Source organism: Schistocerca serialis, chromosome 1 (genome assembly GCF_023864345.2).
Source record: "Schistocerca serialis cubense isolate TAMUIC-IGC-003099 chromosome 1, iqSchSeri2.2, whole genome shotgun sequence".
In the NCBI taxonomy this organism is placed as follows: domain Eukaryota; kingdom Metazoa; phylum Arthropoda; class Insecta; order Orthoptera; family Acrididae; genus Schistocerca; species Schistocerca serialis.
The window spans coordinates 1,268,426,212-1,268,498,300 of NC_064638.1; positions in this window are offsets into that span (position 1 = coordinate 1,268,426,212).

Below are 72,089 nucleotides of genomic sequence, written 5' to 3' on the forward strand. Positions count from 1 at the left end.
TCCCTTAAATCGTAAGACAGCATTGCCAACGGTGTGAGGCGCGACAACAATATCTTAGATTCCAGAGCTTGTGTATGCGCGCTCTAGCCAACCTTTAATTCCTAAGAGAGTATTGCCAATGCTGTGAGGCGCGACAACAATATCTTAGATTCCAGAGCTTGTGTATGCGCGGTGTAGCCACCTTTTAAATCGTAGGAGAGTATTGCCAACGCTGTGAGGCGCGACAACAATATCTTAGATTCCAGAGCTTGTGTATGCGCGCTGTAGCCACCTATTAAATCGTAAGAGAGTATTGCCAACGCTGCGAGGCGCGACAACAATATCTTAGATTCCAGAGCTTGTGTATGCGCGCTGTAGCCACCTTTTAAATCGTAGGAGAGTATTGCCAACGCTGTGAGGCGCGACAACAATATCTTAGATTCCGGAGCTTGTGTATGCGCGCTGTAGCCAACCTTTAAATCCTAAGAGAGTATTGCCAACGCTGTGAGGCGCGACAACAATATCTTAGATTCCAGAGCTTGTGTATGCGCGCTCTAGCCAACCTTTAAATCGTAGGAGAGTGTTGCCAACGCTGTGGGGCGCGACAACAATATCTTAGATTCCAGAGCTTGTGTATGCGCGCTGTAGCCAACCTATAAATCGTAGGAGAGTATTGCCAACGCTGTGAGGCGCGCCAACAATATCTTAGATTCCAGAGCTTGTGTATGCGCGCTGTAGCCAACCCTTAAATCGTAAGAGAGTATTGCCAACGCTGCGAGGCGCGACAACAATATCTTAGATTCCAGAGCTTGTGTATGCGCGCTCTAGCCAACCTTTAAATCGTAGGAGAGTATTGCCAACGCTGTGAGGGGCGACAACAATATCTCAGATTCCAGAGCTTGTGTATGCGCGCTGTAGCTACCTTTTAAATCGTAGGAGAGTATTGCCAACGCTGTGAGGCGCGACAACAATATCTTAGATTCCAGAGCTTGTGTATGTGCGCTGTAGCCAACCTTTAAATCCTAAGAGAGTATTGCCAACGCTGCGAGGCGCGACAACAATATCTTAAATTCCAGTGCTTGTGTATGCGCGCTGTAGCCACCTTTTAAATCGTAGGAGAGTATTGCCAACGCTGTGAGGCGCGACAACAATATCTTAGATTCCAGAGCCTGTGTATGCGCGCTGTAGCCAACCTTTAAATCGTAGGAGAGTATTGCCAACGCTGTGAGGAGCGACAACAATATCTCAGATTCCAGAGCTTGTGTATGCGCGCTGTAGCTACCTTTTAAATCGTAGGAAAGTATTGCCAACGCTGTGAGGCGCGACAACAATATCTTAGATTCCAGAGCTTGTGTATGCGCGCTGTAGCCAACCTTTAAATCCTAAGAGAGTATTGCCAACGCAGCGAGGCGCGACAACAATATCTTAAATTCCAGTGCTTGTGTATGCGCGCTGTAGCCAACCTTTAAATCGTAGGAGAGTATTGCCAACGCTATGAGGTGCGACAACAATATCTCAGATTCCAGAGCTTGTGTATGCACGCTGTAGCCACCTTTTAAATCGTAGGAGAGTATTGCTAACGCTGTGAGGCGCGACAACAATATCTTAGATTCCAGAGCTTGTGTATGCGCGCTGTAGCCAACCTTTAAATCGTAAGAGAGTATTGCCAACGCTGCGAGGCGCGACAACAATGTCTTAAATTCCAGAGCTTGTGTATGCGCGCTGTAGCCAACCTTTAAATCGTAGGAGAGTATTGCCAACGCTGTGAGGCGCGACAACAATATCTTAGACTCCAGAGCTTGTGTATGCGCGCTGTAGCCAACATTAAAATCGTAGGAGAGTATTGCCAACGCTGTGAGGCGCGACAACAATATCTTAGATTCCAGAGCTTGTGTATGCGCGCTGTAGCCAACCTTTAAATCCTAAGAGAGTATTGCCAACGCTGTGAGGCGCGACAACAGTATCTTAGATTCCAGAGCTTGTGTATGCGCGCTCTAGCCATCCTTTAAATCCTAAGAGAGTATTGCCAACGCTGCGAGGCGCGACAACAATATCTTAGATTCCAGAGCTTGTGTATGCGCGCTGTAGCCAACCTTTAAATCCTAAGAGAGTATTGCCAACGCTGTGAGGAGCGACAACAATATCTCAGATTCCAGAGCTTGTGTATGCGCGCTGTAGCTACTTTTTAAATCGTAGGAGAGTATTGCCAACGCTGTGAGGCGCGACAACAATATCTTAGATTACAGAGCTTGTGTATGCGCGCTGTAGCCAACCTTTAAATCCTAAGAGAGTATTGCCAACGCTGCGAGGCGCGACAACAATATCTTAAATTCCAGTGCTTGTGTATGCGCGCTGTAGCCAACCTTTAAATCGTAGGAGAGTATTGCCAACGCTATGAGGTGCGACAACAATATCTCAGATTCCAGAGCTTGTGTATGCACGCTGTAGCCACCTTTTAAATCGTAGGAGAGTATTGCTAACGCTGTGAGGCGCGACAACAATATCTTAGATTCCAGAGCTTGTGTATGCGCGCTGTAGCCAACCTTTAAATCGTAAGAGAGTATTGCCAACGCTGCGAGGCGCGACAACAATGTCTTAAATTCCAGAGCTTGTGTATGCGCGCTGTAGCCAACCTTTAAATCGTAGGAGAGTATTGCCAACGCTGTGAGGCGCGACAACAATATCTTAGATTCCAGAGCTTGTGTATGCGCGCTGTAGCCAACATTAAAATCGTAGGAGAGTATTGCCAACGCTATGAGGTGCGACAACAATATCTCAGATTCCAGAGCTTGTGTATGCACGCTGTAGCCAACCTTTAAATCCTAAGAGAGTATTGCCAACGCTGCGAGGCGCGACAACAATATCTTAAATTCCAGTGCTTGTGTATGCGCGCTGTAGCCAACCTTTAAATCGTAGGAGAGTATTGCTAACGCTGTGAGGCGCGACAACAATATCTTAGATTCCAGAGCTTGTGTATGCGCGCTGTAGCCAACCTTTAAATCGTAGGAGAGTATTGCCAACGCTGTGAGGCGCGACAACAATATCTTAGATTCCAGAGCTTGTGTATGCGCGCTGTAGCCAACCTTTAAATCCTAAGAGAGTATTGCCAACGCTGTGAGGCGCGACAACAGTATCTTAGATTCCAGGGCTTGTGTATGCGCGCTGTAGCCAACCTTTAAATCGTAAGAGAGTATTGCCAACGCTGCGATTCACGACAACAATGTCTTAAATTCCAGAGCTTGTGTATGCGCGCTGTAGCCAACCTTTAACTCGTAGGAGAGTATTGCCAACGCTGTGAGGCGCGACAACAATATCTTAGATGCCAGAGCTTGTGTATGCGCGCTGTAGCCAACATTAAAATCGTAGGAGAGTATTGCCAACGCTGTGAGGCGCGACAACAATATCTTAGATTCCAGAGCTTGTGTATGCGCGCTGTAGCCAACCTTTAAATCCTAAGAGAGTATTGCCAACGCTGTGAGGCGCGACAACAGTATCTTAGATTCCAGAGCTTGTGTATGCGCGCTCTAGCCATCCTTTAAATCCTAAGAGAGTATTGCCAACGCTGCGAGGCGCGACAACAATATCTTAGATTCCAGAGCTTGTGTATGCGCGCTCTAGCCAACCTTTAAATCCTAAGAGAGTATTGCCAACACTGCGAGGCGCGACAACAATTTCTTAGATTCCAGAGCTTGTGTATGCGCGCTGTAGCCAACCTTTAAATCGTAAGAGAGTATTGCCAACGCTGCGAGGCGCGACAACAATATCTTAAATTCCAGAGCTTGTGTATGCGCGCTGTAGACATTCTTTAAATCGTAGGAGAGTATTGCCAACGCTGTGAGGCGCGACAACAATATCTTAGATTCCAGAGCTTGTGTATGCGCGCTGTAGCCAACATTAAAATCGTAGGAGAGTATTGCCAACGCTGTGAGGCGCGACAACAATATCTTAGATTCCAGAGCTTGTGTATGCGCGCTGTAGCCAACCTTTAAATCCTAAGAGAGTATTGCCAACGCTGTGAGGCGCGACCACAGTATCTTACATTCCAGAGCTTGTGTATGCGCGCTCTAGCCATCCTTTAAGTCCTAAGAGAGTATTGCCAATGCTGCGAGGCGCGACAACAATATCTTAGATTCCAGAGCTTGTGTATGCGCGCTGTATCCAAACTTTAAATCGTAGGAGAGTATTGCCAACGCTGTGAGGAGCGACAACAATATCTCAGATTCCAGAGCTTGTGTATGCGCGCTGTAGCTACCTTTTAAATCGTAGGAGAGTATTGCCAACGCTGCGAGGCGCGACAACAATATCTTAGATTCCAGAGCTTGTGTATGCGCGCTGTAGCCAACCTTTAAATCCTAAGAGAGTATTCCAACGCTGCGAGGCGCGACAACAATATCTTAAATTCCAGTGCTTGTGTATGCGCGCTGTAGCCACCTTTTAAATCGTAGGAGAGTATTGCTAACGCTGTGAGGCGCGACAACAATATCTTAGATTCCAGAGCTTGTGTATGCGCGCTGTAGCCAACCTTTAAATCGTAAGAGAGTATTGCCAACGCTGCGAGGCGCGACAACAATGTCTTAAATTCCAGAGCTTGTGTATGCGCGCTGTAGCCAACCTTTAAATCGTAGGAGAGTATTGCCAACGCTGTGAGGCGCGACAACAATATCTTAGACTCCAGAGCTTGTGTATGCGCGCTGTAGCCAACATTAAAATCGTAGGAGAGTATTGCCAACGCTGTGAGGCGCGACAACAATATCTTAGATTCCAGAGCTTGTGTATGCGCGCTGTAGCCAACCTTTAAATCCTAAGAGAGTATTGCCAACGCTGTGAGGCGCGACAACAGTATCTTAGATTCCAGAGCTTGTGTATGCGCGCTCTAGCCATCCTTTAAATCCTAAGAGAGTATTGCCAACGCTGCGAGGCGCGACAACAATATCTTAGATTCCAGAGCTTGTGTATGCGCGCTGTAGCCAACCTTTAAATCCTAAGAGAGTATTGCCAACGCTGTGAGGAGCGACAACAATATCTCAGATTCCAGAGCTTGTGTATGCGCGCTGTAGCCACTTTTTAAATCGTAGGAGAGTATTGCCAACGCTGTGAGGCGCGACAACAATATCTTAGATTCCAGAGCTTGTGTATGCGCGCTGTAGCCAACCTTTAAATCCTAAGAGAGTATTGCCAACGCTGCGAGGCGCGACAACAATATCTTAAATTCCAGTGCTTGTGTATGCGCGCTGTAGCCAACCTTTAAATCGTAGGAGAGTATTGCCAACGCTATGAGGTGCGACAACAATATCTCAGATTCCAGAGCTTGTGTATGCACGCTGTAGCCACCTTTTAAATCGTAGGAGAGTATTGCTAACGCTGTGAGGCGCGACAACAATATCTTAGATTCCAGAGCTTGTGTATGCGCGCTGTAGCCAACCTTTAAATCGTAAGAGAGTATTGCCAACGCTGCGAGGCGCGACAACAATGTCTTAAATTCCAGAGCTTGTGTATGCGCGCTGTAGCCAACCTTTAAATCGTAGGAGAGTATTGCCAACGCTGTGAGGCGCGACAACAATATCTTAGATTCCAGAGCTTGTGTATGCGCGCTGTAGCCAACATTAAAATCGTAGGAGAGTATTGCCAACGCTATGAGGTGCGACAACAATATCTCAGATTCCAGAGCTTGTGTATGCACGCTGTAGCCAACCTTTAAATCCTAAGAGAGTATTGCCAACGCTGCGAGGCGCGACAAAAATATCTTAAATTCCAGTGCTTGTGTATGCGCGCTGTAGCCAACCTTTAAATCGTAGGAGAGTATTGCTAACGCTGTGAGGCGCGACAACAATATCTTAGATTCCAGAGCTTGTGTATGCGCGCTGTAGCCAACCTTTAAATCGTAGGAGAGTATTGCCAACGCTGTGAGGCGCGACAACAATATCTTAGATTCCAGAGCTTGTGTATGCGCGCTGTAGCCAACCTTTAAATCCTAAGAGAGTATTGCCAACGCTGTGAGGCGCGACAACAGGATCTTAGATTCCAGGGCTTGTGTATGCGCGCTGTAGCCAACCTTTAAATCGTAAGAGAGTATTGCCAACGCTGCGATTCACGACAACAATGTCTTAAATTCCAGAGCTTGTGTATGCGCGCTGTAGCCAACCTTTAACTCGTAGGAGAGTATTGCCAACGCTGTGAGGCGCGACAACAATATCTTAGATGCCAGAGCTTGTGTATGCGCGCTGTAGCCAACATTAAAATCGTAGGAGGGTATTGCCAGCGCTGTGAGGCGCGACAACAATATCTTAGATTCCAGAGCTTGTGTATGCGCGCTGTAGCCAACCTTTAAATCCTAAGAGAGTATTGCCAACGCTGTGAGGCGCGACAACAGTATCTTAGATTCCAGAGCTTTTGTATGCGCGCTCTAGCCATCCTTTAAATCCTAAGAGAGTATTGCCAACGCTGCGAGGCGCGACAACAATATCTTAGATTCCAGAGCTTGTGTATGCGCGCTCTAGCCAACATTAAAATCCTAAGAGAGTATTGCCAACACTGCGAGGCGCGACAACAATTTCTTAGATTCCAGAGCTTGTGTATGCGCGCTGTAGCCAACCTTTAAATCGTAAGAGAGTATTGCCAACGCTGCGAGGCGCGACAACAATATCTTAAATTCCAGAGCTTGTGTATGCGCGCTGTAGACATTCTTTAAATCGTAGGAGAGTATTGCCAACGCTGTGAGGCGCGACAACAATATCTTAGATTCCAGAGCTTGTGTATGCGCGCTGTAGCCAACATTAAAATCGTAGGAGAGTATTGCCAACGCTGTGAGGTGCGACAACAATATCTTAGATTCCAGAGCTTGTGTATGCGCGCTGTAGCCAACCTTTAAATCCTAAGAGAGTATTGCCAACGCTGTGAGGCGCGACCACAGTATCTTACATTCCAGAGCTTGTGTATGCGCGCTCTAGCCATCCTTTAAGTCCTAAGAGAGTATTGCCAATGCTGCGAGGCGCGACAACAATATCTTAGATTCCAGAGCTTGTGTATGCGCGCTGTAGCCAACCTTTAAATCGTAGGAGAGTATTGCCAACGCTGTGAGGAGCGACAACAATATCTCAGATTCCAGAGCTTGTGTATGCGCGCTGTAGCTACCTTTTAAATCGTAGGAGAGTATTGCCAACGCTGCGAGGCGCGACAACAATATCTTAGATTCCAGAGCTTGTGTATGCGCGCTGTAGCCAACCTTTAAATCCTAAGAGAGTATTCCAACGCTGCGAGGCGCGACAACAATATCTTAAATTCCAGTGCTTGTGTATGCGCGCTGTAGCCAACCTTTAAATCGTAGGAGAGTATTGCCAACGCTATGAGGTGCGACAACAATATCTCAGATTCCAGAGCTTGTGTATGCACGCTGTAGCCAACCATTAAATCCTCAGAGAGTATTGCCAACGCTGCGAGGCGCGACAACAATATCTTAGATTCTAGAGCTTGTGTATGCGCGCTCTAGCCAACCTTTAAATCCTAAGAGAGTATTGCCAACGCTGTGAGGCGCGACAACAGTATCTTAGATCCCAGAGCTTGTGTATGCGCGCTCTAGCCATCCTTTAAATCCTAAGAGAGTATTCCAACGCTGCGAGGCGCGACAACAATATCTTAAATTCCAGTGCTTGTGTATGCGCGCTGTAGCCAACCTTTAAATCGTAGGAGAGTATTGCCAACGCTGTGAGGAGCGACAACAATATCTCAGATTCCAGAGCTTGTGTATGCGCGCTGTAGCTACCTTTTAAATCGTAGGAGAGTATTGCCAACGCTGCGAGGCGCGACAACAATATCTTAGATTCCAGAGCTTGTGTATGCGCGCTGTAGCCAACCTGTAAATCCTAAGAGAGTATTCCAACGCTGCGAGGCGCGACAACAATATCTTAAATTCCAGTGCTTGTGTATGCGCGCTGTAGCCAACCTTTAAATCGTAGGAGAGTATTGCTAACGCTGTGAGGCGCGACAACAATATCTTAGATTCCAGAGCTTGTGTATGCGCGCTGTAGCCAACCTTTAAATCGTAAGAGAGTATTGCCAACGCTGCGAGGCGCGACAACAATGTCTTAAATTCCAGAGCTTGTGTATGCGCGCTGTAGCCATCCTTTAAATCGTAGGAGAGTATTGCCAACGCTGTGAGGCGCGACAACAATATCTTAGATTCCAGAGCTTGTGTATGCGCGCTGTAGCCAACATTAAAATCGTAGGAGAGTATTGCCAACGCTGTGAGGCGCGACAACAATATCTTAGATTCCAGAGCTTGTGTATGCGCGCTGTAGCCAACCTTTAAATCGTAAGAGAGTATTGCCAACGCTGCGAGGCGCGACAACAATGTCTTAAATTCCAGAGCTTGTGTATGCGCGCTCTAGCCATCCTTTAAATCCTAAGAGAGTATTGCCAACGCTGTGAGGCGCGACAACAGTATCTTAGATCCCAGAGCTTGTGTATGCGCGCTCTAGCCATCCTTTAAATCCTACGTGGGTATTGCCAACGCTGTGAGGCGCGACAACAATATCTTAGATTCCAGAGCTTGCGTATGCGCGCTGTAGCCAACCTTTAAATCCTAAGAGAGTATTGCCAACGCTGTGAGGCGCGACAACAGTATCTTAGATTCCAGAGCTTGTGTATGCGCGCTCTAGCCATCCTTTAAATCCTAAGAGAGTATTGCCAACGGTGTGAGGCGCGACAACAATATCTTAGATTCCAGAGCTTGTGTATGCGCGCTGTAGCCAAACTTTAAATCCTAAGAGAGTATTGATAACGCTGTGAGGCGCGACAACAGTATCTTAGATTCCAGAGCTTGTGTGTGCGCGCTGTAGCCAACCTTTAAATCCTAAGAGAGTATTGCCAACGCTGTGAGGCGCGACAACAATATCTTAGATTCCACAGCTTGTGTATGCGCGCTCTAGCCAACCTTTAAATCCTAAGAGAGTATTGCCAACGCTGTGAGGCGCGACAACAGTATCTTAGATTCCAGAGCTTGTGTATACGCGCTCTAGCCATGCTTTAAATCCTAAGAGAGTATTGCCAACGCTGTGAGGCGCGACACCAATATCTTAGATTCCAGAGCTTGTATATGCGCGCTGTAGCCAACCTTTAAATCCTAAGAGAGTATTGCCAACGCTGTGAGGCGCGACAACAGTATCTTAGATTCCAGAGCTTGTGTATGCGCGCTGTAGCCAACCTTTAAATCCTAAGAGAGTATTGCCAACGCTGTGAGGCGGGACAACAATATCTTAGATTCCAGAGCTTGTGTATGCGCGCTGTAGCCAACCTTTGAATCCTAAGAGATTATTGCCAACGCTGTGAGGCGCGACAACAGTATCTTAGATTCCAGAGCTTGTGTATGCGCGCTCTTGCCATCCTTTAAATCCTAAGAGAGTATTGCCAACGCTGCGAGGCGCGACAACAATATCTTAGATTCCAGAGCTTGTGTATGCGCGCTCTAGACAACCTTTAAATCCTGAGAGAGTATTGCCAACGCTGCGAGGCGCGACAACAATATCTTAGATTCCAGAGCTTGTGTATGCGCGCTCTAGCCAACCTTTACATCTTAGGAGAGTATTGCCAACGCTGTGAGGCGCGACAACAATATCTTAGATTCCAGAGCTTGTGTATGCGCGCTGTAGCCAACCTTTAAATCCTAAGAGAGTATTGCCAACACTGCGAGGCGCGACAACAATATCTTAGATTCCAGAGCTTGTGTATGTGCGCTGTAGCCAACCTTTAAATCCTGAGAGAGTATTGCCAACACTGCGAGGCGCGACAACAATATCTTAGCTTCCAGAGCTTGTGTATGCGCGCTGTAGCCAACCTTTAAATCCTACGAGAGTATTGCCAACGCTGCGAGGTGCGGCAACAATATCTTAGATTCCAGAGCTTGTGTATGCGCGCTGTAGCCAACCTTCAATTCCTAAGAGAGTATTGCCAACGCTGCGAGGCATGACAACAATATCTCAGATTCCAGAGTTTGTGTATGCGCGCTGTAGCCAATCTTTAAATCCTGAGAGAGTATTGCCAACGCTGTTAGGTGCGACAACAATATCTCAGATTCCAGAGCTTGTGTATGCGCGCTGTAGCCACCTTTTAAATCGTAGGAGAGTATGGCCAACGCTGTGAGGCGCGACAACAATATCTTAGATTCCAGAGCTTGTGTATGCGCACTGTAGCCAACCTTACAATCCTAAGAGAGTATTGCCAACGCTGCGAGGCGCGACAACAATATCTTAAATTCCAGTGCTTGTGTAAGCGCGCTGTAGCCAACCTTTAAATCGTAGGAGAGTATTGCCAACGCTGTGAGGCGCGACAACAATATCTTAGATTCCAGAGCTTGTGTATGCGCGCTGTAGCCAACCTTTAAATCGTAAGAGTGTATTGCCAACGCTGCGAGGCGCGACAACAATGTCTTAAATTCCAGAGCTTGTGTATGCGCGCTGTAGCCAACCTTTAAATCGTAGGAGAGTATTGCGAACGCTGTGAGGCGCGCCAACAATATCTTAGATTCCAGTGCTTGTGTATGCGCGCTGTAGCCAACATTAAAATCGTAGGAGAGTATTGCCAACGCTGTGAGGCGCGTCAACATTATCTTAGATTCCAGAGCTTGTGTATGCGCGCTGTAGCCAACCTTTAAATCCTAAGAGAGTATTGCCAACGCTGTGAGGCGCGACAACAGTATCTTAGATTCCAGAGCTTGTGTATGCGCGCTCTAGCCATCCTTTAAATCCTAAGAGAGTATTGCCAACGCTGCGAGGCGCGACAACAATATCTTAGATTCCAGAGCTTGTGTATGCGCGCTCTAGCCATCCTTTAAATCCTAAGAACGTATTGCCAACGTTGCGAGGCGCGACAACAATATCTTAGATTCCAGAGCTTGTGTATGCGCGCTCTAGCCAACCTTTACATCTTAGGAGAGTATTGCCAACGCTGTGAGGCGCGACAACAATATCTTAGATTCCAGAGCTTGTGTATGCGCGCTGTAGCCAACCTTTAAATCCTAAGAGAGCATTGCCAACACTGCGAGGCGCGACAACAATATCTTAGATTCCAGAGCTTGTGTATGTGCGCTGTAGCCAACCATTAAATCGTGAGAGAGTATTGCCAACACTGCGAGGCGCGACAACAATATCTTAGCTTCCAGAGCTTGTGTATGCGCGCTGTAGCCAACCTTTAAATCCTAAGAGAGTATTGCCGACTCTGCGAGGCGCGGCAACAATATCTTAGATTCCAGAGCTTGTGTATGCGCGCTGTAGCCAACCTTTAATTCCTAAGAGAGTATTGCCAACGCTGCAAGGCATGACAACAATATCTCAGATTCCAGAGTTTGTGTATGCGCGCTGTAGCCAACCTTTAAATCCTGAGAGAGTATTGCCAACGCTGTGAGGTGCGACAACAATATCTCAGATTCCAGAGCTTGTGTATGCGCGCTGTAGCCACCTTTTAAATCGTAGGAGAGTATTGCCAACGCTGTGAGGCGCGACAACAATATCTTAGATTCCAGAGCTTGTGTATGCGCACTGTAACCAACCTTTAAATCCTAAGAGAGTATTGCCAACGCTGCGAGGCGCGACAACAATATCTTAAATTCCAGAGCTTGTGTATGCGCGCTGTAGCCAACCGTTAAATCGTAGGAGAGTATTGCCAACGCTGTGAGACGCGACAACAATATCTTAGATTCCAGAGCTTGTGTATGCGCGCTGTAGCCAACCTTTAAATCGTAGGAGAGTATTGCCAACGCTGTGAGGTGCGACAACAATATCTCAGATTCCAGAGCTTGTGTAAGCGCGCTGTGGCCACCTTTTAAATCGTAGGAGAGTATTGCCAACGCTGTGACGCGCGACAACAATATCTTAGATTCCAGAGCTTGTGTATGCGCGCTGTAGCCAACCTTTAAATCGTAAGAGAGTATTGCCAACGCTGCGAGGCGCGACAACAATATCTTAAATTCCAGAGCTTGTGTATGCGCGCTGTAGCCAACCTTTAAATCGTAGGAGAGTATTGCCAACGCTGTGAGGCGCGACAACAATATCTTAGATTCCAGAGCTTGTGTATGCGCGCTGTAACCAACATTAAAATCGTAGGAGAGTATTGCCAACGCTGTGAGGCGCGACAACAATATCTTAGATTCCAGAGCTTGTGTATGCGCGCTGTAGCCAACCTTTAAATCCTAAGAGAGTATTGCCAACGCTGTGAGGCGCGACAAAAGTATCTTAGATTCCAGAGCTTGTGTATGCGCGCTCTGGCCAACCTTTAAATCCTAAGAGAGTATTGCCAACACTGCGAGGCGCGACTACAATATCTTAGATTCCAGAGCTTGTGTATGCACGCTCTAGCCAACCTTTAAAACCTAAGAGAGTATTGCCAACGCTGCGAGGCGCGACAACAATATCTTAGATTTCAGAGCTTGTATATGCGCGCTCTAGCCAACCTTTAAATCGTAGGAGAGTACTGCCAACGGTGTGAGGCGCGACAACAATATCTTAGATTCCAGAGCTTGTGTATGCGCGCTGTAGCCAACCTTTAAATCCTAAGAGAGTATTGCCAACACTGCGAGGCGCGACAACAATATCTTAGATTCCAGAGCTTGTGTATGTGCGCTGTAGCAAACCTTTAAATCCTAAGAGAGTATTGCCATCACTGCGAGGCACGTCAACAATATCTTAGTTTCCAGAGCTTGTGTATGCGCGCTGTAGCCAACCTAAAATCCTAAGAGAGTACTGCCAACGCTGCGAGGCGCGACAACAATATCTTAGATTCCAGAGCTTGTGTATGCGCGCTGTAGCCAACCTTTAATTCCTAAGAGAGTATTGCCAACGCTGCGAGGCATAACAACAATATCTAAGATTCCAGAGCTTGTGTATGCGCGCTGTAGCCAACCTTTAAATCCTAAGAGAGTATTGCCAACGCTGCGAGGTGCGACAACAATATCTTAGATTCCAGAGCTTGTGTATGCGCGCTGCAGTCAACCTTTAAATCGTAAGAGAGTATTGCCAACGCTGCGAGGCGCGACAACAATATCTTAGATTCAGGAGCTTGTGTATGCGCGCTGTAGCCAACCTTTAAATCCTAAGAGAGTATTGCCAACGCTGCGAGGCGCGACAACAATATCTTAGATTCCAGAGCTTGTGTATGCGCGCTGTAGCCAACCTTTAAATCCTAAGAGAGTATTGCCAACGCTGCGAGGCGCGACAACAATATCTTAAATTCCAGAGCTTGTGTATGCGCGCTGTAGCCAACCTTTAAATCGTAGGAGAGTATTGCCAACGCTGTGAGGCGCGACAACAATATCTTAGATTCCAGAGCTTGTGTATGCGCGCTGTAGCCAACCTTTAAATCGTAGGAGAGTATTGCCAACGCTGTGAGGTGCGACAACAATATCTCAGATTCCAGAGCTTGTGTATGCGCGCTGTAGCCACCTTTTAAATCGTAGGAGAGTATTGCTAACGCTGTGAGGCGCGACAACAATATCTTAGATTCCAGAGCTTGTGTATGCGCGCTGTAGCCAACCTTTAAATCGTAAGAGAGTATTGCCAACGCTGCGAGGCGCGACAGCAATATCTTAAATTCCAGAGCTTGTGTATGCACGCTGTAGCCAACCTTTAAATCGTAGGAGAGTATTGCCAACGCTGTGAGGCGCGACAACAGTATCTTACATTCCAGAGCTTGTGTATGCGCGCTGTAGCCAACCTTTAAATCCTAAGAGAGTATTGCCAACACTGCTAGGCGCGACAACAATATCTTAGATTCCAGAGCTTGTGTATGCGCGCTGTAGCCAACCTTTAAATCCTAAGAGAGTATTGCCAACGCTGCGAGGCGCGACAACAATATCTTAGATTCCAGAGCTTGTGTATGCGCGCTGTAGCCAACCTTTAAATCCTAAGAGAGTATTGCCAACACTGCGAGGCGCGACAACAATATCTTAGATTCCAGAGCTTGTGTATGTGCGCTGTAGCCAACCTTTAAATCCTAGAAGAGTATTGCCAACACTGCTAGGCGCGACAACAATATCTTAGATTCCAGAGCTTGTGTATGCGCGCTGTAGCCAACCTTTAAATCCTAAGAGAGTATTGCCAACGCTGCGAGGCGCGACAACAATATCTTAGATTCCAGAGCTTGTGTATGCGCGCTGTAGCCAACCTTTAATTCCTAAGAGAGTATTGCCAACGCTGCGAGGCATGACAACAATATCTAAGATCCCAGAGCTTGTGTATGCGCGCTGTAGCCAACCTTTAAATCCTAAGAGAGTATTGCCAACGCTGCGAAGTGCGACAACAATATCTTAGATTCCAGAGCTTGTGTATGCGCGCTGTAGCCAACCTTTAAATCGTAAGAGAGTATTGCCAATGCTGCGAGGCGCGACAACAATATCTAAGATTCCAGAGCTTGTGTATGCGCGCTGTAGCCAACCTTTATATCCTAAGAGAGTATTGCCAACGGTGCGAGGTGCGACAACAATATCTTAGATTCCAGAGCTTGTGTATGCGCGCTGTAGCCAACCTTTATATCGTAAGAGAGTATTGCCAACGCTGCGGGCCGCGACAACAATATCTTAGATTCTAGAGCTTGTGTATGCGCGCTGTAGCCAACCTTTAATTCCTAAGAAAGTATAGCCAACACTGCGAGGCATGACAACAATATCTAAGATTCCAGAGCTTGTGTATGCACGCTGTAGCCAACCTTTAAATCCTAAGAGAGTATTGCCAACGCTGCGAAGTGCGACAACAATATCATAGATTCCAGAGCTTGAGTATGCGCGCTGTAGCCAACCTTTAAATCGTAAGAGAGTATTGCCAACGCTGCGAGGCGCGACAACAATATCCAAGATTCCAGAGCTTGTGTATGCGCGCTGTAGCCAACCTTTAAATCCTAAGAGAGTATTGCCTACGCTGCGAGGTGCGACAACAATATCTCAGATTCCAGAGCTTGTGTATGCGCGCTGTAGCCAACCTTTAAATCGTAAGAGAGTATTGCCAACGCTGCGAGTCGCAACAACAATATCTTAGATTCCAGAGCTTGTGTATGCGCGCTGTAGCCGACATTAAAATCGTAGGAGAGTATTGCCAACGCTGTGAGGCGCGACAACAATATCTTAGATTCCAGAGCTGGTGTATGCGCGCTGTAGCCAACCTTTAAATCCTAAGAGAGTATTGCCAACGCTGCGAGGCGCGACAACAGTATCTTAGATTCCATAGCTTGTGTATGCGCGCTGTAGCCAACCTTTAAATCCTAAGAGAGTATTGCGTACGCTGCGAGGTGCGACAACATTATCTTTGATTCCAGAGCTTGTGTATGCGCGCTGTAGCCAACCTTTAAATCCTAAGAGAGTATTGCCAGCGCTGCGAGGCATGACAACAATATCTTAGATTCCAGAGCTTGTGAATGCGCGCTGTACCCAACCTTTAAATCCTAAGAGAGTATTGCCAACGCTGTGAGGCGCGACAACAATATCTTAGATTCCAGAGCTTGTCTATGCGAGCTGTAGCCAACATTAAAATCGTAGGAGAGTATTGCCAACGCTGTGAGGCGCGACAACAATATCTTAGATTCCAGAGCTTGTGTATGCGCGCTGTAGCCAACCTTTAAATCCTAAGAGAGTATTGCCAACGCTGTGAGGCGCGACAACAGTATCTTAGATTCCAGAGCTTGTGTATGCGCGCTCTAGCCAACCTTTAAATCCTAAGAGAGTATTGCCAACGCTGCGAGGCGCGACAACAATATCTTAGATTCCAGAGCTTGTGTATGCGCGCTGTAGCCAACCTTTAATTCCTAAGAGAGTATTGCCAACGCTGCGAGGCATGACAACAATATCTAAGATCCCAGAGCTTGTGTATGCGCGCTGTAGCCAACCTTTAAATCCTAAGAGAGTATTGCCAACGCTGCGAAGTGCGACAACAATATCTTAGATTCCAGAGCTTGTGTATGCGCGCTGTAGCCAACCTTTAAATCGTAAGAGAGTATTGCCAACGCTGCGAGGCGCGACAACAATATCTAAGATTCCAGAGCTTGTGTATGCGCGCTGTAGCCAACCTTTATATCCTAAGAGAGTATTGCCAACGGTGCGAGGTGCGACAACAATATCTTAGATTCCAGAGCTTGTGTATGCGCGCTGTAGCCAACCTTTAAATCGTAAGAGAGTATTGCCAACGCTGTGGGCCGCGACAACAATATCTCAGATTCCAGAGCTTGTGTATGCGCGCTGTAGCCAACCTTTAATTCCTAAGAAAGTATAGCCAACGCTGCGAGGCATGACAACAATATCTAAGATTCCAGAGCTTGTGTATGCACGCTGTAGCCAACCTTTAAATCCTAAGAGAGTATTGCCAACGCTGCGAAGTGCGACAACAATATCATAGATTCCAGAGCTTGTGTATGCGCGCTGTAGCCAACCTTTAAATCGTAAGAGAGTATTGCCAACGCTGCGAGGCGCGACAACAATATCCAAGATTCCAGAGCTTGTGTATGCGCGCTGTAGCCAACCTTTAAATCCTAAGAAAGTATTGCCAACGCTGCGAGGTGCGACAACAATATCTTAGATTCCAGAGCTTGTGTATGTACGCTGTAGCCAACCTTTAAATCCTAAGAGAGTATTGCCTACGCTGCGAGGTGCGACAACAATATCTCAGATTCCAGAGCTTGTGTATGCGCGCTGTAGCCAACCTTTAAATCGTAAGAGAGTATTGCCAACGCTGCGAGTCGCAACAACAATATCTTAGATTCCAGAGCTTGTGTATGCGCGCTGTAGCCGACATTAAAATCGTAGGAGAGTATTGCCAACGCTGTGAGGCGCGACAACAATATCTTAGATTCCAGAGCTGGTGTATGCGCGCTGTAGCCAACCTTTAAATCCTAAGAGAGTATTGCCAACGCTGCGAGGCGCGACAACAATATCTTAGATTCCATAGCTTGTGTATGCGCGCTGTAGCCAACCTTTAAATCCTAAGAGAGTATTGCGTACGCTGCGAGGTGCGACAACATTATCTTTGATTCCAGAGCTTGTGTATGCGCGCTGTAGCCAACCTTTAAATCCTAAGAGAGTATTGCCAGCGCTGCGAGGCATGACAACAATATCTTAGATTCCAGAGCTTGTGAATGCGCGCTGTACCCAACCTTTAAATCCTAAGAGAGTATTGCCAACGCTGTGAGGCGCGACAACAATATCTTAGATTCCAGAGCTTGTCTATGCGAGCTGTAGCCAACATTAAAATCGTAGGAGAGTATTGCCAACGCTGTGAGGCGCGACAACAATATCTTAGATTCCAGAGCTTGTGTATGCGCGCTGTAGCCAACCTTTAAATCCTAAGAGAGTATTGCCAACGCTGTGAGGCGCGTCAACAGTATCTTAGATTCCAGAGCTTGTGTATGCGCGCTCTAGCCAACCTTTAAATCCTAAGAGAGTATTGCCAACGCTGCGAGGCGCGACAACAATATCTTTGATTCCAGAGCTTGTGTATGCGCGCTGTAGCCAACCTTTAAATCCTAAGAGAGTATTGCCAACGCTGCGAGGCGCGACAACAATATCTTAGATTCCAGAGGTTGTGTATGCGCGCTCTAGCCAACCGTTAAATCGTAGGAGAGTATTGCCAACGCTGTGAGGCGCGACAACAATATCTTAGATTCCAGAGCTTGTGTATGCGCGCTGTAGCCAACCTTTAAATCCAGAGAGAGTATTGCCAACACTGCGAGGCGCGACAACAATATCTTAGATTCCAGAGCTTGTGTATGTGCGCTGTAGCCAACCTTTAAATCCTAAGAGAGTATTGCCAACACTGCGAGGCGTGACAACAATATCTTAGATTCCAGAGCTTGTGTATGCGCGCTGTAGCCAACCTTTCAATCCTAAGAGAGTATTGCCAACGCTGCGAGGCGCGACAACAATATCTTAGATTCCAGAGCTTGTGTATGCGCGCTGTAGCCAACCTTTAATTCCTAAGAGAGTATTGCCAACGCTGCGAGGCATGACAACAATATCTAAGATTCCAGAGCTTGTGTATGCGCGCTGTAGCCAACCTTTAAATCCTAAGAGAGTATTGCCAACGCTGCGAGGTGCGACAACAATATCTTAGATTCCAGAGCTTGTGTATGCGCGCTGTAGCCAACCTTTAAATCGTAAGAGAGTATTGCCAACGCTGCGAGGCGCGACAACAATATCTAAGATTCCAGAGCTTGTGTATGCGCGCTGTAGCCAACCTTTATATCCTAAGAGAGTATTGCCAATGCAGCGAGGTGCGACAACAATATCTTAGATTCCAGAGCTTGTGTATGCGCGCTGTAGCCAACCTTTAAATCGTAAGAGAGTATTGCCAACGCTGTGAGGCGCGACAACAATATCTTAGATTCCAGAGCTTGTGTATGCGCGCTGTAGCCAACCTTTAATTCCTAAGAGAGTATTGCCAACGCTGCGAGGCATGACAACAATATCTAAGATTCCAGAGCTTGTGTATGCACGCTGTAGCCAACCTTTAAATCCTAAGAGAGTACTGCCAACGCTGCGAGGTGCGACAACAGTATCTTAGATTCCAGAGCTTGTGTATGCGCGCTGTAGCCAACCTTTAAATCGTAATAGAATATTGCCAACGCTGCGAGGCGCGACAACAATATCCAAAATTCCAGAGCTTGTGTATGCGCGCTGTAGCCAACCTTTAAATCCTAAGAGAGTATTGCCAACGCTGCGAGGTGCGACAACAATATCTCAGATTCCAGAGCTTGTGTATGCACGCTGTAGCCAACCTTTAAATCCTAAGAGAGTATTGCCTACGCTGCGAGGTGCAACAACAATATCTCAGATTCCAGAGCTTGTGTATGCGCGCTGTAGCCAACCTTTAAATCGTAAGAGAGTATTGCCAACGCTGCGAGTCGCGACAACAATATCTTAGATTCCAGAGCTTGTGTATGCGCGCTGTAGCCAACATTAAAATCGTAGGAGAGTATTGCCAACGCTGTGAGGCGCGACAACAATATCTTAGATTCCAGAGCTGGTGTATGCGCGCTGTAGCCAACCTTTAAATCCTAAGAGAGTATTGCCAACGCTGCGAGGTGCGACAACAATATCTTAGATTCCAGAGCTTGTGTATGCGCGCTGTAGCCAACCTTTAAATCCTAAGAGAGTATTGCCTACGCTGCGAGGTGCGACCACAATATCTTTGATTCCAGAGCTTGTGTATGCGCGCTGTAGCCAACCTTTAAATTCTAAGAGAGTATTGCCAACGCTGCGAGGCGCGACAACAGTATCTTAGATTCCAAAGCTTGAGTATGCGCGCTGTAGCCAACCTTTAAATCCTAAGAGAGTATTGCCAGCGCTGCGAGGCATGACAACAATATCTTAGATTCCAGAGCTTGTGAATGCGCGCTGTACCCAACCTTTAAATCCTAAGAGAGTATTGCCAACGCTGCGAGGCGCGACAACAATATCTTAGATTCCAGAGCTTGTGTATGCGCGCTGTAGCCAACCTTTAATTCCTAAGAGAGTATTGCCAACGCTGCGAGGCATGACAACAATATCTAAGATTCCAGAGCTTGTGTATGCGCGCTGTAGCCAACCTTTAAATCCCATGAGAGTGTTGCCAATGCTGCGAGGCGCGACAACAATATCTTAGATTCCAGGGCTTGTGTATGCGCGCTGTAGCCAACCTTTAAATCGTAAGAGAGTGTTGCCAACGCTGCGAGGCGCGACAACAATATCTTAGATTCCAGAGCTTGTGTATGCGCGCTCTAGCCAACCTTTAAATCGTAGGTGAGTATTGCCAACGCTGTGAGGCACGACAACAATATCTTAGATTCCAGAGCTTGTGTATGCGCGCTGTACCCAACCTTTAAATCCTAAGAGAGTACTGCCAACCCTGCGAGGCGCGACAACAATATCTTAGATTCCAGAGCTTGTGTATGCGCGCTGTAGCCAACCTTTAATTCCTAAGAGAGTATTGCCAACGCTGCGAGGCATGACAACAATACCTAAGATTCCAGAGCTTGTGTATGCGCGCTGTAGCCAACCTTTAAATCCTATGAGAGTGTTGCCAATGCTGCGAGGCGCGACAACAATATCTTAGATACCAGAGCTTGTGTATGTGCGCTGAAGCCAACCTTTAAATCCTAAGAGAGTATTGCCAACGCTGCGAGGCACGACAACAATATCTTAGATTTCAGAGCCTGTGCATGCGTGCTGTAGCCCACCTTTAATTCCTAAGAGAGTATTGCCAACGCTGCGAGGCATGACAACAATATCTAAGATTCCAGAGCTTGTGTATGCGCGCTGTAGCCAACCTTTAAATCCTAAGAGAGTGTTGCCAATGCTGCGAGGCGCGACAACAATATCTTAGATACCAGAGCTTGTGTATGTGCGCTGAAGCCAACCTTTAAATCCTAAGAGAGTATTGCCAACGCTGCGAGGCGCGACAACAATATCTTAGATTCCAGAGCTTGTGTATGCGCGCTGTAGCCAACCTTTAAATCCTAAGAGAGTATTGCCAACGCTGCGAGGCATGCCAACAATATCTAAGATTCCAGAGCTTGTGTATGTGCGCTATAGCCAACCTTTAAATCCTGAGAGAGTATTGCCAACGCTGCGACGTGCGACAACAATATCTTAGATTCCAGAGCTTGTGTATGAGCGTTGTAGCCAACCTTTAAATCATAAGAGAGTATTGCCAACGCTGCGAGGCGCGACAACAATATCTTAGATTCCAAAGCTTGTGTATGCGCGCTGTAGCCAAACTTTAAATCCTAAGAGAGTATTGCCAACGCTGCGAGGCGCGACAACAATATCTTAGATTCGAGAGCTTGTGTATGCGCGCTGTAGCCAACCTTTAAATCCTAAGAGAGTATTGCCAATGCTGCGAGGCGCGACAACAATATCTTAGATACCAGAGCTTGAGTATGCGCGCTGTAGCCAACCTTTAAATCGTAGGAGAGTGTTGCCAACGCTGCGAGGCGCGACAACAATATCTTAGATTCCAGAGCTTGTGTATGCGCGCTGTAGCCAACCTTTAAATCCTAAGAGAGTATTGCCAACGCTGCGAGGCGCGACAACAATATCTTAGATTCCAGAGCTTGTGTATGCGCGCTGTAGCCAACCTTTAAATCGTGGGAGAGTATCGCCAACGCTGCGAGGCGCGACAACAATATCTTAGATTCCAGAGCTTGTGTATGCGCGCTGTAGCCAACCTTTAAATCGTAGGAGAGTATTGCCAACGCTGTGAGGCGCGACAACAATATCTAAGATTCCAGAGCTTGTGTATGCGCGCTGTAGCCAACCTTTAAATCCTAAGAGAGTATTGCCAACGCTGCGAGGCACGACAATAATATCTTAGATTCCAGAGCTTGTGTATGCGCGCTGTAGCCAACCTTTAAATCGTAGGAGAGTGTTGCCAACGCTGCGAGGCGCGACAACAATATCTTAGATACCAGAGCTTGAGTATGCGCGCTGTAGCCAACCTTTAAATCGTAGGAGAGTGTTGCCAACGCTGCGAGGCGCGACAACAATATCTTAGATTCCAGAGCTTGTGTATGCGCGCTGTAGCCAACCTTTAAATCCTAAGAGAGTATTGCCAACGCTGCGAGGCGCGACAACAATATCTTAGATTCCAGAGCTTGTGTATGCGCGCTGTAGCCAACCTTTAAATCGTGGGAGAGTATTGCCAACGCTGCGAGGCGCGACAACAATATCTTAGATACCAGAGCTTGAGTATGCGCGCTGTAGCCAACCTTCAAATCGTAGGAGAGTGTTGCCAACGCTGCGAGGCGCGACAACAATATCTTAGATTCCAGAGCTTGTGTATGCGCGCTGTAGCCAACCTTTAAATCCTAAGAGAGTATTGCCAACGCTGCGAGGCGCGACAACAATATCTTAGATTCCAGAGCTTGTGTATGCGCGCTGTAGCCAACCTTTAAATCCTAAGAGAGTATTGCCAACGCTGCGAGGCACGACAACAATATCTTAGATTCCAGAGCATGTGTATGCGCGCTGTAGCCAACCTTTAAATCGTGGGAGAGTATCGCCAACGCTGCGAGGCGCGACAACAATATCTTAGATTCCAGAGCTTGTGTATGCGCGCTGTAGCCAACCTTTAAATCGTAGGAGAGTATTGCCAACGCTGTGAGGCGCGACAACAATATCTTGGATTCCAGAGCTTGTGTATGCGCGCTGTGGCCAACCTTTAAATCCTAAGAGAGTATTGCCAACGCTGCGAGGCACGACAACAATATCTTAGATTCCAGAGCTTGTGTATGCGCGCTGTAGCCAACCTTTAAATCGTGGGAGAGTATTGCCAACGCTGCGAGGCGCGACAACAATATCTTACATACCAGAGCTTGAGTATGCGCGCTGTAGCCAACCTTTAAATCGTAGGAGAGTGTTGCCAACGCTGCGAGGCGCGACAACAATATCTTAGATTCCAGAGCTTGTGTATGCGCGCTGTAGCCAACCTTTAAATCCTAAGAGAGTATTGCCAACGCTGCGAGGCGCGACAACAATATCTTAGATTCCAGAGCTTGTGTATGCGCGCTGTAGCCAACCTTTAAATCCTAAGAGAGTATTGCCAACGCTGCGAGGCACGACAACAATATCTTAGATTCCAGAGCTTGTGTATGCGCGCTGTAGCCAACCTTTAAATCCTAAGAGAGTATTGCCAACGCTGCGAGGCGCGACAACAATATCTTAGATTCCAGAGCTTGTGTATGCGCGCTGTAGCCAACCTTTAAATCGTGGGAGAGTATCGCCAACGCTGCGAGGCGCGACAACAATATCTTAGATTCCAGAGCTTGTGTAAGCGCGCTGTAGCCAACCTTTACATCCTAAGAGAGTATTGCCAATGCTGCGAGGCGCGACACCAATATCTTAGATACCAGAGTTTGAGTATGCGCGCTGTAGCCAACGTTTAAATCGTAGGAGAGTGTTGCCAACGCTGCGAGGCGCGACAACAATATCTTAGATTCCAGAGCTTGTGTATGCGCGCTGTAGCCAACCTTTAAATCCTAAGAGAGTATTGCCAACGCTGCGAGGCGCGACAACAATATCTTAGATTCCAGAGCTTGAGTATGCGCGCTGTAGCCAACCTTTAAATCGTAGGAGAGTGTTGCCAACGCTGCGAGGCGCGACAACAATATCTTAGATTCCAGAGCTTGAGTATGCGCACTGTAGCCAACCTTTAAATCGTAGGAGAGTGTTGCCAACGCTGCGAGGCGCGACAACAATATCTTAGATTCCAGAGCTTGTGTATGCGCGCTGTAGCCAACCTTTAAATCCTAAGAGAGTATTGCCAACGCTGCGAGGCGCGACAACAATATCTTAGATTCCAGAGCTTGAGTATGCGCGCTGTAGCCAACCTTTAAATCGTGGGAGAGTATCGCCAACGCTGCGAGGCGCGACAACAATATCTTAGATTCCAGAGTTTGTGTAAGCGCGCTGTAGCCAACCTTTACATCCTAAGAGAGTATTGCCAATGCTGCGAGGCGCGACAACAATATCTTAGACACCAGAGCTTGAGTATGCGCGCTGTAGCCAACCTTTAAATCGCAGGAGAGTGCTGCCAACGCTGCGAGGCGCGACAACAATATCTTAGATTCCAGAGCTTGTGTATGCGCGCTGTAGCCAACCTTTAAATCCTAAGAGAGTATTGCCAACGCTGCGAGGCGCGACAACAATATCTTAGATTCCAGAGCTTGAGTATGCGCGCTGTAGCCGACCTTTAAATCGTAGGAGAGTGTTGCCAACGCTGCGAGGCGCGACAACAATATCTTAGATTCCAGAGTTGAGTATGCGCGCTGTAGCCAACCTTTAAATCGTAGGAGAGTGTTGCCAACGCTGCGAGGCGCGACAACAATATCTTAGATTCCAGAGCTTGTGTATGCGCGCTGTAGCCAACCTTTAAATCCTAAGAGAGTATTGCCAACGCTGCGAGGCGCGACAACAATATCTTAGATTCCAGAGCTTGAGTATGCGCGCTGTAGCCAACCTTTAAATCGTAGGAGAGTGTTGCCAACGCTGCGAGGCGCGACAACAATATCTTAGATTCCAGAGCTTGAGTATGCGCGCTGTAGCCATCCTTTAAATCGTAGGAGAGTGTTGCCAACGCTGCGAGGCGCGACAACAATATCTTAGATTGCAGAGCTTGTGTATGCGCGCTGTAACCAACCTTTAAATCCCAAGAGAGTATTGCCAACGCTGCGAGGCGCGACAACAATATCTTAGATTCCAGAGCTTGAGTATGCGCGCTGTAGCCAACCTTTAAATCGTAGGAGAGTGTTGCCAACGCTGCGAGGCGCGACAACAATATCTTAGATTCCAGAGCTTGTGTATGCGCGCTGTAGCCAACCTTTACATCCTAAGAGAGTATTGCCAATGCTGCGAGGGGCGACAACAATATCTTAGATTCCAGAGCTTGAGTATGCGCGCTGTAGCCAACCTTTAAATCGTAGGAGAGTGTTGCCAACGCTGCGAGGCGCGACAACAATATCTTAGATTCCAGAGCTTGTGTATGCGCGCTGTAGCCAACCTTTAAATCCTAAGAGAGTATTGCCAACGCTGCGAGGCGCGACAACAATATCTTAGATTCCAGAGCTTGAGTATGCGCGCTGTAGCCAACCTTTAAATCGTAGGAGAGTGTTGCCAACGCTGCGAGGCGCGACAACAATATCTTAGATTCCAGAGCTTGAGTATGCGCGCTGTAGCCAACCTTTAAATCGTAGGAGAGTGTTCCCAACGCTGCGAGGCGCGACAACAATATCTTAGATTCCAGAGCTTGTGTATGCGCGCTGTAGCCAACCTTTAAATCCTAAGAGAGTATTGCTAACGCTGCGAGGCGCGACAACAATATCTTAGATTCCAGAGCTTGTGTATGCGCGCTGTAGCCAACCTTTAAATCGTGGGAGAGTATCGCCAACGCTGCGAGGCGCGACAACAATATCTTAGATTCCAGAGCTTGTGTAAGCGCGCTGTAGCCAACCTTTACATCCTAAGAGAGTATTGCCAATGCTGCGAGGCGCGACAACAATATCTCAGATACCAGAGCTTGAGTATGCGCGCTGTAGCCAACCTTTAAATCGTAGGAGAGTGTTACCAACGCTGCGAGGCGCGACAACAATATCTTAGATTCCAGAGCTTGTGTATGCGCGCTGTAGCCAACCTTTAAATCCTAAGAGAGTATTGCCAACGCTGCGAGGCGCGACAACAATATCTTAGATTCCAGAGCTTGAGTATGCGCGCTGTAGCCAACCTTTAAATCGTAGGAGAGTGTTGCCAACGCTGCGAGGCGCGACAACAATATCTTAGATTCCAGAGCTTGTGTATGCGCGCTGTAGCGAACCTTTAAATCCTAAGAGAGCATTGCCAACGCTGCGGGCGCGACAACAATATCTTAGATTCCAGAGCTTGTGTATGCGCGCTGTAGCCAACCATTAAATCCTAAGAGAGTATTGCCAACGCTGCGAGGCACGACAACAATATCTTAGATTCCAGAGCTTGTGTATGCGCGCTGTAGCCAACCTTTAAATCCTAAGAGAGTATTGCCAACGCTGCGAGGCGCGACAACAATATCTTAGATTCCAGAGCTTGTGTATGCGCGCTGTAGCCAACCTTTAAATCGTGGGAGAGTATCGCCAACGCTGTGAGGCGCGACAACAATATCTTAGATTCCAGAGCTTGTGTATGTGCGCTGTAGCCAACCTTTAAATCGTACAAGAGTATTGCCAACGCTGTGAGGCGCGACAACAATATCTTAGATTCCAGAGCTTGTGTATGCGCGCTGTAGCCAACCTTTAAATCCTAAGAGAGTATTGCCAATGCTGCGAGGCGCGACAACAATATCTTAGATTCCAGAGCTTGTGTATGCGCGCTGTAGCCAACCTTTAAATCCTAAGAGATTATTGCCAACGCTGCGAGGTGCGACAACAATATCTTAGATTCCAGAGCTTGTGTATACGCGCTGTAGCCAACCTTTAAATCCTAAGAGAGTATATCCAACGCTGCGAGGCGCGACAACAATATCTTAGATTCCAGAGCTTGTGTATGCGCGCTGTAGCCAACCTTAAATCCTAAGAGAGTATTGCCAACGCTGCGAGGCGCGACAACAATATCTTAGATTCCAGAGCTTGTGTATGCGCGCTGTAGCCAACCTTTAAATCCTAAGAGAGTATTGCCAATGCTGCGAGGCGCGACAACAATATCTTAGCTTCCAGAGCTTGTGTATGCGCGCTGTAGCCAACCTTTAAATCCTAAGAGAGTATTGCCAACGCTGCGAGGCGCGACAACAATATGTTAGATTCCTGAGCTTGTGTATGCGCGCTGTAGCCAACCTTTAAATCCTAAGAGAGTATTGCCAACGCTGCGAGGCGCGACAACAATATCTTAGATTCCAGAGATTGTGTATGCGCGCTGTAGCCAACCTTTAAATCCTAAGAGAGTATTGCCAACGCTGCGAGGCGCGACAACAATATCTTAGATTCCAGAGATTGTGTATGCGCGCTGTATCCAACCTTTAAATCCTAAGAGAGTATTGCCAACGCTGCGAGGCGCGACAACAATATCTTAGATTCCAGAGCTTGTGTATGCGCGCTGTAGCCAGCCTTTAAATCCTAAGAGAGTATTGCCGACGCTGCGAGGCGCGACAACAATATCTTAGATTCCAGAGCTTGTGTATGCGCGCTGTAGCCAATCTTTAAATCCTAAGAGAGTATTGCCAACGCTGCGAGGTGCGACAACAATATCTTAGATTCCAGAGCTTGTGTATGCGCGCTGTAGCCAACCTTTAAATCCTAAGAGAGTATTGCCAACGCTGCGAGGCGCGACAACTTTATCTTAGATTCCAGAGCTTGTGTATGCGCGCTGTAGCCAACCTTTAAATCCTAAGAGAGTATTGCCAACTCTCAGTTATAAGAACGAAATAGGTGGTAGAGGTGCTTTTCACTACGTAATCATTAACATCTGTCATCTGTGGTGCTCATCACGACCAAAAGCCAACTCCCGAAGAAAGGCCAACGGTTTTTGGGGTGGAACAGCTCACTTGTGGATGGACAATACTGAAGAAGAGTCGTCACATGCATTCGAGGTGTGTGAACCTCTGCTTCCGACGCCAACTGTAACTGTAACAGATCACGTTGCAGGAAGCAGGTAAGATCCCTGTTCGTAAACAAATGTCAGGCACAGTTGTCCTCTGGTCCCTCTCGAGCCCAAAACATTTCGGTATGATCTTGTCATCATAGCTTGTGTATTGAAACCTGTTGTTGTGGTCTTCAGTCCTGAGACTGGTTTGATGCAGTTCTCCATGCTACTCTATCCATTGCAAGCTTTTTCATCTCCCAGTACCTACTGCAACCTACATCCTTCTGAATCTGCTTAGTGTATTCATCTCTTGGTCTCCCTCTACAATTTTTACCCTCCACGCTGCCCTCCAATACTAAACTGGTGATCCCTAGATGCCTCAGAACATGTCCTACCAACCGATCCCTTCTTCTGGTCAAGTTGTGCCACAAACTTCTCTTCTCCCCAATCCTACTCAATACTTCCTCATTAGTTATGTGATCTACCCATCTAATCTTCAGAATTCTTCTGTAGCACCACATTTCGAAAGCTTCTATTCTCTTCTTGTCCAAACTATTTATCGTCCATGTTTCACTTCCATACATGGCTACACTCCATACAAATACTTTCAGAAATGACTTCCTGACACTTAAATCAATACTGGATGTTAACAAATTTCTCTTCTTCAGAAACGCTTTCCTTGCCATTGCCAGCCTACATTTTATAGCCTCTCTACTTCGACCATCATCAGTTATTTTGCTCCCCAAATAGCAAAACTCCTTTACTACTTTAAGTGCCTCATTTCCTAATCTTATTCCGTCAGCATCACCCGACTTAATTAGACTACATTCCATTATCCATGTTTTGCTTTTGTTGATGTTCATCTTATATCCTCCTTTAAAGACACTGTCCATTCCATTCAACTGCTCTTCCAAGTCCTTTGCTGTCTCTGACAGAATTACAATGTCATCAGCGAACCTTAAAGTTGTTATTTCTTGTCCATGAATTTTAATACCTACTCCGAATTTTTCTTTTGTTTCCTTTACTGCTTGCTCAATATACAGATTGAACAACATCGGGGAGAGGCCACAACCCTGTCTTACTCCCTTTCCAACCACTGCTTCCCTTTCATGTCCCTCGACTCTTACAACTGCCATCTGGTTTCTGTACAAATTGTAAATAGCCTTTCGCTACCTGTATTTTACCCCTGCCACCTTTAGAATTTGAAAGAGAGTATTCCAGTTAACATTGTCAAAAGCTTTCTCTAAGTCTACAAATGCTAGAAACGTAGGTTTGCCTTTCCTTAATCTTTCTTCTAAGAAAAGTCGTAAGGTCAGTATTGCCTCACGTCTTCCAGTGTCTCTACAGAATCCAAACTGATCTTCCCCGAGGTTGGCTTCTACTAGTTTTTCCATTCGTCTGTAAAGAATTCGTGTTAGTATTTTGCAGCTGTGACTTATTAAGCTGATAGTTCGGTAATTTTCACGTCTATCAACACCTGCTTTCTTTCGGATTGGAATTATTATAATCTTCTTGAAGTCTGAGGGTATTTCGCCTGTTTCATACATCTTGCTCACCAGATGGTAGAGTTTTGTCAGGACTGGCTCTCCCACGGCCGTCAGTAGTTCCAATGGAATATTGTCTACTTCGGGGGCCTTGTTTCGACTCAGGTCTTTCAGTGCTCTGTCAAACTCTTCACGCAGTATCGTATCCCCCATTTCATCTTCATCTACATCCTCTTCCATTTCCATAATATTGTCCTCAAGTACATCGCCCTTGTATAGACCCTCTATATACTCCTTCCACCTTTCTGCTTTCCCTTCTTTGCTTAGAACTGGGTTGCCATCTGAGCTCTTGATATTCATACAAGTCGTTCTCTTCTCTCCAAAGGTCTCTTTAATTTTCCTGTAGGCGGTATCTATCTTACCCCTAGTGAGATAGGCCTCTACATCCTTACATTTGTCCTCTAGCCATCCCTGCTTACCCATTTTGCACTTCCTGTCTATCTCATTTTTGAGACGTTTGTATTCCTTTTTGCCTGGTTCACTTACTGCATTTTTATATTTTCTCCTTTCATCAATTAAATTCAATATTTCTTCTGTTACCCAAGGATTTCTACTAGCCCTCGTCTTTTTACCTACTTGATCCTCTGCTGCCTTCACTACTTCATCCCTCAAAGCTACCCATTCTTCCTCTACTGTATTTCTTTCCCCCATTCCTGTCAATTGCTCCCTTATGCTCTCCCTGAATCTCTGTACAACCTCTGGTTCCTTTAGTTTATCCAGGTCCCATCTCCTTAAATTCCCACCTTTTTGCAGTTTCTTCAGTTTTAATCTACAGGTCATAACCAATAGATTGTGGTCAGAGTCCACATCTGCCCCTGGAAATGTCTTACAATTTAAAACCTGGTTCCTAAATCTCTGTCTTACCATTATATAATCTATCTGATACCTTTTAGTATCTCCAGGGTTCTTCCATGTATACAACCTTCTTTCATGATTCTTAAACCAAGTGTTAGTTATGATTATGTTGTGCTCTGTGCAAAATTCTACCAGGCGGCTTCCTCTTTCATTTCTGTCCCCCAATCCATATTCACATACTATGTTTCCTTCTCTCCCTTTTCCTACACTCGAATTCCAGTCACCCATGACTATTAAATTTTCGTCTCCCTTCACAATCTGAATAATTTCTTTTATTTCATCATACATTTCTTCAATTTCTCTGCAGATGACGAAGAAATTGAAGAACTGAAACCTATTAAGAGTAAATGTCATTTCTACCACGGTTCTCGTGTTCATAAATTATTTTGTATCCCCATCTCAAATCACAGGTTGTGTGCTGCTGTCCTTACCCATGGTTCAAACGGCTCTGAGCACTATGGGACTCAACTGCTGAGGTCATTAGTCCCCTAGAACTTAGAACTAGTTAAACCTAACTAACCTAAGGACATCACAAACATCCATGCCCGAGGCAGGATTCGAACCTGCGACCGTAGCGGCCTTGCGGTTCCAGACTGCAGCGCCTTTAACCGCACGGCCACTTCGGCCGGCTGTCCTTACCCATCTTCGAACTTTGAGATCGATACACGGTCACAACAGTGCTGACTAACCTGCAAATGGAATCGAATTAGTACCTTTTGATCCGGAGCTTTTCCGTTTAGATTAATACTCGCGGTTATTCTTTCAGAGAAATCTTTGAAAATCTTTAATATGGTGACCCAATTTTTTTCAATTATTTCAACTAACTGTACAGGTACAGTCGCCTGAGCAGGTGAGATTAAAAAAATCTTTGGTGGTTGGAGACTGCCGGGGATGAGGGATGAGGGATGGGGGGGGGGGAGGGGGGGGGGGTGCGCGAGGACGGCACGGGGATTGGTGGCAGGAGGGGGTGAGGGTGTTTACTTCTTCTCCCTCCACAATTTTTACCACTCCTCCTCATTCCCTGTAACCTTCCTCACCTGTACTTTTCACTCATACTGAATTTCAGGAGTTTGGTTTGCGGCAATCAGACATGGGGTAGAGATGGCTACCAAGGAGAACATACTTAGTTGCGAAATCTGATCGTTTCGCCTAACAAGAAAATGTGTCTCTTTATCCTATTCCTCAAATGTAAATGGAAAATGTTGCTTTCAAAGGATAACTGTAAGTACCATTTCACTTCGTTTATTAAATTGGTAAATAACTCTTCCTAACAATTCCTAGACACCAACCTAGCTCATATAACAATTACATTCCACTTCCACACTGGAGTTTGCCATTTCTGTATTTTCACTTCCCTCCGGCAGCACCTTCACTACAGCCTGATGCTCCAGCGTCTGTCGTATCAACTGACACCTCCTGTTAGTCAAGTTGTGCTAAAAATTTATTTTAGCAGTAATTCGAATCTGTAGCTCTTCATTATCGACCTGATCTATCCTTTTAATCTTCATCATTCTCTTATTCACTGTAGCGTTTATAGTTCATGTTACCGTTTCGTTTAAGGCTACTTTTTCAGACATATATTCGGTGCGATATGAAGGCATCGGGAATTTTTTAATTTCACCAGCTTTATAAGTCAGATCCTAAAAATTCCACTGTATCTCGTTGGTACGAGCAGGTTCCCTATGTATGTTTGCATTTGCAGCTGTTTTCAATATTTAGTTTACTTAAAGGTCGAGAAGGTCATACGTGTTTTCGAGTTCTCGCGAATTTCTACTTTCGAAAAAGATGGATCAAAGAAGATGCATAAAATTTAGCTTGAAAAATGGAATAAAGTGCAGCACAGTATTCGAAATGCCGACTGTGGCTTTTGGCGAATTTACCGTGAGTAAGGCTACAGTTTACGAGTGGCGTAAACGTTTCTAAGAGAGTCGAGAAGACGTTGATGACGACGGCCGCCCTGGACGCCCTAGAACATAAATTACTGCGACAGTGTGGAAGGAATGAAAAGCATGGTTTCCGGAAAATAGCCGAATCACTGCCAGAGAAGTTTCTGATGCTGTCGGCCTATCCTTTGTCTCAGGCCAACCAATTTTTTTCTATTGTTTTGTGCTTGAAACGTGTAGCAGCGAAATTTGTTCCGAAATTGCAGAATTTTGACCAACGAAAACTTCTCGTAGACATGGCTCGGGAATTGCTAAATGAAGTCGACAGCGATCCACGACAGCTAAAGAAGGCTACAACAGGTGACGAAACATGGGATAAGGGGTATGACGTCGAAACCGAGGCCCAGTCGTCCCTATGGAAACTGCCTGAAGAGGCAAGACCGAAAAACATTCGACAAGTTCGATTCCTTGGGATGGGATGGTGCATCAAGAGTTCCTGCCTTAAGGTCCACGGTCAATAAGGAATACTACCTGCAAGTTATGCTCCGTCTGCATGGCACTTAAATGTGACCTGCGGAGTATCCGTGTAGATGTAGACGTAGATGCAGAAGAAAATGATCAGAATTGTACCAAACCTCTCATGGAAATTGGATCTCGATAATGCTCCCGCTGACACATCAGTGCTTGACATCTTGGGTTGTCGGGTGTTCTGCCGGATATCAGCGTCGTACTTGCACGATATTTCGGTCACGTAGCTCGTGACCTTCATCAGGTGCGACCTGAGACTGCTCCTCGAGTGGACCTGGTGCAGTATTTATGCCTATGGCCTTCCCCCTCCACCAACGGCTGCAGGCGCTTCCTATGTGGCCAGCGCCCATTCCCTGCGACCTGCTGGAGCGTTGCTGCTCCGTTTTCCGTCCGCTGCGGTTCTAGGTGTTCCACCTGCGGTCCGCGCCCACCAGACCCGCTCCTGGGGGTTTCATCTACGGTCTGGGGTACCAAGCGTTCCCCCTGCGGTCCGCGCCCGCTCACCACGACCTGTAGGAGCGTTGCCGTTCCGTTTTTCGTCCACTGCGACTCTGGATGTTCCCTCTGCGGTCCGCGCCCACCAAACCCGCTCCTGGGGGTTTCATCTAAGGTCTGGGGTACCAAGCGTTCCCCCTGCGGTCCGCGCCCGCTCACCACGACCTGTTGGAGCGTTGCCGCTCCGTTTTTCGTCCGCTACGGCTCTGGATGTTCCCTTCTGCGGTCCGCGCCCACGAGTCCCACTTCGGGGGACTGCTGGGGAGTGTCAAAGACGGCCTGTGGTTACGAAAACCAGGGATTTACAATATACCTTGTCAATGTGGCATGTCCTACATTGGCCAGACGACAAGAACTGTGGAGATCAGGTGCAAAGAACGTCAGAGGCACACTAGATTAAGACAGGTGACTAAGTCAGCCATTGCTGAACACTGTCTATAACTAGTTCATGCCATGAAGTATGAGGATTCCAAGATTCTAGCACAAACACCCAGATTTTGGGACAGTGTTATAAGAGAATCGATAGAAATTAAAATGGCTGACGATCTTATGAACCGTGACACAGGGTACCAGCTAAGCAGAGTCTGGGATCCGGCTCTGGAATTGTTAAAGGAGCAACGGGGCCAGCTGCAACACTACACAAACAGAAGAACCAGAGACATGGAAAACGAGCCCCTGATGGACTGCCAGGCGCACCAGACCGAAGATGGAACACCCAGAAGTGGGACTGGTGGGCGTGTACCGCAGAGGGAACATCCAGAGCCGCAGCGGACGAAAAACGGAGCGGCAACGCTCCAACAGGTCGTGGTGAGCGGGCGCGGACCGCAGGGGGAACGCTTGGTACCCCAGACCGTAGATGAAACCCCCAGGAGCGGGGTTGGTGGGCGCGGACCGCAGAGGGAACACCTAGAACCGCAGCGGACGGAAAACGGAGCAGCAACGCTCCAGCAGGTCGCAGGGAATGGGCGCGGACCACAGAGGAAGCGCCTGCAGCCGTTGGTGGAGGGGGAAGGCCATAGGCATAAATACTGGACCAGGTCTCCTCGAGGAGCAGTCTCAGGTCGCACCTGATGAAGGTCACGAGCTACGTGACCGAAATATCGTGCAAGTACGACGCTGATATCCTGCAGAACACCCGACAACCCAAGATGTCATTAGATCGCCGGGAAAGCCTGAAGAGTTAGACATCAATGCTTGTTCGATATTTTTCTGGCAAAGCACAAAATCGTTACGAGGTGCATTCAAGTTCTAAGGCCTCCGATTTTTTTTCTCCGGACTGGAAAGAGATAGAAACATGTGCGCAGTGTTTTAAAATGAGGCCGCGTTCATTGTCAATACGTCCCAGAGATGGCAGCACCGTACAGCATATGGAATTTTACCGCCAGCGGCGAGAATGAGAACTGTTTTAAATACTTAAAATGGCGGCGTTTTCCTTACTTGAACAGCGTGTAATCATTCGTTTTCTGAATTTGCGTGGTGTGAAACCAATTGAAATTCATCGACAGTTGAAGGAGACATGTGGTGATGGAGTTATGGATGGGTCGAAAGTACGTTCGTGGGTGCGACAGTTTAATGAAGGCAGAACATCGCGTGACAACAAACTGAAACAACCTCGGGCTCACACAAACCGGTCTGACGACGTGATCGAGAAAGTGGAGAGAATTGTTTTGGGGGATCGCCGAATGACTGTTGAACAGATCGCCTCCAGAGTTGGCATTTCTGTGGGTTCTGTGCACACAATCCTGCATTACGACCTGAAAATGCGAAAAGTGTCATCCAGGTGGGTGCCACGAATGCTGACGGATGACCACACGGCTGCCCGTGTGGCATGTTGCCAAGCAATGTTGACGTGCAATGACAGCACGAATGGGACTTTCTTTTCGTCGGTTGTGACAATGGATGAGACATGGATGCCTTTTTCAATCCAGAAACAAAGCGCCAATCAGCTCAATGGAAGCACACAGATTCACCGCCACCAAAAAGATTTCGGGTAACCGCCAGTGCTGAAAAAATGATGGTGTCCATGTTCTGGGACAGCGAGGACGTAATCTTTACCCATTGGGTTCCAAAGGGCACTACAGTAACAGGTGCATCCTATTAAAATGTTTTGAAGAACAAATTCCATACCGCACTGCAACAAGAACGTCCGGGAAGGGCTGCGCATGTGCTGTTTCACCAAGAGAATGCACCCACACATCGAGCTAACGTTACGCAACAGTTTCTTCATGATAACAACTTTCAAGTGATTCCTCATGCTCCCTACTCACCTGACCTGGCTCCTAGTGACTTTTGCCTTTTCCAACAATGAAAGACACTCTCCGTGGCCGCACATTCACCAGCCATGCTGCTATTGCCTCAGCGATTTTCCAGTGGTCAAAACAGACTCCTAATGAAGCCTTCGCCGCTGCCATGGAATCATGGCGTCTGCGTTGTGAAAAATGTGTACGTCTGCAGGGCGATTACGTCGAGAAGTAACGCCAGTTTCATCGATTTCGGGTGAGTAGTTAATTAGAAAAAAAATCGAAGGCCTTAGAACTTGAATGCACCTCGTATGTTGCCTCAGCCTCCGAATCCGACAGGCATGACCGCCTGCCACTTCTTTCCATTCCCGAGGCTGAAGATGACCATGGAAGGACGTCGTTTTGTAACCATTGATGAGATAAAACCATAACCATTGATGAGATAAAACCAGAATCGCTGCAGGAACAGAACACCATAACGAAATGTGAATTCCAGAAGTGCTTCCAAGATTGGAAAATGCGCAGGCACAAGTGTATTATGTCCAAGAAGGATTACTTTGAAGGGGACAAAGTTGATGAATAAAGATACTTTAAGAAAAACAAATAGTCCCGTTACTTTCTGATCACACGTGGTATTTTTACAAGAGACTTCCTAACACTTAAATACATATTACATGTTACAATATTTCCACTTTTCAGAAGCGATTCTCTTGCTGTTATCAAATTGCTTTCTGTATCTTCTCTGCCATACGTGCGCCAGCCGCAGAAGCTCCTAGGCTCGTCAGCTGACACCAACGCTATGACCTAAAACACACTGGCCTGCTTAAGATACTAACTAACAGTTTCAAGAGAACATTGTAAGGACTGAGAGAGATTAGCGGTGCGTGTCGCATCAAAATCGGGTACCCGCCATAAACGAAGTGAAGGAATTCTGTTAACTTAGAAGAAGAATAACCCACGATCGATGAACGAAGAAGGATAAAAGAGGCAGACTAGCACAGCCAGAGAGGGAAATATCCGCTAGAAGCAATGTCGATCACAGACCTTAACTTCAGTAAGAAATTTCTGAGAATGTACGTCTGGAGAAAAGGATTGTATGGAAGTGAAAAGTGAATCATGGCGTGATGGAAAGCGTGAAAAAGAAGATAACTAAATCGTTAGAGATATGACGTTGCAGAAGGATACAGAAAGCTGAGTAGAGGAGAGGAAGTCCTGGCGGGCCATATCAAACCGCCTGAACCTCTGGCTCTGCACCGAAGGACCACAGTCGGTTCTGTTGCTGATGCTGCAGATGGTGAGCTCCGCCTTAATCTCGCAAGGAAGAATGGCAGTCTTTACTATTTCCAGTAGCCACCCGAAACCAGAGGGAATCTCCTGAAAGCGACACACGTCATTGGTACCGACATGAGCCACCACCTGCAGTTGGCTGCACCCTGTTCTCTTTATAGTATCCGGAAGCACCCTTTTCACATCCGGAATGACTGCTCCCCGCTATGCGCACGGAGTGCACACTGGCGTCGTTCCCCTCCTTGGCAGCCATGTTCCTATGGGACCCCATTACGCGCCTAACGTTGGAGCTCCCAACTTCCAGCAAACCCACCCTCTGTGAATGCCCAGACATTGTGGGCCGAGAAGCTTCCTCTGGAAAATGGTGGACGACTGCCCCCCCCCCCCCACAGTGATGCCCCTTGGCAGCAGCCTCAAGCTGTGTGACCGAGTCAACACTGCCTGGAGTTGTGAGGGAGGGGTCACCAACTCAGCTTGCATCTGTACACAGCAGTCGCAATGCCTATCCATTTCTAAACTCGCTCCTGTTTGAAACTCGTAAAGACATGTAATAAACAAACGGTGTACTCAACCTCATTAGCAGCAGGAACTCGCGGTGCTCTCTCACTGACGGTCTAATCGACACTGAGCTGTTCTAAGAAAAACAAACAGAAGCCTGTTCGATATGAGGGTCAACAGCAATGGTGGTACTGTACGTTACACTGTTTTTAAAATGAAACGCTGTTTCTAGAAAGCACTCAAAAACCTAAGAAATTATAAAAATATACTAGTAACTACACAGGTAACTGAAAATAAGTCACTCCTGTTTGAAGCTCGTAAAAATATGTAACAAACAAACAGTGTACTCGATTTATTAGCAGCAGGAACTCGCTGTGCTTACTCACTGACGGTCTAATCGACACATCTTGGCTGTAAAAAGTTTTTTTCAAGTTAAATTTAGATCACTCCTTCCGTTTCAATGTGAGGAAGTTCGCCGGCCGAGGTGGCCGAGTGGTTCTAGGCGCTACAGTCTGGAACCGCGCGACCGCTACGGTCGCAGGTTCGAATCCTGCCTTGGGCATGGATGTGTGTGATGGCCTTAGGTTAGTTAGGTTTAAGTAGTTCTAAGTTCTAGGGGACTGATGACCGCAGAATTTAAGTCCCATAGTGCTCAGAGTCATTTGAACCATTTTGAGGAAGTTCAAGCAACCTAAAGATTTTTATCCATTACAGAAGGGGAAATAGCCTTCTGTAAGTAAATGCGACACTGTCTGTAGACAGTGTGCAGCCATCCAGGGACACCCGTGGAATCTCTAAAGAAGATCGGAGCAGAGGGAGCGAAACGTCGGTCGCTGGAGAAGGCTGCAGAGGAATATGACATGTCCTAACGACTCACAAGGTTTTATCATTATTGACAACGGCCACGAAAGCCTGCAGACTTACGTATTATGACTAGTGTTGTCTTTTGAGCAAGTGCATTTTCTCGAAGTTGATTGTTTAATATATGGACAGATTTAAGTTAAAATTTTGTTCATCGTTCGAGTAGTAACTGGTAGTAATATCCCCACAGTTTAGTTCGTACTTATTGGCACATTCACACTAATTTTTGTAATAACAGTGTCGCTAGCCACAGTTTTTAGGACACCAGAAGACAGGCGAAAAGGAGTGGTACGTGCTGTATGCCAGGAATATGCGATGAAAGGAGCGAATTGAAAACACTTCCCAATAGAGACAGATTGGAATTGTAGTTGTAGGCAGAAGTTAGAATATAGTACACAGATTATGGTGACAGTGTAGTACACTCGTTGAGGTAAAAAAATGAAAACATGAAAAATTGGATGCAGTGGAGGATGGAATCACGGTGACAGAAAGTGGGGACTCACGGTGCAGGCGGATTGCGTGAAGAGCATACTTTTTTGTTTTGTTTTTGTGAGTCATTACGCTTGGCGTTAGATGAGATTCTTAAACACTGGGACCCCAGTCCCCCACACCCTTACCTTCCGCTGCTCTAGAGAGGAGAGAGGTAGCGGCGACATCAACAGGTGGATGTGGGGCAGAGGGGGAGAGGGGGGGTGGCAGAAGGGGTAATGAGGGAGGTGGTGGGGGGGGGGGGCGGTCCGTGCTAATGGGACGCGGCTGGCTGGAACACCGGCCTGGCCTGCGCAACCTGCCGCCACTTGAGCAGCCACACGCTTCGTGACTTGCGACCAGCGGGTTAATAACTGAATGGGACAGTCTTCGTTGTAGTTCTCAGAACAACAAAATCGCGAGGAGCGTTCAGTAAGTAATGCAACGTATTTCTTCTGAAAGCAGGCTGTTTTTTTTTTTTTTCAGGATTCCAGTACACCATGTTATTCCCAACTCTTTTGGCTACTAAAAGCTGTTTTTCAACATAATCTCCATTCAACGCGACAGCCTTATGCCACCTTACCGTGAAGACCTGTATACCCGCACGGTACTGCTGCACTGGTCGACGTCAGAGACAACGTCTCGCTGCAGCAATAACCTCCCCGTGATCCCCGTACTGCTCCCCGCGGAGTGCGTCCTTCATTGGGCCGAACAGATGCATGTCGGGAGGTGCAGAATCCGTTCTGTGGGTCAGTGAGAAAGAACAATCCAATGAAGTACAGGGTGATTCAAAAAGAATACCACAACTTTAGGAATTTAAAACTCTGCAACGACAAAAGGCAGAGCTAAGCACTATCTGTCGGCGAATTAAGGGAGCTATAAAGTTTCATTTAGTTGTACATTTGTTCGCCATTTCAGCCAATAAAGTTTTTGGTCCCTTTTTCTTCAAAGGTGCTACTGTAACTGGACTACAGTATCTGGAGATGTTAGAGAATTGGCTGTTCCCTCAGCTCGAACAAGAAGCACAACAATTCATATTTCAGCAGGATGGAGCGCCAGCACATTGGCACTTATCTGTCCGTAACTACCTGAACGTCAACTACCCGAGGCGATGGATCGGCCGCTAGGCAGCCGTGACAGAGCACTTCATCACTGGCCTCCAAGAAGCCCTGATCTTACCCCCTGCGATTTTTTCTTATGGGGGTATGTTAAGAATATGGTGTTTCGGCCACCTCTCCCAGCCACCATTGATGATTTGAAACGAGAAATAACAGCAGCTATTCAAACTGTTACGCCTGATATGCTACAGAGAGTGTGGAACGAGTTGGAGTATCGGGTTGATATTGCTCGTGTGTCTGGAGGGGGCCATATTGAACATCTCTGAACTTGTTTTTGAGTGAAAAAAAAAACCTTTTTAAATACTCTTTGTAATGATGTGTAACAGAAGGTTATATTATATTTCTTTCATTAAATACACATTTTTAAAGTTGTGGTATTCTTTTTGAATCACCCTGTGTTATGAGCTCCTCTCGGGCCCGGTTGTGCAACGAGGTGTCTGACTGCGATCGGCCGATCACCTCGAATAAGAGTGTCCGCACGTTCCAACATTGCAGGAGTCAGAGTTGTGTACGGCCGAACGGCCGCGGGAGATCGGATAGGTTCGCAAGACCTTGTTGCGATGATGACATATGCTTTGCCCAACTACTCGCCGTGATTTTGTTCACTGACAGAACTCCGTAGACGTTCTTCAAGCGCCTTTGAATATCTGCGAAGCTCTGGTTTTCCACGACAAAAGAAAAACTCAGTGACAGCTCTCTGCTTGGAACGCACGTCCGTTACAGAGGCCATTTTGAAGGCTACGTATAGCGTCACCACCAATCGGAATTTCATGGATCTATTTCCCTCTTTTTTCGACCCGAAATTGGGCGAGAGAAAGGTGTTGCATTACTCATTGATCGCCACTCGTAACAGCAAAAAGGTGGTTTGGACAAATTTCATTCTGGGAAATGAGAAGAAAACGATACATGTGGCTTTAGAGACATAAGAGGAAAAGCTAGAAGCAATATAATCCAAGAATTGGGTGGCTGTAGCAATGAGAAAACTTATTCATAAAGTTTCTTACAGTTTAGTTACAAGGCCATTTCATCATCATCATCATCATCATCAGCCAATTCAATCATTAGATGATGTGGCCTCTTCGAGTCGTGGATTCAGGTAGGCTTTCAGAAGTCTTCTCCAAGTGGGACGGTCTTGGGCAGTTCTCTGCCAGGTGTTACCAGCGATCTTCTTGATGTCTTTGTCCCATCTGTCTGGTGGTCTTTCTCTAGGCCTCCGGTGCTCTCTCGGACTCCACTCCAGTACTAGCTTCGTCCATCTGTTGTCTTTTCTTCTTGCGACGTGGCCAGCCCACTGCCATTTCAAGGAACCTACTCTCTCTAAGATGTCATTAACCTTCGTCACAGACCGGATGTCATCTGCCCTTTTCCTGTCCTTTCTTGTATAGCCCAGCATTGATCTCTCCATGGCTCTCTGTACTGTCCTAAGTTTCCCTTTTGTGAATGAGTTCAGTGTCCATGTCTCGCATCCGTACGTCATCACAGGAAGAATGCATTGATCAAATACTGCTTTCTTCAGATTTACTGGCATTTTTGATCTGAATACTTTTGAATTCTTCCCAAATGCTTGCCAGCCAAGCTTGATGCGTCGATAGATTTCTGGTCTTATGTCTCCCTTCATATTTATAATCTGGCCAAGGTAGACATATTCACTGACCTCTTCTAGTAGACTGTCCTTGACTTTCACATCTCCAGCTGGGACCCATTTGTTGGATATTACTTTTGTTTTGGAAAGGTTCATGTTCAAGCCAACCAGCTGACATTCCGATGCAAGATCTGTAACTAAGTTTTGGAGCTCTGCGAAGTCTTTGGCCAGTAAGGCAATATCATCAGCAAATCTCAAATTGGTAAGCCTTCATCCATTAATTCTAATTCCCTTACCTTCCCAGCTCAGCTTTGACGTAGCCATTTCCAATACAGCAGAGAACAGTTTTGGGGAGATGGGATCGCCTTGCTTGACACCCCTCATGATGCGGAATTCTTGAGTTGATTCGCCGATGTTAACATAAGCTGAAGAATTCTCGTAGATTTTCCTGAGCACTTCAATGTATGCTGCTCCCACTCCTTGCTCACTCAAAGCTTGGAGGACAGCTACATGGCTAACGGAGTCAAATGCCTTTTCAAAGTCAACAAAGGCAATGCAGAGAGGCAGTTGGTATTCATTCGCTCTGCTTATCACTTCACTAACGGTCAGAATGTGGTCAATAGTGCTAAAATTGCTTCGGAATCCAGCTTGTTCTATAGGTTGGGCTGAGTCTAGGGTGGAACTAATTCGGTTTAACAAGATCTTTGTAAAAATTTTGTACAAAATTGAGAGCAAGCTGATAGGACGGTAGTTTTTAATATTGTGAATACTTCCTTTCTTGTGTATCAAAATAATCTTAGCCTTGTTCCACGATAGTGGAATTGAAGCATAGTGCAGGCAGGAAGTAAATACTTTTGCCGAGTGATTTATTGTTACCTCTCCTGCCAGTTTGAGGATGTCAACGCTGAGCTCATCATCACCTGGCACTGTTCCCTTCTTCATGCTATCTAGAGCACACTTGACTTCCGATGGGAGTATATCTGGAACACTAGATACATCATTTAAATTAGATACACTCAAATTTTCCCCTGGGTTGCTATACAAATTGCTATAAAAGTCTCTGATGAACTTCAAAACCGCCTCCTTTTCAGTGATTCGACTGTCATTTCCATCGAGTGCGATAATCTGCTTTTTACCTATTGTGAGTTTGCGTTTGGCTGACTTTAAACTTGTCTTGTTCTCCAAGCTTGCTCGTAAGGTGTCTTCAGTGAATTTCTGTATGTCAGTTTTCATTTCTCTTCGCACTGCCTTACATAGTTCGGAATACGCCACCACGTCACGATCGGTTTGGATTTTCATTTCTCTCCTCTGTTGTAAAAGGGTTTCAGTTTTGGCACTGAATTTCTTTGGTTGTTTATTTTTTTGGCATAGGCCACCGACTTCTTGTGCACTTGAAACAATCATTTCCGCCAAATCACAATCTTTAGTTACGTGGAACTTGCTTTGGAGGACTTCTTGGAATTTCGAGGAATGTTCTTCCAGGTTTTTGAGGTTGATTACCCTTCTCTTCCCTTTCATAAGTTTACTCCTTTCATTTCTTACATTGAGTTCGACCCTTGCTCTCACAAAACGGTGATCACTGCCAGTGTTGAACTGATTTAGCACTGATACGTCTTTTACAATCTGCGGAATATTTGACAGAATAAAGTCTATCTCATTTTTGACACTGAAATTTGGGCTCCTCCAAGTCCATTTTCGGTCAGGGTGCTTCTTAAAGAACGTATTCATGATGGACATACTGGTGTACTCAGCGAACTGGACTAATCTCTCACCTCTATCGTTTCGGTCGTCAATCCCATAGTTGCCCACCACTGTGTCGCCTTGTTTCTTGGTGCCAACTTTTGCATTGAAAGGCCATTTAAGATAGGGAAAACACGTCAAAATACTGAAAAAGAATTTAATGAATGCTGTTACATTTTAAGAAGGCATATGAAGTGTTATACAGTTGGAACAGTGCTATTCGCTTACTATGCAGATGAGCATAGGATGCCGGCCGGAGTGGCCGAGCGGTTCTAGGCGCTTCAGTCTGGAACCGCGCGACTGCTACGGTCGCAGGTTCGAATCCTGCCTCGGGCATCGATGTGTGTGATGCCCTTAGGTTAGTTAGGTTTAAGTAGTTCTAAGTTCTAGGGCACTGATGACCTCAGATATTAAGTCCCATAGTGCTCAGAGCCATTTGAACCATTTGAGCATAGGGTGCCAGAATACGGTATAATGTTCTGGGAAAATGCCAGTTTTTCAATATAGTCCAGTATAATTCAAGACCAGACGTCAACAATAAGAAAAATGGGTTACCAGCAGGTAATGACAACTGTGGAAAAGACGTAGGAATAATTTTCGTTGAGTAGCGCTCAGCAAGGCACCATATGAGTAACGTGTGCTACATAAATCTAAAATAATCAGTATATTGCCTGCATTAATAAAGGATATAAAAAATTAGGTATGAAAAAGTTATCCGGTAGGTTATACAGCATCGAAGAATAAATAAATTACTTACTTTGACACATGCATGCCACTTTGTTCAAAAATACAGGGTGAGTCTGAGGGAAAGGTACATGCTTTGAGGGGAGATAGTATTATTGGTTCTGAAGAAAATACTTCATATGGACGTATGCCATATTCCGATTGGTTTCCGACGTAGAACACATTTTATATCACTTTTGTACGTTTTTTTGAATTACTCGAAACACCCACCGTCCAGCGAAAACGTGTCTCAATACAAAATAAAAGTATATTAAATTTCCTACAAAAAAGATCCTTTTCATTTTTTTCTGTGGAACTAATGGTTTGTGGGAAGAGAGCTCGAGATTGTTGAAAAACTCGCTCGACGCGCATGCGCTGTAGTTTACGTAATTTTTGTAGACCGATTTGAGGTAGTATATTGAGGTAGCAAGTTGAGACGAACAGTTTGATACGGGACACTTGCGGTTTATCAAGTCGGGATGAAGTTTTTTGTTCAGAATCACTAATACTGTCACCCCTCACAGCGTGTACTTTTCCTCGTGACTCACCCTGTATATGTGACGTATGACTCAGCAACCTATCTTGGATGGAGAGTCATCGACAGATAGACTAGCATTCATTGACAGGTGAAGCAACTCCGGGAGTGACCCAGGGAAGTGGATCAGAACCCTTGCTGTTCCACACCCGCATGGTTACTCTTCAAATCACACGTCAGTACCTGGCAGAGGTCTCATCAAACCACCTTCAAAGTAATTCTGCGTTATTCCACTTTCGAACAGCGTGCGGAAAAAACGAACACCTATATGTTTCCATATGAACTCTGACTTCCCTTATTTTATTATGATGATCCTTTCTCCCTATGTAGGTCGGCGACGGCAAACTATTTTCTCATTCGCAGCAGAAAGTTGATGATTGAAATTTCGTGAGAACAAACCCCTTTGTTTTAATGATTTTCATCCCAAATCCTGTATCATGTCCGTGACACTCTCATATTTATCGATAATACAAAACGTGCTGCCCTCCTTTGAACTTTCTCGGTGTAGTCCGTTAGTCCTATGTTTTAAGGATCCCACACTGGGAGCAAGCATAGTGTAGGCTGTCTCTTTATTATCTCGGTTGCACCTTCTAAGTGTTCTGCCAATAAAGCACGGTCTTTGGTTCGTCTTCCCACAATATTTTCTATGTGTTCTTTTTCCAATTTAAGTTGTTCCTAATTGTAATTCCTAGATATTTAGCTGAATTTACGGCCTCTAGACTTGACTGATTTATTGTGTAACCGAAGCTTAACGATTCCTTTGAGCACTTACGTGGATTACGCGGATTACCGCACACTTTTCATCATTTAGAGTCAATTGCCAATTTTCGCACCATACGGACAACTTATTTAAATAGTTTTTGTAATTTGTTTTGATCTTTTGGTGACTTTACTACACAATAAACGACAGCATCATCTGCAAAAAAATCTAAATCGTTTGTACAGACAAGGAACAACAGACGGCCTGTAACACTACCTTGAGGAACGCCAGAAATCACTTCTGTGTTAAAAAAAAAAAATGGTTCAAATGGCTCTGAGCACTATGGAACTTAACATCTGAGGTCATCAGTCCCCTAGAACGTAGAACTACTGAAACCTAACTAACCTAAGAACATCACACACATCCATGCCCGAGGCAGGATTAGAACCTGCGACCGTAGCGGTCGCGCGGTTCCAGACCGAAGCGCCTAGAACCGCTCGGCCACTCCGACTTCTGTTTTACGCGAAGACTTTCCGTCACTTACTACGAACTGTGACCTCACTGAAAGGAACTCGAGAATCCAGTCGCATAGTTGAGACGATAATCCGTGAGCACGCAACATAACTACAAGCCGCTTGTGAAGTACCGTATCGAAAGCCTTCTGGAAACCTAGAAATAAGGAATCAGTTTGAAACTCGTTGTCAATAGCACTCAACACTTCATGTGAGTAAAGAGATAGTTGTATTTCACAAGAATGACGTTTCCTAAATCCGTGTTGACTAAGTGTCAATAGACTGTTCTCTTAGAGGTAATTCATAATGTTCAAACACAATATGTGTTCCAAAATTCTGCTGCATACCGACGTTAATGATATGGAAATGTAATTTGGTGGATTAATCGTATTGCCACTCCTGAATAATGATAGGACTTGTGCAAGGGGTACGGATCTTTCGTCGAGCGTCTGCAACAGACAGTTTTTTATGTTTTATCAAGTTTTCAAAAATTATGTCTATTTAGCATTATGAAAAATTCATCTTTGACGAGACCATGTACAAAAACATCTGTGAAGTGTTTACAAAAATGTGTTTGGGAATGTGCCTCTTGAATGAAGCGATTATGTTTGAAAACGATGGAGGAAAAAACTTACGTTGTTTCTAAAACGTTAAAAACAGCTTTTATTGGATTATTTGGTAAGTTTACGCTATTCATCTTTCTTACTATTTCGCACATATTTTCCGCGTCTGACTTGCGAAGTTGGTAACCTAACGTCAAACCTTTTCGTGACGGGAATATGTATTTCATCTCATTCAAGAGAGCAAATAAAGCATGTATTAAGACAAATTACACCTGAAGATGGACCCACAGGGTCCGAAATGCATCGTGTACTGAATAAAACACGAAAAATTGTGACTGAAGGTGTTTTTTAATTCATACTTCGAGTGTAAAGGCGTTTTTCGTGGCTACGGGATCTTTTCATGAAATTTCAATCACCAGTTTTCTCTTCCGATTGCGAAAATATTTTGTTGGTACCCACCTAAATAGGGAAAAATGATCAACACAATAAAATAGGAGAAATCAGGGCTCGCACAAAAAAATTTAAGTGCTCGTTTTTTTTTCCCCGCGCGCCGTTCGAGAGTGGAACGGTAGAGAGACAGCTTGAACGTGGTTCATTGAACCCTCTGCCAGACACTTAATTGTGATAGCACAGTAATCACGTAGGTGTAGATGTGGAATGATATGCTATTTTCACAAATACATTCCGACAGTCACTGTATCTTACAGTGGACATGAATTTTGATGATAATCAAACATGTCGGCCTGTGTGATCACGGAACGCTTGTCTGCTCTGCAACCTTACGTTATAAAGACTAATGATGTGACTGTCAAAAATCAGATTTCATTTACGTACTTGTGACGTGCAATGCGGGACAGTATCTCACCATTTTCCACAAAACGCTTCTGCAGCACAACTCGCTTTGTACAGTGCGAGTATACAAAGACATTAATAAAGGTAGAGAATGAAAAATGAGGAACTAAACGACTGATAAATGAGAACAAAGACTCGAAGTATAACTATGCTTCATTAAGCCATAACTCCAGTAAACCATTTCATAAAATTCTCACAAATAGACAAGTTAGCAAAATAGTTCTTAATAATTTTGCTGTGTGCAACTACTTTCCTTAAGACTTGTTCCACAAAAGCGTATGTTGCATTATAGCATTTCTATGGCAAACTTCAGTCATACGTAATATTCTAACAGTAAGAAACTACACAACTGCAAATATAAAAAAAAACTGGATTACCTTACACCTTGGCTTACATAATTCCTCCATTAATACAGTCTTACTTACTCGATATTTTTCATCAAAATATCTCTGGTCAGCATCTGTGGTCTCAAGAACAGACATACCAAGAATATGATTACATCGATACTGCAGAGATTGAGTACATTTATCAAATTCACAATTTCATTCTCATTTCTTGAAAATCGACATGGCAAATGGGACGGTCCCCTTTTACTTTTTTCACGTTCTTTGTTCTTTACACAATTTTTCAGGATGGGTAATTCGATTAGCGATTTCCTGTTTTGAGGAATAGGTGTCTTATCGTGCAGACAGGAGCGCAAGTTAGGTGCACTTGTATCACAATGTACCACTGAAGACAGGCGCAATAAGCACGCCGTGTATAAACATCCTTTTGCATCCTTTACATCCTTTCTCATCCTTTTGAGCTGTCTTCTGATGAGCATCCCTTGCCAAGCAAAGGCTTGAGCTTAAACATTCCAACAGTGTTAAATAGCCAGAGTGTCACAAGACCCATTACTGTCGTTAGAAATGTATGTGAACAGTGTAACATTTCCGAAAATCTTCAGGCAGACATTGCAGTAAAAACACACAAGGCCCTTGTTAAAACACTTAATGCTCCATTCATATCCAGAGCCCTCCCGTCTTCAGGCTGGACCCGTAACGCAAAGTTACGTGTAAGTTGCATTGACGTAAAAAGACCTGACGTCAGTGCGGTTGTACTCGTCTCGGATACTATGTTACTAAGACTTCAGAATTTTTTGAAAGTAACGGTAATAAGGAGGTAAAGAAATATCTTAAGCCAAGATTTATTGAAGATTTAAAAAAATATGTGAATAAGTCTAATTCATTGTTTTCTTCAGACTTTGTTAAAAAAGACGTTTCATTAAGAATCTAAAATTGTCCAAATTAAGGTCACAGATTAAGCTTCATAAACAGAAATTTCCGGAGAGACCGATCGTGAATGGCTCCCAAATCCCAACTTATTTAATAAATAGTTTTTGCTAAACCAAACTGAAAGAAGCTTTCTATTTTTCTAATACGCAGACAGTCAAACACAGCTTATGACTTGGCAGCATTAATTAGGGACTGTGTTATGCCAGAGGATTCAGTGTTAGCCACATTGACATTACCAGCCTTTACATTAACATTTCGCTTGACGAAACTTTGGAAAAAATTCGTAAGAATGTTTTAAAACATAAAATAATAATGGCGAAGCTCATGAAGTTGTCGAGCTTATTCGTCTCACTCTTTCCTTCAGTTATTTTGTTTTCTGTGGTGAGATTTATCATCAAAATGATGGGTTCGCGACGGGTTGTAGCCTGACTGGCATTCTAGCCGAAATTTCTATCAACGACTTAGAGAATAGCTTCAAAAATGATTTGCCAGTCGCGGATAAAAATGTTATTTATCGTAGATACGTGGACGACATGGTGCTCGGGTACCATGGTAATGTACAGGATATTTTGAATTTCGCACAGGCTGTGAATGAAGTGCATCCTAAAGAGTACATTTTCATTCAGTGTACAACAGATCTCAGCACTGAGTACTTGAATAAAGAAATTGTCGTGTAAGTAGATCGTACCGATACTTTACTCAGATTTCTTTATGCGTGTCATTGAGAAAAAAGTCTTCGATAAAAGAGATCTTCATTGTAACGAGCTGCAGGTGAGAGCTGGAGAATGCGGAAACTATTCCATCCGATCGTTTATAGGCTCCGTTAGGAAGTTGTTCACAAGATTTTGACGACAGAGGTGTTCATTGTCGTCCATTACGGTGAATCTCTCTCCAATACGTTCACCAGATAAAGCGACAATGCCTGCAAGGATGTTGTCCCGGTATTTCACAATAGTCTTCCTCCCATGTACTGGCACAAGGGTGGCCTGCGGCCATCATAATTCCAACATGAGTGAACCACCCCGATAAGGGCGGCAGTCTATGATGCGGTTAGGGTGTAAACACCGTCCTCGTTGTCTCCACACACGACTATGCGTATTGTCGTAGTGGAGACTGACTCAGCTCATCAAGAAACAGCGTTGTGTCCCACTGCTGCCTAGTCCACGAGGAGTGGATTCACGTGCGTGCAACACGAGCCCCTCTCCCAACTCAGTTTAGAGGAGGAGCCTTGAGAGTTATTCTGGCACGTAATCCCTGCTCATGCACTCTATTTCGCATCGTTTATGTTGATACTAGCACTTCTATAGCTGTTTGGTACTGCCACTATAGACGTGTAACATTGTATTGAGGTATTCTGCTTGCTGTTATTCGCCGATAACGGTCCTGCACACTTGCTGTTTTTCTTCCACGGCCACTTCTGTGACGATCCTCGACTGATGCTGTCGCTAGAAGCTTGTTTCAGATTCTAGAGACATCACTTTGACTCAGAGCGACACACGCTGCGGCGTCAAACTCTCACACCCCGTTAGTGTGAATATACAGAGCCTCTGATCAAGCGTTAGTGTTGTCCGAACCATACTGAAGCAACATAACTCTCGTAATGACACACATACTGCACGCACTGCCCTCTCATGGTACAAATATGGATAGTTTGCGCTAGAATACATTACAACCAACCAATTTATTGACATCATAGCTTATTTCTAGGTCACAAAGTTCAGTATTAAAATTTAATCAGTATGCAACATATATTCTGACCACTGTATTTTCCGTCAGATAGGAAATAAGGTGTCGTGAGTGAAACAGTCTTCAAACTTTTCCCTAATTAGTTACAAAGACGAGGAAACTGAGACATTTGTAAAGCGGGAGACCAAATTGAAACCGTCCATGGTATTCGTATCTTGGAGTCACAATCGACTGAGGTGTGCGCAGTTAGCGGAGTTTCGAATGTGGTGTTAGCACTTCCCCGCTGAGAATGCGTTTTGGGTATTTCGCCAGCTAGCGTGAGGAAGACTTTGGAAACCGCTGCATTAAAGACACGCGACGTGTATCCACAAGACATGTGGCCCGTAATTGAAAAAGTGTCATGATGATCTCTCCGTTGGCAAAATTTTCCGGACTAGTCCCCCATTCGGATCTCTGGGAGGAGACCGCCGAGGGGGAGATGGAATGTCAAAAGTTTGAACTTGGCAACGAAGCTACAAAATCTGAAAAACGAAATGGTATGGCTCAATCTGGATATAGTGTGCGCCAGTGAAGTGAAATGGATAGAAGACAAAGGTTTCTGGTCAGATGAATATAGCATAATACAAACAGGAGCAGAAAGTGATATAACGAGAGTAGGATCCTTCATGAATAGGAAGGTAGGACAGAGAGTATGTTACTGTGAACAGTTCAGTGATAGGGTTGTTCTCATCAGAATCGACAGCAAACCAACACCGACAACGATAGTTCCGGTATACATGCCGACGTCGCAAGCTGAATATGAAGAGATAGAGAAAGTGTATGAGGATACTGAAAGGGTAATACAATATGTAAAGGGGGATGAAAATCTAATAGGCATTAGGGACTGGAATGTAGTTGTAGGGGAAGGAGTAGAAGAAAAGGTTACAGTAGACTATGGGCTTGGGACAAGGAATGAAAGAGGAGAAAAACTAATTGAGTTCTGTAATAGACTTCAGCTAGTAATTGCGAATACTCTGTTTAGGAATCACAAGAGGAGGAGGTATACTTGGGAAAGGCCGGGTGATATGGGAAGCTTTCACTTAGATTACACGATGGTCAGGCAGAGATTCCGCAATCAGATACTGGATTGTAAGGCGTATCCACTAATAGGTATAGACTCAGATCACAATATAGTAGTGATGAAGGGTGGGCTGAAGTTTAAGAGTTTAGTTAGGAATTATCAATACCCAAAGAAATGGGGTACGGAAATACCAAGAAAGGAAAAGATATGCTTGAAGTTCTCTAACCACATAGATAGAGTGATAAGGAATATCTCATTAAGTAGTTCAGTTGCAGAGGAATGGACATGTTTAAAAAAGACGATGACAGAAGCTGGAAAGAATACTGTCGGTACAAAGAAGGTAACTGCGAAAAGACCATGGGTAACAGAAGAAACACTTCAGTTGATCGACGAAAGAAGGAAGTACCAAAATGTTTACGGAAATTAAGGAATACAGATATATAAGACTCTTAGGAACGAAATACGAGGGTTGCCCAGAAAGTAATGCACCGTATTTTTTTTCTCAGTTAAAAACAATGTTACCAATGCGAAACGTTACGTATGTATTATTTAAAGTCTAATGAGTGAGCGCGCCAAGTTTCCGTCATTTCCGACATACAACGAACCTGCAGGACCGTTTCAAAATGGTCTCTGTAGGTGATACACGTTACAAGCAACGCGCCGTCATTGAATTTATCACTGCAGAGAAAGAAACTGTGGGAAATATTCACAAACGCTTGTGCAAAGTATACGGAGCTTCTGCTGTCTACAGAAGTACAGTTAATCGCTGGGCATGGAGAGTGTGCTCATCACAAAGGGTTCGGCGGAGCTCCACGATTTGCAGCGGTCTGGGAGATCATCCACGGCTGCCACAGCTGACCTGTTGCAGCGAGCTGAAGTTGTCATTCACGAGGACAAACGCATTACGACTCGGCAGTTGGCCCTGCATAGGAAGTTCACACAGTGAAGCACTGGCTCCACCACCAGGACAAGGATTGGTACCGACAAGGCGTATACTTCGTTGTTTCGCGCTGGAGGGAGGCCATAGAACGGGATGGATATCATGTGAGAAAATAGGGTGCGTAGATAAAACACCACTCTTTCGATGTGTGGTTCTCAATATGTTCAATAAAGAATTGTTGTAGAAAAAACGAGATGCATTACCTTCTGGGCAATCCCATATATAGGAACTGCAGGGAAGCTAAGGCGAAATGGCATATAAATAATGTAAGGAAATCGAAAAAGAAATGATTGTCAGAAGGACTGACTCAGCGTATAGGAAAGTCAAAACAGTATTCGGTGAAATTAAAAGCAGAGGAGGTAACATTACGAGTGCAACGGGAATTCCACTGTTAAATGCAGAGGAGAGAGCGGACAAGTGGAAAGAGCCCATTGAGGGCCACTACGGGGGGAAAACTTGTCTGACGACGTGATAGAAGAAGAAACAAGAGTCGGTAAGGAAGGGATAGCAGATCCAGTATCAGGACCAGAATTTAGAAGAGCTTTGGAAGGCTTAAAATCAAATAAGGCAGAAGGGATAGCTCATAACGCAAGTTGCTGACAAGAACAACACACAGGAAAATGTTAGATGACGATCAGTTCGGCTACAGAAAAAGTAAAGGCAGCAGAGAGGCGGTTTTGACTTTCCGGTTGATAATGGAAGCAAGACTGAAGAAAAATCAAGACACATTTATAGGATTTGTCAACCTGGAAAAAGCATTCGAAGTATAAAATGGTGCAAGATATTGGAAATCCTGAGAAAAATAGGAATAAGCTATATGGAAAGACGGTAATATACCATACGCACAAGTATCAAGAGGGAACGATAAGGATGGAATATCAAGAACGAGGTGCACGGATTAAAACGCGTGCAAGAAGGGGATGGAGTTTTTCGTCCTAGTGTTCAGTCTATATGTCGAAGAACCAATTGCGGAAATAAAGGTTCAAGAATCACGGTGAAAGGATATCAATGGTAAGATTCGCAGATGACGTTGCTACCCTCAGTGAAAGTAAAGAAGGGCTGCAGTGTGTTTAACGGAATGAACAGTCTAAGAAGTACAGAATACGGATTGAGAATAAATGGAAGAAAGACGAAAGTAATGAGAATTAGCCGCAGTAAGAAAAGCGAAAAACTTAACATTACAATTAGGGGCTACGAAGTATTCTAAGTTAAGGAATTCTGCTAAGTCGTCAGCAAAATAACCTATGACTGACGGAGCAAGGAATTCGCAAAAGGCAGCCTATCATTGGCGAAAAAGGCATTTCCCGCGCAGAGAAGTCTGGTAGTACCAAACATAGGTCTTAATTTGAGGAAGAAATTTCTGAAAATGTATCTTTGGAACACAGCATCGTACAGCAGTGAGACATGGACAGCGGGAAAACTGGAAGAGATTAGAGACATTTTAAATGTGGTGCTCCAGAGGAATGAAGAAAATTAGGTGGACTGATAAGGTAAGGAACGAGGAGGTTCTCTGTAGAATCGACGAGGAAAGGAATACATGGAAAACACCGACAAGAAGAGGGGACAGGATGATAGGACATCTGTTGAGACATCAGGGAATGATTTCCATGATACTGAAGGGAGTCGTAGATGGCAACAAATGTAGAGGAAGACAGAGATTGGAATACATCCAGCAAATAATTGAGGACGTAGGTTGAAAGTGCGACTCTCAGATGAAATGGTTGGCAGAGGAGAGGAGTTCGTGGCAGGGTGGATCAAAGTAGTCACGTGACGTATGACTCAAAAACGGTGCCATATAAAAGCCCATAATGTAGTGGCGCCACACCCGCTTGTGTTGGAGGACATCAAATGACGTTGTACCGCTGCGGTCGCAGGTTCGAATCCTGCCTCGGGGATGGATGTGTGTGATGTTCTTAGGTTAGTTAGGTTTAAGTAGTTCTAAGTTCTACAGGACTGATGTCCTCAGAAGTTAAGTCCCATGGTGCTCAGAGCCACTTGAACCATTTTTTGACGTTATATGGCGAGCATAAAAAAGTGAGAAGAGTCATCATGTTCCTGTCGATTTTAGTCGTAGGGCTGATCTGTTTCTAGGCAATATCAGTCAAATGATCTTTTCATAATTCTTGCGTGTAACACCTGAAGAAGACCGCTAAAAGTCGGTCGTCGAAATATTGCGCAATAAAATGAAATCCACAAGTCGTCTCAACAACGAGTAGCACACTATTGATCACAGCAGCTTTCACACTAAATTTATCATCTGCGCAGTTTGATATTTTTCGGCGGACGGTGACGGATTTGTTAGAGTATTGCATTCAGCTACTTTGTTTGCTGAGGAGCAAGCGAATCGATTGCTTGCCTAGGATTGACCCGGGAGGTCCCGGGCGGCTGGGAAACTGGGTCACAGCCCAGCCCGGTCGGCCCGGACGTGACCCGAGCAGAGCGGAGTAGTGGAGGGGGCTGCAGCTGGGGTCAGGCGATCGATACCGGCTGCCGGCAGCCGCCCCAGGGGCCGCAACAGGTGCGTGGGCGGCAGCTGGGTGCGGGCAGCCCCGGCCGGGGGCCCAGCTCTGGCCACGCCCACCCCTGAGCGCAGGGCGCGGGAGGTAAGCCAGGGCGCTGTGTGCCCCACACACCCCGCCTGACAAAAGGCGCGAAGCACCCACAAGGGAAAGAGGAACAGAACTAAAACCTCACGATTTGACAGGGTATGTGATACTGTTTCAGTAATTACAAACTCGAGTCAGATTTACAAAGAACTTGACAGTATGAGCCCACTAATCGTTATGGCGTTGTTGCACCACCCCCTGACCTGGGCGCGTGGTTGATTCGTTCAGGAAGAGTGTCCTAAAGCCGTTCTACTATCTCATGAGGCAAGTTGGACCACATCTGTTGGAACCTCCTTAATATAGTGGATACTCACAATGGCACAGAGTTGATCTCCAGGCTGGTTCCACCCACGTTCTACTGGGGAGAGATCTGAGGATCTTACCGACCACGGGAATATCTTACCATGAAGCAGAAAGTGTCGTACGTCGACGAACTTTGCGCACTTGAAAATCTGCAGGTCGCACGTTCGAATCCTGCCTCGGGCATGGATGTGTGTGATGTCCTTACGTTAGTTAGGTTTAAGTAGTTCTAAGTCTAGGGGACTGATGCCCTCAGAAGTTAAGTCTCATAGTGCTCAGAGCCATTTTTTCAAAAATTTCACTACTATACCGTCGCAAGAGAGGCAGTACATGAGGAGGCAGGAAGTCCGTGACTTAGCATTGTAACATCAGAGCTCCCTCGGTCACTACCAGCCGTGATACGAAGTCACGCCTAATGGCTTCCCACACCATGTCGCCAAGAATAACACCACTTTGCCGCTACAAAACATTGGAAGAATGGGACTTCTTTCCAGGTAGTCACATAAATCGCCAACGATGGTCATCCTGGGAAGGCTATAGTTTTTTTTTCCCAGGGCTGCATTTAGACAGCTACGCCCAGCCATCTGATAGATTTTGTGCGGGGCGTACTGCTCCACTCAATCCTCTTAGACTCTGTTTACGGTCCCCACTGCGAAATGTGGTGCTACAGAAGAATGCTGAAGATTAGATGGGTAGATCACATAACTAATGACTAGGTATTGAATAGAATTAGGGAGAAGAGGAGTTTGTGGCACAACTTGGCTAGAAGAAGGGACTGGTTGATAGGAGATGTTCTGAGGCATCAAGGGATCACAAATTTAGCATTGGAGGGAAGCGTGGAGGGTAAAAATTGTAGAGGGAGACCAAGAGATGAAAACACTAAGCGGATTCAGAAGGATGTAGGATGCAGTAAGTACTGGGAGATGAAGAAGCTTGCACAGGATAGAGTAGCACGGAGAGCTGCATCAAACCAGTCTCAGGACTGAAGACCACAACAACAACAACAATAAAAACAGTGCAGCGAAATTTGACTGCGCATCAGAGGCCACCGGCACCTTTACCCATGTGTGTTGTCCTTCTCTGTTTAACATAGCGCTGTGATTATTTCTTGAAATTATAATACATGAAATTAGAAAATGGAAAATTATAAAATATTAATTTTTAAGAAGAGAAGGAAAAGAAGCTAAGAAAGATTTGTGTTAGAGACAGTTGCCCCTTCACCGGCGCTGCTCAGGGAGGTGGTCTCTGAGAGTGACCTCGAGCCCGACGTCTCTGGGCAGCGCTTACCATGGTTAGTTTATTACATGAGACAGTTCGCGTCTCGGGTGTTACGAGTCGATTTATCTCTCGCATAGCTGGTCTAATATCAACATTTTGTTAGCGTTTTTACACTCGGAAGTGCAGAGCCGCGGTTCATCGGTGACCACAATACGACACCGCTCAGCATTCCATGGTTCCCAGTCGTGGCACCACTCCGAACGCGGCCGTTTGTGTTGTGGCGTCAACGGCGTGGGACAGTAGTTCCGTAGTGCGACTAGAAGCTGGTCTCCGACCGAAGGTGTGGGCTGACACAGAATTGTACTTGTTCTCGGATGGCAGGCGCGGATACCAAGGGCTTAAGGCCTGGCCAGACAGAATGCGGCCTGGCGGTCCGGCCTGTGGCATTGAGCCGCAGCCGGCAGGCCGCACTGTTGAATCGCTCGTTAGGTCGGTATTACACTATCAAATTTCTTTGTCAAAGATTTGATCAAAGATGTGATCCAATATTCCGTCCAATATATTTGACAAAGATCTTTGACGGAGCGCTAGAAGGGGTATTACACTGTCATCAAATTTTTCGTCAAAGTTCAAGATGGCTGACAACAACTTGTTATTAACCGCAGCAGTTCTACGTACTCCAATTGCATTGTGTGCACATGCGGAAAAGAAGTGGGGGGGGGGGAAAAATGGAACCATACGTACGAGGTTGACAGTCTTAAAAGTCCTGGGATTACAACTTGATAATAAATTCTGTTGGGAGGAGCACACCACAGAACTGCAGAAAGGCCTTAACAAATCTGTATTTGCAATTCGAGTGTTAGCAGACATAGGCAACATAAAAATGAAAAAGCTTGCATACTTTCATTCCATAATGTCATATGGGATAATATTTTGGGGGTAAATCTTGAAGTCAAACAAAAGTTTTCAAGGTCCAAAAGCGTGTAACACGTATTATTTGTGGAGTAAATTCACGGACCTCCTGCAGAAACCTCTTCAAAGAACTGGGTATACTAACTACTGCCTCTCAGTATATTTACTTCTTAATGAAATTTGTCCTAAATGATATATCTCTTTTTCCAACAAACAACTCAGTTCATACATTCAATACCAGGAACGAAAATGATCTGCACAAGGACTTAAAAGCACTTACTTTAGTTCAAAAAGGGGTCCACTACTCAGGAACACTCATCTTCAATAATTTGCCAGAAAACATAAAAAATTTAGTTAGAAATAAAGATCAGTTTAAAAGGAGCCTGAAAGGCTTACTACTGGCCAACTCCTTCTACTCCATTGGCGAAATTTTTAATAGAAACAAATGATGTATTGTATTTATTCATACTATTAGTATTGTTATTTCAGCTTAAAAAAATCGACATGTTCCACATCCACGAGGATCTCCTCAGCACGGATCTATGGAACGAAAAACTAATCTAATCTGGGTGAAGCCGTGGATTTTACGACGACACGATAAAAGCATTCAACAAACCTTGTTACGTGAGCTTACAGTGGAAGACGTCAAGTCGTACATCAATTACTTAAGAATGGATGAGCATACATTTATGTATGTGCTCAGTGAAGTGTATCCTCATATCACAAAGCACAATATTCACTTAAGAACTGCTACATCTTCAGAATACAGGCTCACTATAACACTCCGATTCCTTGCTACAGGAGAGGGTTAGGTTAGGTTAGGTTAGGTGAGGTTAGGTCTCCAATCTTCTTAATCTATTTTTCTATTCAGGGTGCCTCACGTTGTAAAGCGCCTCATCAGCTTCATACATCTCTATTAATTTTGTAGTTGTCGGCACACACCAATTGTATTTACCGGCAGTGGTTATAAAAACACTACAGACGACAGAACGCTGCAGCGATGCTAGCGCTCCATGTGGTAACATGTCACATTGCAGTGAACAGAAGACAAGCGGTTTCTTTGATCAAATATACAGCGAGGCCCTAGATTTGATCAAATATTGGACGACATTTGACAAAGTCCCTATTACACTATCAAATATCTTTGACACAGATATTGGACAAAGATATTGGACAAAGAAATTTGATAGTGTAATACCGGCCTTACTGTATGGCGGCGGTCACACGGAGTGCGGCTCTGACGCACCGGCAGCTGGCCTGCCACACCGGCCGCCGCCGCGTTGTCACACATTACAGATTCGCAGCAAGCCGGAGCGGCTGCTTGCCTCTGTTGGCGCACACTCAACCGCTCTGCTGTCACACTGGAAGCAGCGGCGTGAGGTGGTTTTTGTCTTGCAGCTCGTAGTGCATGCATCATGGACACAGAAAGACTTACACAGGAGGTGAGAGAATACAACTTTTTGTCTGCTAGACGCGATCCTGATTTGGAGGTAGAATACTTTTGCCCTCGGTATACTCTCGATAGAAAGCTGAATTCTCAAAAATAGTGTTGTCATTGTTACGTCCATAACTTCCAATATCAACTACTGTAAACACCGTAGTATGGATCAACGATCGCCAGGAGAACTAGCTAAAAGAACTGTTTGTAACAGAAGAACTGGGATCCACTATCCTTCGGGCATTTTAACCTGATAGGCTTTCCGTCTATGCTTCCAAGGCAGTCCGGAAACCCCCAAAGTTCTAGAAATCCTCCTTCAGATTTCTTCCACATCTCTGTTGTAGGAGTATGTAAATACTTGGGCTGTAGAACAGTCCATATTGCCTGGCACACTTATTTCACAATACCTGAGACTGTTGAACGTCCTAACCGAAAAGAGAAAGCTATATGGTCTGGTGACTGTCGCCTGTAGTCAAATATCTGGAAAAGATTAAAATCTGTTATGCCGATAGAACGAATGGATAACTTAACGACCAAAGATATGTTCGTTTAAATTCAATGACAATGGTATGAATACAATGAAACAAAACAATCTATTAAGTAGAAAGTTCTCTCTAGCGGGGCATACGGAACTGGATGTTACTATCGTTTGCTGTATTCGTAAACACTGCAGATCAATTTATCACTCCACTCGTAACTACGTTGTGAGATAGAACTTTCTTCCGCCGAACCTTTCATATCATACAGCAAAACTGAAATGGAATAATTTATGTGACTTCTGTTTGAAGCACAAAGAGGCCACAAACGGTAAAACTCACCTCAAACAAATTGTTAGCCTGTGCCTTGTATCAATTGGCTTTCTCCAGTTCGTTGTGCACTTCTCGGTGCTACCTTTTTATCAGGCGATGCATTTCCTCGAAACATTCTCGCGACATACGAAAATATTCGAAGAACCTATCTTCGTCAGACTCTTAGATCAATACACAGACGATGGTATTCTCCTAAGCTTTCTCTCTTGCTATTAATGTCGTGCAACCAACATCTCCTCTTCTTAGTGCCATTTCGTATCGCTAGTGCGAGCTACTCATTTCTGCAATAAAAAAAATAGTAAACTCGCACAAAGATAACGTGTCCCGCGTGAAGCTTCCAAATCGTCTAACGCCAAGACAATCGCGCTACGCATGCAAGCTCAATAATGGGGTTCGGCCCCTTCCACAGCGTAACACAGCTGACGCAGCAAGAGTCACTGCGGCCGGCCGTTGCCCGTGTGTCGTCCCTGGCCGCTGTCGGGCCCGGCAACCCGCTGCGCCGTCCGTCGCAGCGGCAGGCCGGACTCTGTCTGGCCAGGCCTTTACTGTGTGGTGGTCAGACGTGGTCGACGGTAACCTCGACGACGGCTCTCACGCCCTCATGCAGTCGAACAGCGGGCCACCGTCACATCTGATTGTCCCACAGATCTGGGTATTGTACGTTCCGATCAGCAGGCCAAACGTAGACTCATTATCAGGCCCTTATCAAGCTCTGTCAAGTGTTAACGCTCTTTCACACGAGTATGCCGTTCTGCTTGTCACAGAGAATTGTAACTCTAATAATTTACACTCCCCTTCGACGATGCGTAGGGTGTGAGAACTTACAGCCAAATCCGACCTTGTCTTGTTGGTGATTCACTTCTTTGTCAGGCGGTGTATATCCACAGCGAGGAGCGGTTTTGGCTAAGTGTGGCTAAGTTGTACCGGGCAATGCGGCACGTGTTCTGATTTGCGCAAGTGCTTTTTAACATTTATAGCTCCCGAATTATGATGCCGAATTTGTATTATTAAATGAAACTCCAGTGATGCAAATGGGAAGTGTTACACCATGACCAAACGCTATCAAAATGATACTCTGCCTTTCTATCCATGCAAACTGTGTAGATTAAAACATTATCCCTATGAGACCTATTCTCAGTAGAGAAAAATATCTATTCCTACAGACGAAGAACATGATGGTTAGTCGGTGTGTCAAATGGGTCAAATGGCTCTGAGCACTACGGGACTCAACATCTTAGGTCATAAGTCCCCTAGAACTTAGAACTACTTAAACCTAACTAACCTAAGAACATCACACACACCCATGCCCGAGGCAGGATTCGAACCTGCGACCGTAGCAGTCCCGCGGTTCCGGACTGCAGCGAGTCGGTGTGTCTGGAACTTTTTACGTGAAGATAAATTGGTAAGAGATGGAACTGATCCCCCATGGTACACAAAACAGGTCCGAACGCTGTTGCAGAGGCAACGGAAAAAGCATGCGAAGTTCAGAAGAACGCGAAATCCCGAAGATTTGCTAAAATTTGCAGACGCGCGAAATTTGGCACGGACTTCAATGCGAGATGCCTTTAATAGGTTCCACAACGAAACATTGTCTCGAAATTTGGTAGAAAATCCGAAGAAATTCAGGTCGTATGTAAAGTACGCAAGCGGCAAGACGCAGTCAATACCTTCGCTGCGCAGTGCCGATGGTACTGTTACCGACGACTGTGCCGCTAAAGCGGAGTTATTGAACGCAGTTTTCCGAAATTCATTCACCAGGGAAGACGAATGGAATATTCCAGAATTTCAAACACGAACAGCTGCTAGCATGAATTTCTTAGAAGTAGATACCTTAGGGGTTGCGAAGCAACTCAAATCGCTTTATACGGGCAAGTCTTCAGGTCCAGATTGTATACCGATTAGGTTCCTTTCAGATTACGCTGATACAATAGCTCCCTACTTAGAAATCATATACAACCGCTCGCTCACCGATAGATCTGTACCTGCAGATTGGAAAATTGCGCAGGTCGCACCAGTGTTTAAGAAGGGTAGTAGGAGTAATCCATCGAACTACAGACCTATATCATTGACGTCGGTTTGCAGTAGGGTTTTGGAGCATATACCGTATTCAAACATTATGAATCACCTCGAAGGGAACGATCTATTGATACGTAATCAGCATGGTTTCAGAAAACATCGTTCTTGTGCAACGCAGCTAGCTCTTTATTCGCACGAAGTAATGGCCGCTATCGACAGGGAATCTCAAGTTGATTCTGTATTTCTAGATTCCCGGAAAGCTTTTGACACCGTTCCTCACAAGCGACATCTAATGAAGCTGCGGGCCTATGGGGTATCGTCTCAGTTGTGCGACTGGATTCGTGATTTCCTGTCAGAAAGGTCGCAGTTCGTAGTAATAGACAGCAAATCATCGACTAAAACTGAAGTGATATCAGGTGTTCCCCAGGGAAGCGTCCTGGGACCTCTTCTGTTCCTGATCGATATAAATGACCTAGATGACAATCTGAGCAGTTCTCTTAGGTTGTTCGCAGATGATGCTGTAATTTACCGTCTAGTAAGGTCATCCGAAGACCAGTATCAGTTGCAAAGCGATTTAGAAAAGATTGCTGTGCGGTGTGGCAGGTGGCAGTTGACGCGAAATAAAGAAAAGTGTGAGGTGATCCACATGAGTTCCAAAAGAAATCCGTTGGAATTCGATTACTCGATAAATAGTACAATTCTCAAGGCTGTCAATTCAACTAAGTACCTGGGTGTAAAAATTACGAACAACTTCAGTTGGAAAGATCACATAGATAATATTGTGGGGAAGGCGAGCCAAAGGTTGCGTTTCATTGGCAGGACACTTAGAAGATGCAACAAATCCACTAAAGAGACAGCTTACATTACACTCGTTCGTCCTCTGTTAGAATATTGATGCGCGGTGTGGGATCCTTACCAGGTGGGTTTGACGGAGAACATCGAAAGGGTGCAAAAAAGGGCAGCTCGTTTTGTATTATCACGTAAGAGGAGATAGAGTGTTGCAGATATGATACGCGAGTTGGGATGGAAGTCATTAAAGCAAAGACATTTTTCGTCGCGGCGAGATCTATTTACTAAATTTCAGTCACCACCTTTCTCTTCCGAATGCGAAAATATTTTGTTGAGTCCAACCTATGTAGGTAGGAATGATCATCAAAATAAAATAAGGGAAATCAGAGCTCGAACAGAAAGGTTTAGGTGTTCGTTTTTCCCGCGCACTTTTCGGGAGTGGAATGGTAGGGAGATAGTATGATTGTGGTTCGATGAATCCTCTGCCAAGCACTTAAATGTGAATTGCAGAGTAATCATGTCGATGTAGATGTAGAAGATATAAGGACATCATAGTCAGAAGGACAAGCACGTGCAACTTCTCGCCTTCTTTCAGATTTTGAGGAAGATCGAATCATAGACATGATGGACATAAGACCATCATGCCAACAAATCGTTTTGGCTTAATGAGTGGAGGACGAATCGCGACGAGATGGACTCGCGACAACAGTGTGGCAAGAACAGTAGGCGCAGGTGCTGGCTGGAGGACCAAACGAACGGATCGCACCATTGTTGGACTGGCTCTGACGAACAGAGAGATGAAAACTGAAATCCGGGCAGAGGGCACACGCCGAGTGTCGCCATAAACCCGCGGGAGCAGATTGCTGGACGCTGGATTACGATTTAGAGTTGCCATCCGTTGTTTCCGCTAACACCGCACCACAAACAGAGACCGTTGGTGTAAAGCGAGGGTCAATAGAGGCATTGCGAGCATTCTGTGACGTTCAACGATGAATTGCTCTTTACTCTTTGCCGGTTAGATCGACATAGCGTCTCCATGGACGACCTGGTGATAGGCCACATTAAGCACCCAACCTCGAGACACATACGTCACTTGTTCCCGATAACCTGGCGTGGCGTAACATCACTGAACTGGTACTTGAAATGAGGTTCGCCAGTGTGCGGGAAGAGTGGTAAACGCTGTTATACTGTAATGCTGTTCTGCGCAAACGGTGTCATACGTATGTACTAAAGAAACTGCGCACGGTATATAAAACTTACAGACAGTCGGTTAATGTAGTGCATCTGCATGTACTGAAATAAAACTGATTCACATTGATGAGAGCCGCCTTCAGAAATATTCTGCTCCTGTCTTTCCAGGTACCTGAAAGTTGACACAGGAAGTGGAAAATACTAATAATAACTTAAAAGGAACAGGCATCACATAAAGGCGACTAAAAAATACTCCAGTCTGTAAACAATTTAAATGAAATAAAAACATTGCATATTGTTCTTAACGAAAAAGAAAGAAGTAATTTTTATTTTTTCGAAACTTCCTGGCAGATTAAAACTGTGTGCCCGAGGAGACTCGAACTCGGGACCTTTGCCTTTCGCGGGCAAATGCTCTACCATTTTTAAAATTTTTTTTTTTTTAATCTCATTTTGTTTGGTTTTGATCGTTGCATCTGCTCAGGGCGGACGTCGTAAGACATCCGTTTAAGTTCGTTGTTGATCTATTAACTCACTTTTTTTTATTACAGAGGGCGCTAACCCTCTGACCGAACACGCTGAGCTACCGTGCCGGCTTTGAGCTACCGAAGCGCGACTCACGCCCGGTCCTCACAGCTTTACTTCTGCCAGTATCTCGTCTCCTACCTTCCAAACTTTCACTAAAACAACAATATATTTTTAGGCGTTACTTTGGTTTAACGTTGCCTCATTAGATTCACTTAGGAATTCTAAACCTTATGCAGATTGTCAATTTCGATTTTTGTCTTTTCGCGGGACCAAGAGTCTAGCCGGCGCAAGGTAGCAGCAACATCCGCGCAGTAATAGTATTCTGCATCTTCTCTGGCTGAGTTTTCAGACAAGCTCTCATTGAATGCTTGCAGCATACATACCTCTCATCATGTTTATCTTTTATGGAGGTGTTCGCTGCATCTATAAATTAGAAAAAATGTATATAGCTATTAAGTTAACGTTCAGTGCCGATCACTCTAAAGCAACATTTAAGAAGGCCATGTACCACTATTTTTTCGAGATGACGTTCTATAATCGCTACCTGGCGTTGGAAGTGTTCCGCTGTCTACTGCTGCAGGTGTTGGATTTTCCAAATCTGCTGTTCTAGAGAAAGCTAAGGCCACCTTCTTTGATTCCTCACACCTGGGGAAAAAATTCCGATTCTTCAGAACCACTACTGTTTAGGGACTTCTGATTCCTGGTCTGCCTCACCAAGACTGGTAGCTTCGCTGTCCAAGATATCTGTAATTTAACCAGAAAACCTACAAGTTATAAATCACAAGCTCAATAACGACAATTTACTGAAACGCTAGTGTTAACCTGATACTGTCAGTCCATAATTGTTGGCTTCTGACTCATGCTGTGGACTTAGGGGGCCCAGCAGTTGCCAGTGGTTCTGAAAATAAAAATCGTTATTCGATATGTCAGGTGTAGACATATTGACATTACAGTAAAATGCTAAATAACACGCTACTTTTTCTTTTCTCATCTTACGGTTTATGGCGTATCACTCCTCTCACAAACTCCAATTGCTTCATCTGCGGCCACGTGCTTGTGGCCTATGCACCAGATCCACAGGGATGCCGCTGCTCATGCACTTCTTTGTAATTCCTATCGCTTAAACGCTTCCATTTAGTTTTTGCATCTGCGACCATAATTCACAACTATGCAGAAAAGAGGTGAAAATCTGACTAAAAACCGCCATACATCTTCCATGTGGCATTGTGTGCATAAAAACACTTATGCCGAAGGAGTTTGGAAAGGAAGGAAAAATGTAAATTAACATTCTATCGGAATTTGAAAACATTTTTCTTGGAGGTTGTCTCCCTGGTATACCGTACAGGGTGTAGTTTTAAGTTGACAAACCAGAATAACTCGAAAAATAAGCTTGAATCCAAAGTTGATTACTTTCGAGGGGACATCTACTGGTGCAAAAATTAGCCCTCCACCCCAGCCCCCTGGTGGTGGGGTGGGAGGCAACCTTAAAATTTCACATGGGAACCCACATTTTGTATTGCAGAATCAGATTCTACATAAAAAACTACGTACATTTTGTCTTAAGCATTTGTTCAGATCCTTGGTAGTTCACGCTGTAATTCAAGAAAATCCATGTTCTCATTTTTGCATGGAGAATGGTTACGGATATATAAAAAATACTTATTTACTTCGTAAATATGGATTCGCTAAAACTAAAACTCTCCCCATAGAGTGGGGTTTGAGAGAGAGGAAGTAAAGTTTTAGACATGTTGACCCAAACTTATCCGAATTTGCGGAAAAAATTAATATTTGGGTCAGCATTTGTAAAACTCTAATTCCTCTATCTCAAACCCCACCCTATGGGGAGAGAGGGAGAGCTTCCGTTTTACCGAATAAAAATTTACGATGTAAATAAGTATTTTTTATTTATCCGTAACCATTTTCCATCCAAAAATGAGAACATGGATTTTCTTGAATTACAGCGCCCACTACCAAGAATCAAAACAAATGTTCAAGACAAAATGTACGTAGTTTTTAATGTAGAATCTGATTCTACAATAAAAATGTGGGTTCCCATTTGAAATTTTAAAGTTGCTTCCCACCCCACCGTAGATGTCCCCATTGAAAATAATCAGTATTGGATTCTACACATTTTTTCGTGTGAAGCTTATTTTCCGAGTTATTCTGGTTTGTCAACTTAAAATTTACACCCTGTATACACGACTCTTTTGCTGTGATTTATTCTGCCAGTTACTTCGGTTACGGTAGAAAGATAATTTTCCAAATTAAAACCAATCAATACGTTCCTCAGAAACTCAACATGCGGCTCCAGAGTAAGTAGTATTAAGTATTGCAAATAAAACATGTCTGCTTTAACTTCGATGATGTTGGCGATAAGATTTGTTTTTGAAAGTCTGATGAATCATATCCATTCTTTGAATGTTTATTAGTAAACAAGATTCCCAAAATTCATTTCCAAAGCTCCCCGTCCTCAACCTTAGTTATGCCACTGTTATTTCTCGTTAATTTAGTGGCATATGCTTTAACTCTGTTCCTACGAGATACGATGTATGTGCTATTTCTTACATTTAACTTCGACCTCAGTGCTCCTGAACAGGCAGAAATCCTTTGAGTCCTGACACGGAACACTCTCCATTAACGCCATTGTGTGACATGAATGTGTCTACTAGGTACGTTTTATTTCCGCGTATAATCATGTATGTAGATGCTCGATACATAGCAGACATTTAGAACGAAGGAGACGGTTACTGTTTCCCCAACCCTACACTGCTGTTCTTCATGTGAGAGTCAAGAAGTGGGCAGAACTTTCTTCTTTTGTGTTCTAACCCCGGTGCCAACTTGAAGTTCACACATTCTAGCTTAACTGTGTCAGTAAAAAAGTAATGCAGTACTTAGTAAATATCACTATTATCTTCGCACATTCTTGTCAGTGAAGGCTAGCAATGGATTTTCTGTAGAATATCCAGCATCCGCAACATACCGACGGATAACGAACTAGCCTGCTTGTAACATTCAAGTTTTTCATACCACCTGAGGAACTTGTCTAACATTAATGGCTCATCATCCACGAATATTAGTTACATGACGTTATTACTTTATATCCGACCACATGGAATTTCTTCTCCACTGGAAAATGAAGCCGTTATTAATTTCATATTTACACGAGCAGCACTGATTTGCTCGTCAGTAGAACACGTTTCAGGTGAAGCACCGTAACAGGTGGACAAGAGCGTGTGAAAGGAAGCTCACAAACTGTCTCAAACGGGGCACTACCTTATGTCTATAAGCCTGTTCCCACAACTATTGTCTTTCTAACAAAAATATATATAATTTCAGCGATCTAGCGACTAGCACTATCAGCTATCTTTGTAATACTGGAGATTAGTGGACAGCATAAGTTATGTGATCAAACAGTGACAAGTTTTTGATCAACTAAGTTGCCCCGCGTACGTAACAAGGCCGGTACAAAATGGGAATAATATATAAAATCGACTTAATGTCGAAGAAGGTAGATGAAGGTTTCACACTTATAAATGGCTGCAGATTGACAAATATACTTAACACTGTTTTCGTAACGATTTGTTCACAGAACTCGTGTCCATAAGATGTACAGGATGTCTCAGGAGGAGTGGTCAATAGTCAGGGATATGACGAAAGATCACTCGAAAGAAAACAATCCAGTAAACGTGGGCTCCAAAGGGCGTACCCTAAGGGCTATGAGCACTTCATCTTCACTAATGTGAAACATACATCTTCTGCTGAACAAGTGATCATAACTCTTAGGGCACGCACTTTAGAGCCTATATTTACTAGACTTTTTGTTTCGAATAATCGTTCCTGCCATATCCCTGAATACTGACAGTTCCTCCTTGGACATGCTGTATAGTAGACTTTTAAAGCTTTCATTAAAAAAAGGCAGTTCCAAAGTATATTGCATTAACATGTATCTTACTAAGCAGCCCCTAACTGCATAAATTACGAAGACAGTTTTACTATCGAGGCACAAAAACATTTTTCGTTTTCACTACTTTGCGACAAAAGTAATATAGTTCAAGCCTTAAGGTTTATGGCAGATAATAATTTGAATATTATTGTTTGCTGAGTCGTACCTTAACATCAATAAGCAGTAACAACGCCACAATTTCGTAACAATTAACTTTTACGACTACTCCTTTTTTGTGTATTTGTGCGTAAGTACGAATTCTTAAGCACATACTACGCTAAACTAATTTGACGGCCAGAAATATTTTCCATTTAATTGACCGTGAGTAAGATTAAGCATCTACGGTGGCGGAATTTTATAATAATGGATAGCATTCTAGCAACGTATGAAGTACACACCTCTCATTCCAGCAGTGTAGGAGAATGTCCTCCAGCCATCATTTTCCCGCTGTAGATCCTTATAATCTGGGCGGCTATGGTCGTAGAGCCACGGATAACGACGGAGTTCATTAATAAAGACTCCTGTGTTGTCCGACATCTTCCTTCTAGCTGACATATCGACCAATATCTCGAGAACGAAAATACATATTGCTCTTCTCTCATTTTTTAATATAATTTCGATATGTGGCCTACATTTCATATGCTTTAATGTGAGATCTAAAACGAACCAAATTCAAGGTCTACCCAATGCGCTTTCATCTCTGGAATTTCTTTAAAATTCCGTGCAGTCTCTTACTTGATTTCGTGCAGCACAGTAACAACGACGAATAACGAAAAAAATGCAACCCTTTATCGAGCGAGGATATCAGACTCCAAGACGGAAAACAGTATAACTTTTTTTCTGCACGGGATATTTTCTTACAATCGGATGATAAATATTTCATAGTAGCGGGTGTGTTCACTAGAGCGCTTCGCCGAAAATTCTCGTAGCTCCTGACGTCAAGCTCAGACACTTTCAATGAATAACTGTTCATGATTGTTCCCTAGTGTAGTCGACAACATTTACAAAAGTGATCATTCCAGCATAACAATTTCGCGTGACTCTAATAACAGTTTTTAATATTGCAATATGCAGTACCTACATTGAGTTACTGTAATGATAGTAGATTACAGTTAATATGGTAGGTATTTATTTATTACTGAATATGTCTGTCAGTTGATCCTCAGTTATTTCTCTATTAAGATCACATATTTCAACCACTTCGCGAGTGTTTGTTAGTGACACAACCAATGAAATAGTTTCACAATACTCAACTTCTCTCTAAGCTGCCATTAACATTATCATAGCAAAACCAACACCCACCCACCATAGAGGTACAAGTTTACATGTCCACCAACACCACAGATGATAAACAGTGTAGAAAAAATGATAAAATAAAGTAAATTATTCAGATTGTTAAAGCAGACAAATATTCGAAATGTAATGAAAGACTGGAATTCGGTAGCGGGAATAGGAAGGTGAGATATTAGGAGAAGGTGGGCTAGGGGGAAGGAATGAAAGGGGGAGCCGTCTGATAAAATTTTGCGCAAAGCGTATTTTAATCGTCGCTAACATTTTGTTCAAGAATCATGAAAGAAGGTCGTGTACGTGGAATACAGCAGACTTTTCGAAACAAGATTTTAAATTCTAAGACATTTCCAGGTGTAGATGCAGACTTGGGATAATTTATTGCAGATTACAACGAAAGAGACCGGTAAATGTAGCGAATTAAGAGATGAAACCTTAAATAACTTAAGACCCATCGCTTGTCGATAATCTTAAAGGGAACATTAGGCAACGATTAATTGAAATAGAGGAAGGAATACACTAGGAGACGAATGGATACCTTTGAGATAACAGCTAACGTGAGCAGCAGAAGATAAAAATGGAAAAAAGGTACCGTAGAAAGCCTTGAATAACACACGATATATTGACTTGAATCGACAACAGAAGAAAATATAAAAAAGAAGTAAATCAACTAGGCAAAAGGAAATACAGATGTCCAAAAAATTTCACTGGCAGAAATCAACAAACGCTTTGCAGTTGCACTTGGGAAAGATAGTTGCTGCATGTAGGAAAACAAGCCAGAACTAAGCAGAGAATGGAAGGCTAGAAGGTGGAGGGAGTATGTGTAGGCTGTGAAAGAGTCTACACAAACTAAACTGAGCACAATGTTAGAATTCTGTGAAAGGTGTGAACATGTGACGCAATACTGACGCTACAACCTATCTTTGTAGACGGACAGAAGAAAGGCAAACCTACGTTAATGGCATTTGTAGATTAAGAGATCTTGAGAATCTCGACTGAAATACCTACACAGCTTCTGAGAGTGTATCATAACATTCGAATGTTTACATCCTGCGAGCCAGTGTAAAGCCAAGTGTAGCTACATACTGTGTTTATTTGTGTACATAGCGTAATAATGCACGTTAGAAGAAGCACTTTGATGTGAATACAACGAGGCAGTGCACCCGACACCAGCACTGCGTCTAGCTGCACTTGGTCCACAACATAATGTTTCTGTAACACCTCAATCTGAAGATGAGCCTGCAGTGGCTCGAAAACACGTTCATGGTTGCATAAGTCGAAAAAAGCGACTAGTCGCATATTTACTACCAAATAAACGCCTATTTACAGCTTGTACAGAGACCAGACTGTAGCTGTAAATCTTCAAGAACTTGAAAGGGAAGCAGTAGTTGAGAAGACAGAAGTAGAGAAGATATGAAATGTAGACTGGTAATAGCAAGAGAAGCATACATGAAAAAGAAGATTTGTTGAGAGCGATTATAAATTTAAACGTTGGGAACTATTTTGTGAAGTTAAAGTGTGGAGTGCAGACTTGTCTGTAATTGAAATGTGGTCGATAAACAGTTCTGTCAAGAAGACAATGAATGCTTTCGAAATATGGTGTTAATGCTGAATATTAAATAAGTGGCTATTATAACTAATGAAGAGGTACTGAATCGAACTGAGAAGACAGAGCAAATTATAGCACAACTTGTGTAAAATATGCGGTTGGTTGACAGGACATATTCTGAGGCATCAAGGAACCATCAGGTTGGTAATGGAAGCAAAATTGTAGAGACAACAGTAAGCAGATTCTATTGGATGTAGGATGCAGTAATTAGGTAGAGATGAAGAAGCTTACATAGAATAGATTACAACGGAACGCTGTACCAACACAGGTTTCGGGTGAAGACCACAACAAACAAGTAAACAAATTGTGTTCTTGTTTACGCAACCCTGCAGCAGCCAGCAGCACCTCTGATTAATGAGGTCATTTGTGCATTCATTTCCAGATTATTTTTTAAATATAGCAGCTAGTACGTATCACTTGTGCACTTGTGAAGAATTTGTGTCTATTTTCCTCTTACTGAAAACAGTCTTATATTAGGAAAAATGTTCCAGAGTCTGCAGATACTAAAGACGGTGCATACAGTATTGTATTTGGTATTTTATGCCAAGGTGTTTCACAAGGATGCGATCAGGGATGTACAGTCTCTTGGTAAAAGAAACAGACTTTATTATAATTATTTGTGAAGTTCAGTAAATTTCATTTATATTTCCCTGTTCATAATCGGAATCATGCACTGTTTATCTTACTTAGCTGCTTGAAACTTTAAGTAATGCATAAAACACGTCTATCTAAAAAGTCGACTACAACATGTCATTTCAAGCACAAGTTTATGTTCTAGAAATCTGACATCTGTTAATCGAAATTAAGATTACTTTTTTGTAATCAGCCAGTATTATTTTTCTTCCTGTTGATAGTACGGTGCCTGTAGTCTACTTTCCTCCAAATAGTATCTTGGAACATCCCAAGAAATTTCATGCTTCTAGCTCAAATAGATTTATTGTGCATAAAATAAACATGTCAGAAATTCAGTTCAAACTTATATTTAATCTATTACTCACCTCTGTTGTTCCTAATACATTCTAGCTGCATAATCTTCTTGGTTTACACATTTATCGTCTTCTCTCTTCCCTTTCCTGTTTCTCCTCGTTATTCTGGGGTCTTTAGTTGCCTGAAGGACCCACTTTTCAGCTTCGGCCACTCTCATGGAAGCATTTACCAACAGCGATTGTCTCTTACTAACTCCAGAATATATTGCTTACAACTCTAGAACTTCACATCTCCTAAAGCCCATCATTAAATGAAATTACAGGCATAATAACTTTCGAAAATTACAAAATGACAACAACTCCAACTACAGAAAAGTTCGTTAGGGAAGCAACGCTCAAAAGCGAAACGCATACAAGGAAGAGACAGGAACATCCTAGGAATTTCTGGTCTTACGTTAAATCAGTATGTGGATCGAAACAGCATATCCAGACAGTCTGGGATGATAATGGCATTGAAACAGAGGATGACACGCGTAAAGCTGAAATACCAAACACAGTTTTCCAAAGCTGTTTCACAGAGGAAGACCGTACTGTAGTTCCTTTTCTAAATCCTCGCACGAACGAAAAAATGGATGACATCGAAATAAGTGGCACGAACGAAAAAATGGATGACATCGATATAAGCGTCCAAGGAATAGAAGAGCAACTCAAATCACTCAGCAGAAGAAAGTCCACTGGACCTGACGGGACACCAATTCGATTCTACACAGAGTACGCGAAAGAACTTGCCCCCTTTCTAACAGCCGTGTACCGCAAGTCTCTAGAGGAACGGATGGTTCCAAACGATTGGAAAAGAGCACAGGTAGTCCCAGTTTTCAAGAACGGTCGAGCAGATGGGCAAAATAATAGGCCTATATCTCTGACATCGATCTGTCGTAGAATTTTAGAACATGTTTTTTGCTCGCCCTATCGTGTCGTTTCTGGAAACCCAGAATCTACTCTGTAGGATTCAACATGGATTCCGGAAATAGCGAACGTGTGAGACCCAACTCGGTTTATTTGTTCATGAGACCCAGAAAATATTAGATACAGGCTCCCAGGTAGATGCCATTTTCCTTGACTTCCGGAAGGCGTTCGATACAGTTCCGTACTGTCGCCTGATAAACAAAGTAAGAGCCTACGGAATATCAGAACAGCTGTGTGGCTCGATTCAAGAGTTTTTAGCGAACAGAACACAGGCTGTTGTTCTCAATGGAGAGACGTCTACAGACGTTAAAGTAACCTCTGGCGTGCCACAGGGGATTGTTATGGGACCATTGATTTTCACAATATATAAAAATGTAGATAGTGTCGGAAGTTCCATGCGGCTTTTCGAGGATGATGCTGTAGTATACAGAGAAGCTGCGGCATTAGAAAATTGCAGCGAAATGGAGGAAGATCTGCAGCGGATAGGCACTTGGTGCAGGGAGTTGCAACTGACCCTTAACATAGACAAATGTAATGTATTGCGATTACGTAGAAAGAAGGATCCTTTATTGTATGATTATATGATAGCGG